Source organism: Lactuca serriola, chromosome 8, assembly GCF_051521515.1.
Source record: "Lactuca serriola cultivar US96UC23 chromosome 8, Lser_US96UC23_V15, whole genome shotgun sequence".
NCBI classification, from domain to species: domain Eukaryota; kingdom Viridiplantae; phylum Streptophyta; class Magnoliopsida; order Asterales; family Asteraceae; genus Lactuca; species Lactuca serriola.
The window spans coordinates 308,589,660-308,661,748 of record NC_136415.1 but is presented as its reverse complement, the minus strand read 5'-3'; the positions used below and the strand labels follow the sequence as shown (position 1 = coordinate 308,661,748).

General features: G+C 37.6%; 2 protein-coding genes across 2 annotated transcripts; one reads left to right on the top strand and one right to left on the bottom strand.

Annotated features, from left to right (window-relative positions):
* The first annotated feature begins 14,752 nt into the window (after positions 1-14,752).
* On the top strand, positions 14,753-60,887 carry LOC145068236 (uncharacterized). Its single transcript, XM_079015197.1, has 14 exons — positions 14,753-14,782; positions 14,893-14,952; positions 15,054-15,146; positions 15,262-15,409; positions 15,859-15,942; positions 58,774-59,040; positions 59,143-59,249; positions 59,332-59,424; positions 59,530-59,609; positions 59,692-59,713; positions 59,988-60,100; positions 60,214-60,334; positions 60,423-60,650; positions 60,801-60,887. Exons 1-14 carry the CDS (start codon positions 14,753-14,755, stop codon positions 60,885-60,887), a joined length of 1,533 nt encoding a protein of 510 aa, XP_078871323.1.
* Positions 60,888-63,880: 2,993 nt separating this feature from the next.
* Positions 63,881-68,992, bottom strand: LOC145065800 (nucleobase-ascorbate transporter 6-like). Its single transcript, XM_079012886.1, has 13 exons — positions 68,334-68,992; positions 67,556-67,653; positions 67,290-67,466; positions 66,280-66,456; positions 66,126-66,185; positions 65,857-66,041; positions 65,679-65,775; positions 65,049-65,135; positions 64,895-64,953; positions 64,723-64,814; positions 64,560-64,637; positions 64,294-64,454; positions 63,881-64,189 (listed from the first exon to the last, which is right to left on the bottom strand). Exons 1-13 carry the CDS (start codon positions 68,443-68,445, stop codon positions 63,971-63,973), a joined length of 1,602 nt encoding a protein of 533 aa, XP_078869012.1. The 5' UTR covers positions 68,446-68,992; the 3' UTR covers positions 63,881-63,970.
* Between the last annotated feature and the right edge of the window lie 3,097 nt (positions 68,993-72,089).

Genomic DNA, 72,089 nt, shown 5'->3' with positions numbered 1-72,089 from the left:
TCATTACGAGCGTTCACACCAATTCGCAGGTAAGCCAAAACTTTATGAGTGTGAAGGTGGTTTCGGAACTGATTCAGCCTCTATCATTCTTGAAGAATGTGATTGAAGGTTTGTTTAGGTAAGGCTTTCATAAAGATGTCGGCCAGTTGATTAGCGGATCTAAAAAAGTGTATCTCGACATTTCCATCTTCCACGTAATCTTTGATAAAGTGATACCTCAGTGCGATGTTTTTGGGGTTTGAGTGTTGCACTGGGTTGTGACATATGAGAATGGCACTTTCAAAGTCACAATACAAGGGGATTCACTTCATATTAATACCATAGTTGCGAAGTTGACTTTGAATCCATATTACTTTTGAAGTGCAAAAGGCAGCGGCTATGTGCTCAGCTTCAGCAGTTGATAAGGGGACGCAAGTTTTCTTCTAGGATTGCCAACTTACGAGTTTGCCATCAAGAAATTTACATCCTCTCGTTGTAGTTTTCGATCCAAATCGCAACCTCTTAGATTAGCACCACAGAACTCTTGCACAAAGAAACCTAAGCTTGAAGGGTACGATATTCCTAGCGAGGAGGTTTGTTTAAGGTACTTGAATATGTTCTTAACAGCAGTCATGTGGGGTTCACGAGGATTCGATTGAAACCTAGCACAATAGCAAATAGAAAACATTATGTCTTGACGACTAGCAGTTAGATACATCAATGAACCTATCATTTGACTATAGAGTGTCATATCAACAACTGGTTTTTCCAAAGACGGTGTTAGTTTCATTCTAAATGCCATTGGAACCTTCACCTTCGAATCTCCCACCATTCCAAACTTAGCAAGTAAGGTCTTTGTATAAGCCTCCTGATTGATAAAGATTCCCTCCTAAATTTATCTTATATTCAAACCAAGGAAAGAGTTAATCAGACCCATGAAGCTCAACTCAAACTTAGTTTCCATCAACTTTCGGAAATCAACAGTTAAGCTGGGATTAGTGGATCTGAAGATGATGTCATCAATGTAAATTTAGACGATCATCAAGTGGTCACCATCTTTCTTGTGAAAGAAGGTTGAGTTGATCGATCCTTCTTTAAAGTTATCCTGTTTTAAAAAGCGAGTAAGATTTTCGTACCAGACTCTTGGAGCTTGCTTTAGACTATAAACCGCTTTGTCCAAAATGTAACAGTGATTGGGATACTTTTTGTTTATGAACCCTGGTGGTTGTTCCACATATACTGTTTCTTCTAGTTCCTCGTTCAGAAAGGCACACTTTACATCCATCTGATATACTTCAAAGTTCTTGTGTGCAACATATTCCAAGAATATGCAAATTGATTCCAGTCTTGCAACTGGTGCGAATGTTTCCTCATAATCTATGCCTCCTTCCTAGAAATATCCTTTAACTACTAACCGAGCCTTGTTTTGCATCACATTCCCCTCTTTGTCTAGCTTGTTACAAAACACCCATTTTAGACCTACGATAGATGCACCCTTCGGAGTAGGTATCAGTCTCAAGACCTTGTTGCATTCGAATTCATTGAGCTCCTCCTTCATTGCTTGCACCCAATCAGAATGATCAGGAGCAATTTGAACATTTTTAGGTTCAATTTTGGAGATAAACAAATTAAACATGCAATACTCCGCTTTAGATAATAATGCAGTCTGCTTTGCCTTTTGTTGTGCTCTTGTAAGAACTCCAGAAGACGAATCTCCTATTACTTGTGTTTTTGGATGATCTCTGGTCCATTTAGACAATGGGGGGTAATTCAGATCATAAGTTGGATCTAGTTCAACATTCACTTCTTCAAATTCCGACTGCACGTCCGAATCTACATTCATATCTTCATTCTCCCCCTCGAATGATGGATGTTGCTCGTTGTCAGGAATTGGATTCTCCCCCTGGATTTGACTTTTGTGGGTTACCTGAGGAATTGAATGCTCCCCTTGAAGAGGTGTATCCGGTATGAAGGTTGAAGATGAACCATCCCCCTGAAATGGTGTGTTCGCAGCTTATGGCTCTTTCGTTGTTTGAGGCTCGCTTTCAAGATTCTTTGCAGTTTCATCAATAACATTCTTTAACTCATACTCTTTGTTATATTCTACTTTGGACTCTGAAGATATCGCCTTCTCTGTCTGATCAAAGAGATTCATGAATTCGTCATAGAGATTGGTGAGTGGAATCGTTATTGGATACGGCTTGGGAAAGATCTCCTTTGATTGACTGTCATTCTTCTGATACTTCTTTAAATACTTTTCATCGAACATGACATAATACGCTTCTTCTATCTTGTTAAAAATTTTATTAAGAACCTTATATGCCTTAGAAGTCAGAGAATACCCCAAGAAAATACCTTTGTCAGCCTTTACATCGAAATTGTTCCTTTTCACCTTAGAATTGAAGATAAAGCACTTGGAACAAAATACAAGAAAGAAATTGACATTAGGTTTTCTATTATTTAATATCTCATAGGGAGTGACAGAAAATCTCTTATTGATAATTGATCGGTTTTGAGTGAAACAGGCTGTTCCAATAGCATCCGCCCAGAAGTAAAGTGGCAGATTTGCAAATGAGAGCATGGGTCTCGCAACTTCGCACAAAGACCAATTTCTCTTTTCAATGACCACATTCTATTGAGGAGTATAAGGAGCCTAAAAGTTGTGAGTTACTCCTTTTTTTGTTAGAAGTTCTTCAAACTCTAGGTTTTTGAACTCCAAACCGTTTTCACTATGAGTGTTGCGAACCAGATTTTGTAAGTAAAGCTTGATCTTCTTTATAAAATCCTTGAGATTAGAAGTGGTTTCTGATTTTTGTTTAAGAAAATGCACCCAAGTGAATCTGGAAAAATCATCTGTAATTACAAGTATATATCTGTTACCACCAATGCTTTCAATTTCAAAAGGACCACATAGATCTATATGCAGAAGTTCAAGTGGTTCTATCACTTTGGTGCTCACAACTGTTGGATGACTCTTCCTGTTCTGCTTCCCTAATTCACAAGCTGCACAAAGATGTTCCTTATCATACTTCAAGAGTGGAAGCCCTCGCACATGATCACCAAGAACAAGTTTATTGATGTCTTTGAAATTGAGGTGCGAGATCCTTCGGTGCCATAGCCAACAATCATCAGAAGAAGCTTTCGTAGGTAGGCAGATAGCAGGCTTCCCTATAATGGGATTCAGATTCAATGGATACATCTCGCCTTTACGCTTTGCCTTTAGAAGCATAATTTTGGTCTCCTTTTCAACGATCTCAGATCCCCCATCATCAAACATCACTTTTAATCAGGTACCTATAACCAACTGCGAAACACTAATTAGGTTGTGTTGCAGGCCTTCCACATATGCTACCTTGAGAATGGAAAATTCCCCATTCGTAATCATGTCGTATCCCTTTATTTCTCCAAGTGAATTATTTCCAAATTTTACTTTTCCTCCATCTTTTAATGCACTATACTCTCGCAGTTCTTCCTTCCTTCCTATCATGTGACACGAGCAACCATTTAGAGTCAAACTGATCATCACCTATTACCTACAAAAATCAAAGAGATTTAGGAACCCAAAGTTGTTTGGGTCCTCGTGAGGCTTTCATAGAAACAGGAAAAGTAATAGCAGCATCAACCAAATAAGATCGTTTAATTAAGTTGGAATTATCTTTCTTTGTAATTTGAAAAACAGTGATCCTATTATCTTTTGAGTTCTTATCTTTTGAAGATAATTTCCTTTGTTTATCTTTTATTTTTTTGCTTGATAAACTTCTTCTCAATTTCCTTTGTGTTAGTTCACGAGTCATTCGCCGAGTATGTTATTACACCCACAGTTTGAGGTGAATCTCTTTTCGTAGAATTCATGGGTCAAAGGCATTAAGGCCAACCCACTAGTTATGATATGGCATGATGATTGTATTTGTGATAATTATCAGTTGTACATGTATTATTTGATGACTCTGTAAATTATATGTGATATTTTAAAGTAGTGGTAGGGAGTGAAATAGGCCCTGTATCCGATTGAAATAGACTGAAGGGGTAGGTCGAGCACCCAAATATGCTTGGTATTATCCAGTTGAAATAGACTGAATGGGCAGGTCGAGCACCCAGATATGCTCGGCAGTATCCGGTTGAAATAGACCGAAGGTGGTAGGCCAACACCCGGATATGCTTGGTAGTATGTTTATTTTTTGTATGTGGTATGATGTGGGAACTCACTAAGCTTTGTGCTTACAATTTCAATTTGAGTTTTAGGTACTTCTAGCTCGAAGGGAAAAAGGTCGACATGATCGCATCGCATCACACTATGATTTTCCGCAGTAGAGATTTTGGGACTTATGCTCTCATAATACTTTTCTATATTTTGTTTGATAAAATACTATGATCACCGTGTGTTCACATTACTTTTTAAATTGATGATGTTTTAGGATATAGATTTAATAACTTTTAAATGAAAATTTTGGGTCGTATTTTATGGATGTTACATTTAATGCCACTTGTTAGGGAAACACAGGTGATACTTCTCAAGACTCGGTACAAACCTGATACCACTTGCCACGTTTCGATGACCCTTGTTAGTAAGTAATGCGGATAACAAGCAAAACTATAAGCACACAAAGACATAGTATTTACGTGGTTAAGTAAAGGTGACCTACATCCACGGCAAGAGGGGATTATTCTATATTTTAGAGTTCTCAAACAAAGGTTACGGGTACAATTCACTAGCGATTCGTCCTAGTCACTAAGGATACACGATACAAGACACAAGATATGACACATTAAATGACTCTACATGAATCCTTATTTATACTTGAGGGATCAGACCTAAAACCCTAATGGGCCAAGCCCATTGGCCCATAGGACCATGAATGATGAAAACCAATCATATCCCGCCAAGCAACATCTTTTAGAACATTCTTCCATGTCATACAACCCATGAGCATCACCAACACACATGATGGAGCACCTTGTGCCATAGTGGAGCATCATGATCACTAATGGTCCAGAATCCATAATGGTGGCACAACATGGTGTAATCCTTGAGCAATACAAACTTCTGAGCATCATTGAATGATCTTGAGCATCATAGAGGACTTCATATCATACTTGGCTCATCAAGGACCAAGATGGTCCAACTTGCACCAAAATGGCACAACAAGTGTATGGGTGGCGTAACAAGTTTCGGGTGTGGCACAAGAACATCAATAATGGATCAACAACACCACCTTAGTGAAACAAGAACATACATGGCACAATAAGGCCATACATGGCGCAAGAGCATACTCCATGGCTCAACAGGATTAACCCATGGCACAAGAGGGATCCTCATAGAGAAAGAGGGGGAATAATGGTGCAAGAAGGAATAGCCTTGGTGCAACAGCATCCTTCTTAGCCCATCCCTTCAACATATGACTCAAAAAGGTTCCTTTGTTGCTCATATCACTCCCAAGAGCTCCAAACGTCTTCTAGGTGCTGCAAACCCCCCTTCTGTACGATCTGTTTCTTTGGCAATTTATCTGTTCCTTTATCAGACAATCCATTCCTTTCTCAGATGATCCGTCCCTTTGTCATATGTTCTATGAACCCCAAGTGCTCCATTGAGTTCCAAGTGCTCCAAATGCTCCATGAACATGATCTAAATGCTCGAGTCACATTTAACAGTCATGTTAATAAAAAAGAGTAAATTACACGAATTATCCCTCGTGCAGATGCTGAAATGCAAGTTTGGTCTCTATTTTGAAAAATTAACTCGGACTGTCCCTTTTTTTGTTAAAAGTTACGGGTTTCATCCCTTATCAGTTTGAATCTACACGTTTCACCCTTATGATACTTGAAAAGACTATATTGCCCTTGTTTTATTTTCTTTTTGATTGTTTAATTTTTTTTTAATTATAACATATAAAAAAAATAAAGTGGGCCCTCAGTTACACACCCCACCCCCATTTAGCTATACCCTAAATCTCCCATCTGTTTCTCTATCTTCGTCTCAAAACCTCACAACCCTAGTGAAGCCAAAATCCAGCTACAAGAGTACTCATCATCCACTTCAAACCACCGGGTCCTCCCTTTCATACCACTGATTTCATCCTTTTCACGTAATCGTCGCCATCTCCTCTAATCCACCACCGTCGCCTCCTTACATGTGCACTACAACTGTGGAGCTTGGTTGTAGAGCTCGACGAACCACAACCATCCTATCTGTCTATCCTCCTTCTCTAATCTGAATACTCCATCTTCAAACCTTTACCTTCATTGTCTCAGATCGCCGCCTAGGGTTTTGTCTCAGATCGCTCAATATTCTCGAGCATCAAACGTGATTAAATATCTGGATCTTCAGCGACTTCATCCCTAAAAGCTCCTCTTCTTATTTCTTCTACTCCTCTTTTTGAAGAAGTGATCTGTTGTTGGTGATCTACGACAGTTATTGCGAGATATTGTGGTGATGTCAGTGACCAGTGGTGTTATTAGTGATGACCAGTGGTGTTGTTAATCTGCTTAATTTCCATCTTAAATGTCTTAATCAGTTAAGTAATGTCCAACACATGTAGATTGGTCATATAACCAGTTTCTTATGTATGTATATCTTTCGATCCGCATAATTTTTTATTATACATTTGACCAGGGTTCATGCCACAAAAATCTCAGTGTGTTTGGAGATGTTTTGGAGTGATCGGAGAGTATTGAAGTTGGTGACCCATGGTAGTGGTGGTGATCGACTGCTTTGGTGAAAATGGTGAAGGGAAAATATATTAAATTAAATAATTTCTTTTAATATATTAAATTAAATAATTTCTTTTACTATATTAATAATTAATAACTAATAAATTAATCAAAAAATAAATAAATAAGGGCAAAATGGTCTTTTTATGTCCGGATGGATGAAACGTGTAAGTTTTAAACTAATAAACGGCGATTCGAGTTAATTTTTAAAAATATGGATTGCACGTGCTTTTTTACACTTGTACGAAGGAGGATTCGTATAATTTACTCTATTGAAAAACTATATAGTCCTTCTTGTTTACAAGTATTACAACTTATTTCATTCAACCTCTCATCCGATGTTGGATGTGCTGAAAACAAAAGTCCAAAAAAGGATTAATCTCATAGTCTTATGAAGAAAACAAACTCAATAGGTCTATTATATAAATTTAAGGAAAGCTTATAGGCATACGAAATAATAGTTATTTGTCTTTATTCCTAATGTTTAACTAAAACATGTTTCAAAGTTTTAAAAACATATAACCACACTTGGAACTAATTTTCATCGGTTCTATAAGTAATAATAAAATCTAAAAAAAGTGTTGCAGTTGTTTCGTGTATAACATTATAAGAACCATCGGTTTTCAGTTTGGTACTAGTTTAGTGTATTTTAGTTGACTATCCTTTTATACATACTCTCCATTATTTACAAAAGAAAATTCTCAGATTTTAATATGGTAAAACATAAATCATTTATATGACCTACAATTATTGCATAACCTCTATTATAAGAAACTAGATTATGACCCACGTAAAACGCGGAGGAACATATAAAAATATACATATAAAGGTATAAAAAAGTTGACACTATAAAAAAAGATAAAGTAACAGAAATAGACGTAACATTATTGGTATCATTGAAATGTCTGAAAAAAACAATGAAACACTTAAATATCTATAATTGTTGAAAGACCTCTTTGTAGACAAAACTTTTTGTTGTATTAGTTAGACGACCTTCTTCATCATATATGAGTACCGTCAACCCTTTTTCTCTTGTAATGCAAGAAACAAAAAACATATAACTAACAATAAGTGAAGACGGGCCTACGCAAGTATAATCCAAGATTTGATAATTATTGTTATTGACTTTTGTTAATGGTCATAACAAAATAAACAACTATGGGGAATTTCCTCCACTGAAAAAGAAATGAGATTCTTTTATTAGATGGAGTTAAATTCATGAAATGTATATAAGTGGTCTCGTTGAAGAATCTAGCATATAAGATTCTGGCTTCAATGACGTGTCTTCCAAGCCTAACAATTTCTAACCTAGTACCATTGCATAGCCCTTTGGTTTGGTCGATATTACGAAGTAACACGACTGGAACACCTATTTTCAGTGTAAGTTTATGGTTGGAAATTCTAAATGCCTTAAAACCTTTCAACACAACTGAAGAGTAGATTAATTCCTCAAAAAAATCTAGTAACTCTGTCTCATGTAAAGAATTTGAACTCATATATTTTTTCCCTTCATCTTTCATAAATCTAAAAATGTAGTCATTAGTAGCATCAAATTCTTCATTTTTAGGGACCAAAATAGGTTTATCTTGAAAATATGATGGATCATCAAGATGGTTTTCAAATGATGGCTAAATGGTGGATACAATTAATGAATATGGTCACTTACAGAGTGAACAACAACGTATTTTGGAAATTCAACTTCAGCTTCACCATCATTAGGGTCACCAGTATTACCTTCACCAATTTTAAGAATCCACTCATCAAATGCTTTTGTTTCATCCAAATCATTAGTTAGACAACCAAACTAAGGCCTTACGTTTACAGTTAAACGTAAAATCATACATTCACACCATAATCCGAATGATTATGATGTCTGCACAATATCTGAACGATTGCCTCTTTGTATTGCTAAAAATATTGTCTAAAGTCACCTCCAGATAAAATGGTCTTGCCTCCAAACGATTCTAGAAGATAAATACATACAGAGCAATGATATCCTCTTTTTTGACCATATTTGATGTATAGACTTCACTGTCATTGAACTGTTCATCAGAGTTCACTAATACTTTTGTATTGGAATGTGATATCCCTTTAGACAGTGCCATATAAAGTTGGTCATGCAAGAAACCGATTCATGGAGATAAATACCTGCATTTTGAATTGTTTGTCCCTGAGCTTTATTGATTGTCATCGCGAAACATAATCAGATTAGAAATTGTTTTCTTATCAGCTTGAATTGAATAGGAACATGCCATCTTCATGCGAACATAGAGGAATCCTTGGACCAAATCTCCAGAATATTTTATTTCGACTATTAGTGATGCAACAGTACCAAATAGTTTCTTTCGATGATTAGTTTTGTGCGGTTATTTAGGGATTTATGGTTTAGAAGGAAGGTGTGTTGCAATAAATATTAGCAAATTCATTAAAAAAAAAATAGGACTTATTTATGTACGCAGATTTGTATATGTTCTTAGCAGGAACATGATATACTTTAAAGAATATCGAATATATTGTTTTTGTAGCATCTCCTATTCATATATAAGTATACATTAATCTTAAACAAAATAAATAGTTATTTTTTCAAAATATCTATTTAAAAACTAAAATACTATGTGAAATTATTTTAAAACATGTTGATGCTAGTACTCTTTTCGTAATATGATTTTCATATATGAAAAACATAAACCATGACTACTTTTATAATTTGACAAATTAAAACATTATTACTTTTATATATTTAGACAAAGTTTTCGTATAACAAAATTTTAGAACATAATTAACCGTTTAAATATCATAATGAAATAGAGAATCGCTTAATTGGTTGTTCTCTTGTTTTTATATTTATAAGGTGGTAACAACGTTATGTCTTATTTATAAACTTATATTATATTATATTATATTATATTATATATATATATATATATATATATGATAAATACAAAATAAATTAATATATTGTTATCATTCTACTTTTATTCCACAAATAAATAATTACGATTATAATGTAAATTATTTTAAAATAAATTAAATAAGGAATTAGATTTACGTAATAATCATATAACTTTTAGAATTAAGACTATTAATAAAACAAAAAAATTATGGTGTAAATGTTGCATTATTAACATAATACTAATTTAGTGTATAAAGAGGAATGGTATTGGTTTCTAAATGATTTTACATTATTTAAGGCCAATCATTCAAACATTATTATTGTAAAAACACTACTGTTAAAATAGCTTGTTAAAATAGCTATTAGATATTTCATAAAGAAAAGACAACACTCTCATATCTGTAGGTATTATAAAAAAAAATCGTCAATGGTTTATCGAGATATACAAAGCGGAAGCATACCCATCGGTTTTAAATATGGATAAATCCCTGATTTTTCACATACGTAATGGAATTTAAATTTCGTTTCTGATTTTTTGGAATAATTTATCGTTACATAAAAGATTGATTGAGATTAACGATTTGAAAATGGTCACTGACTCTTACAATTCCAGACACCGTAAAATCATAAATTTAGATCAAATAAAATATTATGACATAATGAATAAGCATAATCAAAAGGTGGTAATTATGTTGTTAAAATATAAGATAATAAAAAATTTATATTAAAAAGACCATTATACCCTTGCCTTTTTCATAAGGAACCAAAAGTCAAAAATATTCGTTTGTACTCTTTAATAGAGTGCAATATTTAAAGAGTGCCCAAATTACTGTTGATCCGAGACAGGAGTGATCACACCTTATAGCCATCGCATGTACAACATTTAAAAAAAATATACAAAAAACGTTATAAAAAATAAACTTTTGTTATGATATCTCTTCTAGGGTACATATGATTATTGAAATTAATGACAACAAAAATGTTCGATATTCAAATGGCTCTAAATACAACTACCCTCCAGTTTTAAGGCCCTTGACTTCACCCTACTCCCAAGCAAAAATGGTCCTTCAAATATTCAAAAAAACCTAAAAGATCAAAATATACATACAAAAAGATGAAAAGGGTAAAATGAACTTTCAAATATAACAACCATATTTTATAGACAATACTACAAACAAGCTAGAAACTTGCAAATAAAGACGAAAGAACATCATAATTAGATTAACACCATACACTTATTTAATCTTATCTTTCTTCTTCTCTTATAGGAGTTTATAAAACATTTTCTATTTTGTGATGGATTTCTGAATTGTTTTTTTTAAATATGTGAGGTTGCAAAGAATTGAATACAAAGGAAATGAAATGGATAGGTAATCGTAAAAGCAAGATAATAGAACGACTAATTTCATTCCAGAAACATGTTTGTGAGGCATGAAATGGAACATAATGAAAAATTCATACGATTTTTATGTTATATATTCCAATTTAAATTATAAAGATAATCTTTCGCATATCTTTATTTAGTTATTATTATGTAATTAAAAATAGTTTATATTGCAACTTTTATACTAATATCTTCTTTTATTGCTGAGAAAACCATGATACTCACAATGTTCCCAAACCTATTTTCAAGAGTGTAGGGTGTACTCATTTATCATTGAGAAAGTAAACTCAATAAGAAGATTCAAAGCAGTTAAACGAAAGAATAAGATTGTGCAACTTTCTTACTATACTTCTTGGCCTATCCAGAGAATGCAAGTTAACAAAAAAAACCCACTAATTAATCAATATTAATCGATCCCAAACATTTTCAAATAAGATTTGTCGATGTAATCTATTTACATGGTATACTAAAACTTTGTCTTTTATTTGCTACCGAGTCTAAAAGATGTTTTTCTTTATAATATTAAAAAGGATTGGTGAATAACTTATTTCTGAGAGTCTAATTTGTATTTTTATAAAAAGATGTTTTTTACAATAAATGAAAACACATATCACCACTCGGTTTTGCTGAGTTGTAGAATATGTGAATCACTCACTTGTATAAGGGTTTGAATTTCATCTCCAAATCCATGAAGGAATCAAATGGGTAAAGCATTATAGACTTTGACTGGAGTATATCTTCCATTCACGACCTGATAAGCCACAAAAAAATCATTGACTATATTTATATATATATATATATACACATATATATATATATGTGTGTGTGTGTGTGTGTAAGATCGACATATACAAATTCACTACCTAGTGGACATATCTTCCAAATCGAAATATTGGATGAGAGGTAGTGGTGTTTCTATGTCCATCTTTTTGCTCTCCAGATACCTATAACTTAAAAAATCAAAATCAACAATACAAATCATAAGAACAAAAATCGAAACAGATCCAGAAAACGTAATCATTATGGATTTAAACTTAAATAGAAATGTTTTATAGATTGAAACTGAATAAAAGAAACATATTCTAAAATGTACCTAAAATCGATCTAAATTACGATCAAATTAAAGTAGAATCCAAAGAAAATTTATCTATATATCATTTCTCCTTCTTCCATGATGATCAAATACAAGATTGATCCACATAGATTGGAACCCACATATATTCTATTTCTTCTTCCTCCCATTTTCTTCTCCACTACAAAATTTAGGTTAGATAAATCATGTAAAGAAATGAAAGAGATAACGTAGGGGTACTGATAATGAAGGGTGGGGCGGGGTATTTTTTTTCATTATATTTTTGTTGAGATTTAATTTTCATTAATAGAATTCCTAATTTAATTCATTTTATTTTTGATGAGATTTAATTGTCATTAATAGAATTCCTAATTTAATTTATCTTACTTTTGGTGAGATTTTATTGTCATTAATAAAATTCCTAATTTAAAACGTAATATACATTTTATAAAATATGTGGATAAAAGTAAAGGGATGACAAAGATGATGTCAGCAAATAATCCAATGATGGAAAATATATTATTGAAATCCAATCAATGACCCTGATTTTTTCAGTGTAGAATTAAAGGTTTTTTTTTTTTTTTTTAATAATATTTAGAGATACATGATTAATTGCGGAAACTGGTAACCTAAAAAATAGTTAAACATGGATTGAAAATCACTAATACCATTTTTAAAAATATAAACTAATATCTTATTAAACTAATATAAACTGATATATTGATATTATAAAAAGTATAAACTAATGCTTAGAAGTTAGAACCACTTAAATATCTTATTAAAAATATGCTTTCTACAAATACGGTCTCTATTACCACTTTTAACAAAAAATATATATTAATAATTAACCCATTCCGACCAATTTTAATATAATAATATGCATTTTTCAAAATTCTTAAGCCATCTATTCGGTCACTTCTATTCCAAATACATATAATCATATACCCACATTAAGCAAAGTTTTGAGATTTTAGGTAAATCATTGTAAAGCCCATGTGAGGTGTTGGGTTCACATATTGAATTTAGAAAAAGACTATATGTGGTTCAAATATGACCTTTGTAGGGGACTATAATTGTGTTGTAGGGACGACAATCAAAGTGAAGTCCTTGAGCAATATCTCATCATATAGAGTAACCTGGGTATGCTAGATAGGCTTATAAGATATTTATTTGAGTAAATATATATATATATATATATATATATATATATATATATATATATATATATATATATATATAGAGAGAGAGAGAGAGAGAGAGAGAGAAATGTTCATTATCAAACCAAATAACATTGGCTAACCACTGAACCAATGTATTAACAATTAGATCAATTGGTTACCAGACTTAGAAAAAAACTGATATATTTGAATATATTAATAAATTTAAAACTAATCGGCGTATGTTTAAGGGTATGATGAATATTTTATCAGCTTTAAATTTGAAAAAAAAAACCGATATAATGGGTTTTTTTTTTCAGTAAAACATTTTGAAAGTAAAAAGAGGCAATAAATCTTGTTAATGTCTTTTAGTACCAATTTAAATCATGATTTGATTCAAATGCTAGTCTAAATATGATATAAAACTGAAAATTGAATATACTTGAAATAAGATGTTTTTACCATTAAGTTTTTCTATCGACTTTTCATTACATGAAATTCTTTCAACTTTTAATTATATGAAACTACAAGGACTCTCTGGATAGAACCTGTGTTTTTCATTATACATGGACCATTTTATAGTTTTCTCAAAATAAAATGAACAATAAATATAAAAGCAATAACAAAATTGTCATTTTACATACGTTTTAACATCATAACATGGTCCCTCTCTAACAATGTTATCCCGGCTTAATATGGTCCTTTAATGATGAAGCTATCCTGGGAAGCAAAAACATAACAATAAATCTTTTTCAAATACAGTATAAGTAAGAAATGAAAAACTTGACCAAATGCATAAACCGAACAAAAAATAGGGTAGATTTTATAAATGTTTTTAGAATGGCTAATAGACATCCTCTGAATTGTATTTCTACACATTTGTCCACTATAAGATTTAAACCCTCAACATTTTAGAGAAGTGACACATTTTCAAACATTTAGGTACTGGTAGCCAAGAACCATTTGGTTGTAATTTACTATCTCTAAATATTATTAAAAGAGAACCTTAAATTCTACAATGAAGAAACAATAGGATCATTTTGTTGACATCATCCTAAGCCAAAAAATAAACGCGCCTCCCGAATAAAACTTTCTTCTTACGATTCATTCCTAATTTCATTCTTAGGTTTTCTCTCCACACAATCAGCCAAGAGCTATCGACATCCCCATGAAACTCAATAGATATGAACCCTAACCCCTCCTTATGTTGATATGCGTAACCCCATTGATTTCATATATACATGGAATCGATCCTATGTGTTCTACTTCTGTTGATATGGAATCGATCCTATGCGTAACCCCAGGAATCCCTGAGGGGCACCGCATCGACCATCAACGATTTTCGATCCTATGTGTTCTACTTTAGATGGCTTCGTTGTAAAGACCGCTCTCCGATTCTGCCCTTGGAGGCGTATGTGGCTGGTTGCCTTCTGAATCAACCTTTAAAAGAACCGGAGATCCTCAATTGGGCTTGGAAACTCTCTTACAAGAAACGAGCAAAAGAAGTCAAGAACTTATAAGCTGGACTGATTCTGATATGACTTTTGTTATTCAACAGAATGAAATCATCATTGACAACTTTAACAAAGGTATTTATTATTTAATTTCTAAAGTGTCTCATGAAGTAATAAGATATTCCTGAGTTTTCATTAAAGAATCAACAAAATTACCCATGAACATGATATATATGTTAGTACAGGTGATTGGGTCTAATATCTGCTTCAAAAAGGTTCATCTTCTTGAAGAAGAGTATATACAGGTAATTAGCTATTGTCACAACTCACAAAATGTCAAATCACATTTCTTGAATTTCTTGACTTCCAATTCTACCCTAATAAATTGTATTGTATACCATAACAGGAATGTAAGCAGCTGGGATTTGATACAGTTGAGCTAAATATGGGTTCACTTGAAAAGGTGTATAAATGTCAAAATGAAGGTTTTAGAAAAGGTGTATAAATGTCAGTATTGCCCCAGAGTAGAGAATACAGTGAAGGTTTCATATAATCATATGGATGCTGCTATATTTATCTTCTAATTACCTTTTTACCTCTCTTACAATAAACAGTGTTTTGAAAACAATCATGTTCGTGGATATTGTTCTACAATTAGCGTGACAAGAATTGGTGAGCTTGATGCAAACCTTTTGATGGATGCTGCTAAACGACACTATTTAAGTGAAGAGGATACAACCAAGTTTATATCTTTATGGGAAGGTCATCTCAGGGATCCAATGTTGTTGTGAAAGCCCTAAAAGAGCTCAATGAGTACAATCGATGTGGCAGATATCCATTGGTTGAGCTTTGGAACAATAAAAAAGAAAAAAGAGCAACATTGAAAGAAGGTGTTAAGCTTGTTCTGAAACGATGGAGAATCACATATACATAGGTTAGTACTTAGTTTACTCCTTCTCTGATTGTTTTTTTCTTCCTTTTTTTAAAAATCCTTTTTTTTTTAAATAAAAAAAATTAGTCAACTTTTTTAATTTGTTGATCACCTTTTATTGACTGCAAGGATACCCTTATAGGTGAAAATTTGGCACACAATTTATGCTGATCCAGATCGGCCTTTCTTTGTTGATATTGTAAGTGATATTGACTTTTTCGCTGACGTTCTACAATTTTCTTTTTTACATTCATTTTTCATTCAAAATTACAAATTATAGGTAATGGAATGTTGCTCTTTGGAATGGCTAGAAAGAGGATTGATATGAATTTTCTTGGATTAGAGATGAATGGGAAGGTTCTGTGTTCCTTGTTTTTTTGTTGTTATTATTATTTTTTTAATTTTTTTCTTCCTTTTGTAACGACCCAAATTTCAAGGCCAAAAATTTCGTTTTTGGAATTAGCGTGTTTAGCAAACATTTGTAGCAAGTCATTTTCCATAAACACACATTACAAAATCATAATATTGTATTTCAAACCATAACATCATAAACATTAAAAATCAGAGTACGGTCCCAAAACATCTTGCGGAACATGTGAGTGTGTGTGATGCGCTGCTATGCCGCTGGCTCTTTCCCCTTCGACGAAGAGGTATCTGAAACCAAAACCAAAACTGTAAGCACGAAGCTTAGTGAGTTACCCCATAATACCATATACCACATAATATCGTCGGTATCTTTTAACCGGTAACATTCATCGGTATCTTTCAACCGATAACCTTCATCGGTATCTTTCAACCGGTAACCTTCACCGGTATCTTTCAAACGATAATCAGCATCGGTATCTTTCAACCGGTAACTGGGGACTACTTCACCCCCTACTACTAACATGCAATCAACAAATATAAGCATAAATCAGGCATATCCGGGTACTGAACTACCCTTGGGTCCTATGGACCACTGTTAGGGAAACTAATCCCTACTAAACACATAACATATAATCCAGATAAATCACATAACCAGTCCAAGATAATTATCACAAAGATCATTATCTTATAAACACCCCTTTTTGGTGGGCCGGTATTGTGACCTTAGACCCACCCCTACTGGAAGGTAACTCGCCTCAATGTCGTGCAGTGTCTGAAATATCCCCGGCGCACAAGTCGACTCCCTACGACTCCTCGATCCCTACACGACAACCTTCAAGTCAACACATATCACATACAACCCTAAACAGGGTCGGTCCAAACTCAGTCAAAGTCAACATTGATCAAAGTCAACATTCAGTTGACCTGACTCGCCGAGTTGGCCTACCAACTTATCGAGTCCACGCTCCTCTAATCCCACACAAACCCGTCTCCACTCGTCGAGCCTAGCATAACTCGACGGGTTCTCCTTCAATCATAACATTGGGACCATCTTCATCCGACTCGCCGAGTTCCTCCTTGAACTCGTCGAGGTCATCTCCAACATAAGAACTTGTCCAGTCTATGACTCGTTGAGTTGTATGAACAACTCGTCGAGTCCATCATAAAAGATTGGGAGATTGCTATGGACTCGCCGAGTTACGCATACCACTCGCTAAGTCCCATGACTCCCAGGTCCCCTTTTCACATCTAAACCCACAAGGGACTTCCCTCCTAACATTTACCCGTTCACAGGAAGGGTTTGGTACACCATGGTCACCGACTCGTCAAGTGCCAAGAACAACTCGCCGAGTCCAGTCTTGACCAACTTCATACAGTCGATTTAAATGAGTTCCAACACATCAAAACCATAGATCTGGCCTCCTAATGTCCATGTATACGTAAAGTTCCAAACTTGATGCACATGCATGGGGTTTTTAGCTCAAAAATCCATACAAAGTGGCTTACAATGTGCATGGGGCTCTCATGGCCCTAAAGTTGGCACCTTGATGCCATGAGACCCCTCTTAAGGCCCAGATCTGAAGCTAAAGTCCACATAACACCCCTTAAGTCCGAAAGTGGCTTGAAAAGCCCCAAATGCACCCAAGATCCGTATTCTAAAGATGAACAATCAAATGAAAGATCAAAGCAGGGGCATTTTACCTTGATTAAGCTGAAGATGGAATGAGATTTCTGGACCTACAAACCCCAAGTCGAATACTCAACTCCTCTTCTTCCTTTCCAAGCTTCACAAGTTCAACAAAAACACCAAAATGGCCTTAGCACACACACAAACGGCTAGAGTTTCGTTATGCAGCTCTGGGAGAGTGTTAGGGACAAGGGAGGCTGAGATAAATGTGTTTATATAGGGTGCAAACCCTTATATTAGGGTTTTTGTCCAGACAGCACGGACTCGTCGAGTCATCCAATTAACTCTCGTGTCCAATGCGCTTCAACTCGACGAGTTGAGTCATCAACTCGTCGAGTCCCAGGCCAAAATACAAAATACTTTAATTACAAATACGTACCAGGAACCAGGTGTTACAAATCTCCCCCACTTATTTTAGACTTCGTCCTCGAAGTCTGCGGATCGATCCTGAAACAGCTCAGGGTAATGCTCCATCATCTCGTCCACCGGCTCCCAGGTCCACTCCGAGCCCCTTCGGTGTTGCCACTACACCTTCACCAGCTCCTCTCTCTTGTTCCTTAGATCCTTTGACTTCCTGTCAAGGATCGCCACTGGCCGCTTAATGTAGTTCAGGCTGTCATCAACCTGAATGTATTCTAAAGGCACTACTGCCGAATCATCCACCAAACATTTCTGCAACTGGGAAACGTGAAAGGTGCTATGAATCTGACTGAGTTCGGCTGGCAGATTCAGCCTATATGCCACCTTGCCCACCCGAGTTACAACCCCGGAGGGTCCAATATACCTAGACCTGGCAATGGGGCGGGTTTGGAGCGAATCGACCTTGATCCAAACCCTTTTAACAAATTTTAAAATTCGATCCAAACCCGCTCCGTAACCCGCAGGGTTTTGAATAATCAAACTCATACCCTTATCCACCGAATCAACAGATATCCAAACCCGCCCCGTAACCCGTAGGTTTTTTGAATAATCAAAAACATTTTACTTAAATCATAAAATCACATTTATTAAGTAAAAATAAGTTTTGATTTAGAAAACGCATTATGTACTCGAAGACTTTCTATTGGAATTAAAATCATTATTTTAGTTACTTCTGATTGGTTTTTGACCGTCGATTACATTGATAGGGAATAGGAATTACAAACTTTCTTCCGGTTGATAAATGACCTTATTGATTTATAAATGAAATTGGTGATTACATGATGATATATAAATGAAATGAAATCATGACTCTTGGGAGAAGACTAGAAGTCTAGAAGTTGAGTCCTCGAGTCCTATGTAAAAACAGTTTAGTCTTTGGCCTTTTCTCGTTGGACTTTCGATTGGAATTTAATGTAAACTTTATGAAATATAAAATATAAATGTATATTTCTAAAATTTATATGGGGCGGGTTATAAACGGAGCGGATCGGTGATGATCCATACCCGACCCTTTTAATAAAAGGGTTAGCGGGTAAGGGTCGTTAATGGGTAAACGGATCAAAAACTATGCTCCAAACCCGTATAATGGTTAAGGGTTTGGATCGGATCAGGGTCAAAACCCACTCCATTACCAGGCCTAAATATACCTAGGGCCCAACTTGCCCCGCTTCCTGAATTGAATGACACCCTTTCAAGGTGACACCTTCAGGAGGACCATATCCCCGACCTGAAATTCCAAGTCGGATCCGGGTTTGTCGGCATAACTTTTCTGCCGACTCTGCGCAGTCTGAAGCCTGCTCCGGAGCTGATGGATCCTCTCCATAGTCTGGAGTACTACTTCAGTACTCCCCATAACCCTCTAACCAACCTCACCCCAAAATATCGGGGTCCTGCACTTCCTCCCGTACAACATCTTGAAGGGAGGATGGTTAATACTCGCGTGATAGTTGTTGTTGTATGAGAACTCAGCCAAAGGAAGGTAAGTATCCCAATTGTTGGATTAGTGTCTAAGGTTGTAACTATATTTGGTAAGTACTTGACCCGATTGTGCATGGTCCTTTTGGGTTGCCTTCACCATAGCAACTTGACAGGGTGATTTATATAGAGAGAAGAGATATTATTATTAATGTATTATAAGAATAATATGTTAAAGGAATAATAATATTATTTGATTGATATAAGTCATAAATTAATTAGGAATTAATTTTGTGACTTAAAGAGATTAATTGAATAAAGGGGCATAAACTGTCAAATGTTTGATAGTTGTATTTTGGGCTATGAATCCTTATAGATAATAAGGGGGGACGATTTGTAAGATAAGGATATCTTAAAATCTTCCAAGGTTATCATCTAGAAGGATCTTTGGATTGCTTTGAGGCTAAGTTACCCAATTAGGGTTTAGGGTGAAACCCTAGGAGCTCATAGTATAAATAGGGCCTAAGGGTTGAGGAAATCGGCCACTCTATGATTGAGGAAACCTTAGGGCCGATTTCTCACCTCTCTCCCTCTCTCAAATCATCTTCTTCCTAGTTGGTGTTTGTAAGCCATTAGAGGAGCGACAATTGTGACTCTAAGCTTCAAGAACAAGAAGTATCAAGCAAATAACTCAAGGTATTCTTCTAGATCTGATTTCATATGTTATGAATAGTTTGTTTACACTAGATCTATGAATGAAAGTCTTGGATACATTGCATGTTCAATTAGAGAAACCTAGATCCAAGCATTAGCATTTGCATGTGCACATAGGAAAGTTCTTATGGCTCAAACCAATTAGTGGTATCAGAGTCTTGATTGGTTTCTATTGAATTGATGCATTGGTTGATTGTTTGTTGCTTGAAAAATTCGATTTTTGTGGATCTGCCTGGTGAACTTGGCGAGTTCCATAATGGACTCGGCAAGTAGCACCAACTCGGCGAGTCCATTGTGGTACTCGGCGAGTTCAAGGGTCAGATAGAGCTTATCTCGGGATTTCTTGCTGTTTTACTTGAGGAAACTTGCCTTAACTGTTTTGGGTCATCAATATCCGAATTTTATGATATATATGAGTATATTCTTGACAAAACAAAAGATAATTACCATTTGAATGAATAATAATTTCCTTATATGATAATGATTGATTATTTGGATTAAATTGGTTAATTATCTTGCAGGTAATATTAAATAAATCAAATATAGATAATTATGAAATTAATTGCTTGATTTAAATAATTTGTTATTTGATCCCTTTAGTTTTGAAAAGTTCAAAATTTGTCCTCAAGTTTTGAAATTTAAATTTTGTGATTAAAAGTTTAATTTTGAAGAATTTAAATTTCAACCCCTAGAATTTTACAAGTTTAAAATTCAACCCAATACTACTATATTATTACCAGCTTAATGGATATATATGTATAATTAAAATGCTAGTCTTACCGTTAGTAGGCCTCATTCACGAAGCCGATCTATAAGGTGGGTATAAGGTTGCTGCCTATAAAATGGCGCTTAATGGGTGTACACTCACACCCACCGCTTGCTTGACTGGTGGAGGGTCGTTAGCCGAACGGGTAGGTTAGGGCAACTCCCTCTCCTCATTAAAAGTATAATGTAAAATATAAAGTAACTACATGTTTTTCAAATTCCCAATCCCAGTTACTTTAGGCAAAAGTGAATTGATGCAATCCCATGAAATTACACTTTGCACCCTTTCTAAGAAGTTAGTGGAGCGTGTGTAGTTTACCGGCACACTAATTGGTTCTAAGAAAAGGTGGCAAAGGGTGATTCATCGTTTGTCATAGTTCGATGGAGCGTGTGTGGTTTACCGGCACATCGAATAGGTGATTGTAACAATGAAGGCACCATGTAGATTTGCATGGTTATTCACACCCACTTTGTGATCCTCGGCATCCCAGTCACAAACGAGAGGGGCATATCGAAATTTAAACATGCCATTGAAAAGTTCAATGAATCTCAAAGAAAACCTAGGAATTCTCAATACATTTAAAACTTAAGGTTATGTTTTTCATGGTGAAGAATTAGTGAATCGTCATTCACTTACCTCCAAATTATTTGCGTGTTGGATTACGGAATCCCTTTTCTAATATGTAAATAATGTTGTTGGGTCCTAGCCCTAATTTTTCATTTTGGGTGTTTAATTAGGGATTCAACTCTAATCAAACCTTGTCCTTTCTATTTGTAGATGTCGAACGCAAACAACGTTGTTGCTAACTCGTTCACACTAATGAGTCTTTGTCAAAAGGTGACTTTCGATGGATCGAACTTTAGCGAATGGATAAGATACATTCGCATGAATGCACGCCACGAGGACAAAGAGTATGTCCTCGACGAAAAGCTCGAGAAGGTCAATCCAGAAATCGCTACTCCTGAAGAAATGGCTGTCTTTGAGACCCACGAACGTGATGCAACAAAAGTCCATTGCATTGAAAGACCCTAACTTTCGTATTTATGAAAGACCCAAACTTTCATACTCGACGATATAGTTACTCCAAAACATGCTACTTGCATATTTATAAAAACAATATTTTACATTGATAAAGAGATTACAAACTATTGGATACAAACCGATTATTTTAAAGTGTTATATATTACATAACTTCCCAGGATTCTATAGTTTTATACATATGGGAGTGCAAAATACAATAGTTTCAAACTATTCATAAGCTTCCATCGATACAATAGTTTCAAACTATTCAAAAATCTTCTACCAGTATATAACTATACTGGATGTTTATCTCCTGCAATTTGTTAAACATCGAGAGGGTAAGCGGACACGCTTAGTGAGTTCAATAATAGATACAATATAACGTTATGCCATATATATACTTTAATAGGGCAGAAGCAAAGAGGAACAAGGAACAACAAGGGCATATGTGAATCATGTGACAAACATTCCATATCAATCATTGATTTGATTTAAAGATATACAATCAATGAGACATAATAATTTCCGTGCTTGATATACATCAATAAAGCTTTGGCCCAAACGGCACAGAAGATATACAACTTCGGATTAACATTTCGGTAGATTTCAGGCTTATAGCCCTATCTAACCTTCTGCTACTACCATAGAATAAAATTCATTCTCTTACGGAGACATGTTCCACATGGCCAGAGGCTACATACCAGTACCAACGTGAATCTAAGTCTTTTCACTGATCACATGGTCAAAGGTATTTCTTTGCTATTAAAAATAGCAATTAAAAATAACCCGGGAAAATAACCCGGAATAATAACACTGAAAAGCACGTAGCACATATAACACATAACATACAATTATTTCTATATATTAAACTCACCGTGAAATAACCGGGGGATAAAATATTAATTTGGGCAGTACTTCGGCTCTAAATATGACTTTCGTCGTTGAAAACCGGGAGTTTTCTTGAAAACCGGGCTCTGTGAAGGTAGACCTTCGAAACCAAAAAGATAAATTTTTCGGGCTTCTCGGGAGTCTCGGGGCATGTTTCGGGCTTTGGTATCAATATCGGGGCTTCGGGGAATGTCGGGATAGTAAAAATATTGAAAAAGGGGGTGAAAGTGGAAATTTTCTAAAATTAGCCGAGAGGGCTCGCACCCCTTATATAGGGTCGAGCTTCGGATCCGAAGCGAAGGGAAGGAGGCACGCGTCTGCGAGGTTCGGACCAGGTGGCAGCTTCGGCGAGGCTTGGATGCGAGGAGTCATTAGCTTCTGGCGCGTCATCAGCTCGGTCTTCGGCTCGCTGACGGTGCGCAGGTGACTCGCATGTGGGTTGCGCATGCAAGGGTGATCAAGGGGGTGTCGTCTGCGAAGGTGTTCCGAGCTTAGTGGTCCTCGGGCTTGGTCCAATCAGAAGGCAACACGCAAGGCTGCGGTCCAATCAGAAGCGAACAGCTGTACGACACGTGGAAGCCTCGCATACGAGGGTGACGTGGTAGTACTATTCATGCGAATTTTCTCGAAAAATGTGCCAAATCTTGTAAAATCCATAACTTTCGCATACGAGCTCCGTTTTTGACGTTCTTTATATGCACGCGAAGCTAAAATTATGCTCTACAATTTTTGTTTAGACTTCGTCGGCTAATTTTGACTTTAATTTTAATATTATTATTTTTAACAGACCGGGACAGGAAAATCCGTTAAAAATTCATAACTTCTTCATCCGACGTCCGTTTTCGTCAGACTTTTTACCGTTGCACTACTAATGACGAGACCTTCAATTCTCGTTTAGGTTGTGTCGGCTAAAAATCACTCGATCTAAAATTCGAGTTTTTAGCTGTCTACTGCTAAACTAAAACTTCGAAAAATCATAACTTCCTCATACAAAGTCAGATTCAAACGGTCTTTATATGAAAGTTGATTATTTTCACGAGTTCTACAACTTTCATTTACATCACTAAGGCTAAAAATTAGTTTATCGAAAACTAAATTTTTACGCGACAAGGTATTTTCCGGATTTATCACGGATCTTCGTTTGGTCATAACTTCTTCGTTATAACTCGGATTTCGATGAGGTTTTCGCCTAAATGTTTCTAACGAGATTATCTACAACTTTCAATAATAAAATTTTACTTATTCCAAATTTTATATTTTTGCTATATTTTACTATTTGGTTTTTAATTGGAATCTCATAAGACTTCCAACATTTTATGAGTGATTCTGAACATAATTTTACTTCATTTCTAGTAAAAGCTATCTGTTAGAACTCAACATTCAAATTCACATAATATTTCATAATATTATTTACTTAAAACACGATTTCAAAACGTGTATGTTACAAATACCTCATCCTTTTGAGGATTTTGTCCTCGAAATTACATCAATTAAAAAGAGTGGGGATATTTGGCTCTTATCTCATTCTTATTTTCCCAAGTATAATTTGGGCCTCGATGGTGTTTCCACTTGACAAGCACCAACTCCACTTCTTTATTACGTAGATTAGTTGTTCTTTCATTCACGATCTCTTCCGGCTCTTCTACATATCGTAACTTATTATCCAATTTCACCTCGGATAATGGAACTGTTTCATCATTGTGCTCAAGCATTTGCGCATATAGCTCACATGAAACACATCATGAATACCTACCAAATATTCAGGTAATTCTAAGCGGTATGCTTGCTTTCCAATTCTCTGGATGATTTTGAAAGGAACAACAAATCTAGGACTTAACTTTCCTTTCTTCCCAAATCTCATAAGGCCTTTCCATGGAGATACCTTCAGCATCACGAAATCACCCACTTGGAATTCTATGGGTCGTCTTCTCTTTTCTGTATAGGACTTCTGTCGATCCTGGGCCGCTTTCATTCTTTCTCGTACGATTTGAATTTTGTTGGTGGTGTCTTGAATCATTTCAGGGCCTCCAAGGATCTTTTGTCCTATGTCTCGCCAACATAATGGAGTACGACACTTGCGACCATATAATGTTTCATATGGTGGCATTTTGATTGAAGCGTGGTAACTATTATTATACGAGAATTCGACAAGAGGTAAGTATCTTCTACTGTCCCAATTACCACCGAACTCCAAGACACATGCACGAAGCATATCTTGTACTGTTTGGATTGTTCTCTCCGTTTGACCATCTGTCTGGGGATGATATGCTGTGCTGAGAGCAGCTCGAGATCCTAATTCACGTTGCATACTCACCCAAAAGTGAGAAGTGAAGCGAGTATCACGATCGGAGATGATCTTTTGTGGCACACCATGTCTTGCCACAATTTCATCCAAGTATACTTGTGCGTATTTCTCCATTGGTGCCGTTTCATGCATGGCAAGAAAATGAGCGCTTTTAGTCAGGCGGTCGACGATTACCCAAATGCTATCATGTTGTCTAGCAGTCTTTGGCAATTTGGTAATGAAATCCATGGACAATTCCTCCCATTTCAATACAGGAACACTAAGACTTTCTGGGGTTCCATAAGGCTTTTGGTGCTCTGCTTTGACTTGTAAGCATACTAAGCATTCCTGCACATATCTTCCAATGTCTCTCTTTAATCCAGGCCACCAATAATCAGCTCTTACATCATAGTACATTTTACTTGTACCAGGATGGATTGACAATTTAGATTTATGGGCTTCATCTAAAATCTTCTGTCTCAATCCATCGATCTTTGGAATCCACAGCCGATTCTTGAATACTTTTAATCCTCGCGGATCATCAAGTAGAGCATCATTATAATGTATCATCCCTTCTTTCTTCACATTTTCTGGCTTTAGGGCCTCTTCTTGCCATTTCTCTAATTCATCTAAAATAGTGAATTTTACTATAGTATGAGTAATGGCATAACACATACTATTGCGATAAACATTTCTGCTAAGTGCATCAGCAACCACGTTAGCTTTTCCAGGATGATATAGGATTTCACAATCATAATCTTTGATCAGCTCCATGGCTCGTTGTTGTCTCATATTCAAAGTTTGCTGACTGAATATGTACTTGAGACTTTTGTGGTCGTTAAATAATTGGCACTTTGTACCAAAAAGATAATGCCTCCAAAGTTTTAGGGCAAATACCACTGCAGCGAGTTCGAGATCATGAGTGGGATAATTCTTTTCATAATCTTTTAGTTGTCTTGAGGCATAGGCTATCACTTTGCCACGTTGCATCAACACACAACCGAGTCCCAATCTTGAAGCATCGCTATATACGGAGAAGTCATCATCCCCTTCTGGGAGTGATAAGATTGGAGCTTGAGTCAAAAGATCTTTTAGAGTTGAGAAAGCTCTTTCTTGGGTTTCACCCCATTCGAACTTCACTTCTTTCCGTGTAAGACTCGTGAGAGGTATGGCTATACGAGAAAAGTCTTTAATGAATCTCCGGTAATATCCCGCGAGACCTAAGAAACCACGAATTTCGGAAGCATTACGGGGCACTTCCCAATTTTGAATGGATTCGATTTTGATAGGATCTACGGATACACCATCACTAGAAATAACATGGCCGAGAAATTGAACTTGGCGAAGCCAAAATTCACATTTCGAGAATTTAGCATATAGTTTCTCCTTTCGAAGAAGTTCCAATACTGCACGAATATGAATGGCATGATCAGCTTCAGACTTGGAATAGATTAGAATATCATCAATGAATACAATGACTGATTTATCGAGCATTGGGCGGCATACCCGATTCATCATATCCATGAATACAGTCGGAGGGTTTGTTAAACCAAACGGCATAACAAGGAATTCATAATGCCCATACCGAGTACGAAAAGCAGTCTTCGGTACATCTTGCTCGTGAACTTTCAAATGATGATAGCCAGATCTTAAATCATTTTAGAGAAATAGCTAACACCTTGAAGTTGATCGAATAAATCGTCGATGCGAGGTAGTGGGTACTTGTTCTTGATAGTCACCTTATTCAGCTCACGATAATGAATGCACATCCGCATCGATCCATCTTTCTTCTTGAAAAATAGTACCGGAGCACCCCAGGGAGAGGTACTCGGTCGAATGAAACCCTTGTCAAGTAGTTCTTGCAGTTGGATCATCATTTCTTTCATCTCAGCTGGCGCAAGACGATAAGGAGTCTTTGCAATTGGAGCAGCACCAGGCACAAGGTCAATTCAGAATTCTACTTGCCTATCCGGAGGAAGGCCAGGCAAGTCGTCGGGGAAAACGTCAGGATATTCGTTAACAACGAGAACATCATTTACAGTTTTCTTCTCCTTTTTTCAGACATCAATTGTGTAGGCCAGATAGATAGAACATCCTTTCGATATGAATTTACGAGCTTTAAGGAAAGAGATTATTTTTAAGAGTCTTTGTTCACCGTAGACATAGATAGGATTCTCCCCTTCAATAGGAATACGTACTATCTTTTCATAGCACAAGAGTTCTGCGTGGTTCTTTGATAACCAATCCATGCCGAGAATAATATCAAAGTTGGGCAAGGAGATAGGGATCAGGTTAGCGAGAAAAGTATAGCCTTCAATTTCTATAACACAATCCCTGTAGACTTTATCAGCAAGTAATGATATACTTCCCGCAGTATCTACGTGAAATGGTTGCGCGAGTACAAAGCAAGCAATTTGAAAGGCATGCACAAATTCGTAAAAGACAAAAGAATCTAAGGCACCAGAATCAAATAAGATGTGAGCAGGTCTAGAGTTGACAAGAAATGTACCCGTCACAACATTCGGGTCCTCGCGTGCCTCCTCTGAGGTAATCTGGAATGCACGACCACTAGCTTTTGGCACCTCCTCCTTTTTAGTTGGAGTACCCTTTGATTGTTGAACAGGGACTTGGCTTCTCACTGGTTGTTGAACAGAAGCTTGACTTCCCGTCATCTGACTAGTAAGAGTAGGGCAAAAACGCTTCTTGTGGCCAGTAATACCACATGCATAGAAAGTAACATCCTTTCTTGGGCAAGCTGGCTTTATATGACCCTTTTCTCCGCATCCATAACAGACAATGGATTCCTTGTCTATTTTGCATTGGCCCGGATGATTCCTTCCACAAATACGACATGAAGGCGATTGCATAGAAAAAGATTGTGATCTACCGCGTCCCCGAGAGACACTTTGAGTTTGAACTTGATTACCAAGCTCAGTCCGAACGGATTGAGCTGGTAGAAAAGAAGGAACAGTTCTTTCAGTACGTGGATGCTTCGGAGCAGTAACAGTGGCACCACGTATTTCTAAGTCATGCTCACGTCTTCGAGCATATTCAACGGCTTTATCGAATGACAGAACTTCTCGATTGGCTACGAAATCGTGGATTTCATGTCGTAGTCCCTCAATGAATAACTAAATTTTCTCATCTTCAGTTGGAATATACTTTGTAGCAAACCTTGCTCTTTGATTAAACTGAGTTTCATACTAATTCACAATCATTCCTCCTTGTTTAAGCTCGAGGAATTCCTTCTCCAATCTCCTCCTCATGTCTAGAGGACAATACTTCTCTAGCAAACGAGTTTTAAACATTTCCCAGACTAAATTCTCCTGGTCAAACCCGTTGAGAGCTTCATATGTTGCTTCCCACCAGACCAATGCTTCTCCGATGAGCATTGCGGAAGCATAGTTAGCCTTGTCTTCATTATCCTCATGAGAAATACGAAACACTTTCTCTGTGTTCTGGATCCAAGTAAGAACAATAATGGGATTGAGAACACCGGAAAACTTTGTAGCACCACTACTCTTGAAATCTTTGAACGAGGGACGCTTCACCTCTCCTTTTGAAGATTCTCCAGTGGCTTTCTCTTTTCCCTTATCACCATTCTTTTTGTGTTCTTCGAGAGTCTGTCGAATAACACCGGTAAGTTTACCCAAGAGTCGCTCCTCACGAGGAGATACTGGAGTATTCACTTCCTCGGGTTGAGGACCTCCACCAACCTCAGGGGTATGGCTACTAACTTGACCAGCCATTGCTCTGCAATACGGAGTAACATTGTATTTTAGAATATTAGGGTTTATTATTACCTAATACTTTTACATATATATTTCCTATGGTTTGTATCCCTATACTTATAATGATTTAGTTCATATATTGAACTTCCAATAGTTTAAGTCTAAATACCAATCCGTGGAATTTAGTTCACTCAAACTACTGCTCTGATACCATGATTGAAAGACCCTAACTTTCGTATTTATGAAAGACCCAAACTTTCATACTCGACAATATAGTTACTCAAAAACATGCTACTTGCATATTTATAAAAACAATATTTTACATTGATAAAGAGATTACAAACTACTGGATACAAACCGACTATTTTAAAGTGTTATATATTACATAACTTTCCAGGATTCTATAGTTTTATACATATGGGAGTGCAAAATACAATAGTTTCAAACTATTCATAAGCTTCCATCGATACAATAGTTTCAAACTATTCAAAAATCTTCTACCAGTATATAACTATACTGGATATTTATCTCCTACAATTTGTTAAACATCGAGAGGGTAAGCGGACACGCTTAGTGAGTTCAATAATAGATACAATATAACGTTATGCCATATATATACTTTAATAGGGCAGAAGCAAAGAGGAACAAGGAACAACAAGGGCATATGTGAATCATGTGACAAACATTCCATATCAATCATTGATTTGATTTAAAGATATACAATCAATGAGACATAATAATTTCCGTGCTTGATATACATCAATAAAGCTTTGGCCCAAACGGCACAGAAGATATACAACTTCGGATTAACATTTCGGTAGATTTCAGGCTTATAGCCCTATCTAACCTTCTGCTACTACCATAGAATAAAATTCATTCTCTTACGGAGACATGTTCCACATGGCCAGAGGCTACATACCAGTACCAACGTGAATCTAAGTCTTTTCACTGATCACATGGTCAAAGGTATTTCTTTGCTATTAAAAATAACAATTAAAAATAACCCGGGAAAATAACCCGGAATAATAACACTGAAAAGCACGTAGCACATATAACACATAACATACAATTATTTCTATATATTAAACTCACCGTGAAATAACCGGGAGCTAAAATATTAATTTGGGCAGTACTTCGGCTCTAAATATGACTTTCGTCGTTGAAAACCGGGAGTTTTCTTGAAAATCGGGCTCTGCGAAGGTAGACCTTCGAAACCAAAAAGATAAATTTTTCGGGCTTCTCGGGAGTCTCGGGGCGTGTTTCGGGCTTTGGTATCAGTGCCGGGGCTTCGAGGAATGTCGGGATGGTAAAAATATTGAAAAAGGGGGTGAAAGTGGAAATTTTCTAAAATTAGCCGAGAGGGCTCGCACCCCTTATATAGGGCCGAGCTTCGGATCCGAAGCGAAGGGAAGGAGGCACGCGTCTGCGAGGTTCAGACCAGGTGGCAGCTTCGGCGAGGCTCGGATGCGAGGAGTCATTAGCTTCTGGCGCGTCATCGGCTCGGTCTTCGGCTCGCTGACGGTGCGCAGGTGGCTCGCACGTGGGTTGCGCATGCGAGGGTGATCAAGGGGGTGTCGTCTGCGAAGGTGTTCCGAGCTTAGTGGTCCTCGGGCTTGGTCCAATCAGAAGGCAACACGCAAGGCTGCGGTCCAATCAGAAGCGAACACCTGTCCGACACGTGGAAGCCTCGCATACGAGGGTGACGTGGCAGTACTATTCATGCGAATTTTCTCGAAAAATGTGTCAAATCTTGTAAAATCCATAACTTTCGCATACGAGCTCCGTTTTTTACGTTCTTTATATGCACGCGAAGCTAAAATTATGCTCTAAAACTTTCGTTTAGACTTCGTCGGCTAATTTTGACTTTAATTTTAATATTATTATTTTTAACAGACCGGGACAGGAAAATCCGTTAAAAATTTATAACTTCTTCATCCGACGTCCGTTTTCGTCAGACTTTTTACCGTTACACTACTAATGACGAGACCTTCAATTCTCGTTTAGGTTGTGTCGGCTAAAAATCTCTCGATCTAAAATTCGAGTTTTTAGCTGTCTACTGCTAACCTGAAACTTCGAAAAATCATAACTTCCTCATACGAAGTCAGATTCAAACGGCCTTTATATGAAAGTTGATTATTTTCACGAGTTCTACAACTTTCATTTACATCACTAACGCTAAAAATTAGTTTATCGAAAACTAAATTTTTACGCGACAAGGTATTTTTCGGATTTATCACGGATCTTCGTTTGGTCATAACTTCTTCGTTATAACTCGGATTTCGATGAGGTTTTCGCCTAAATGTTTCTAACGAGATTATCTACAACTTTCAATAATAAAATTTTACTTATTCCGAATTTTATATTTTCGCTATATTTTACTATTTGGTTTTTAATTGGAATCTCATAAGACTTCCAAAATTTTATGAGTGATTCTGAACATAGTTTTACTTCATTTCTAGTAAAAGCTATCTGTTAGAACTCAACATTCAAATTCACATAATATTTCGTAATATTATTTACTTAAAATACGATTTCAAAACGTGTATGTTACAAATCTATTGCATCATGATAGCCACAATGAACCAAGAATTCCAAAAGTCCTATGAGGACATGTATCCCTATGAAATGCATCAAGACTTAATTGAGAGGTACCACCAAAGCGCGAGGCAAGAGCGCTATGAGATCATCACAAACATGATCACCGCTAAGATGGGAAGTGGAGAATCGTTAACCGTGCACTTGCAAAAGATGCAAAGATATGTTGATCGTCTTCGCAAGTTAAATGTTAACTTTGGGGAGGATTTGGCCATCCACATTGTTCTTCACTCCTTGCCCTCATGCTATAATCAATTTAGGATGACCTACCACATGAACAAGGAAGAGGTCACCCTAAGCAAACTCCAAGGACTCCTAAGGACTGCTGAGAGCAACCTCAAGGAAAAGTCTGTTGCACCGACTCCCGCACCACCCGCTGCTCCTGTTTTGGCTATTGGGCAAAGAAGGGGGAAGAAGAGGAAGGCTACGTCAAAGAGCCACAACAAGGGAAATCTCAAGATGGTTCCTCTTCTAGTGGGACCAAGGATGGCCCTACTAAGCCCAACTCTAACCCAAAGGAGGCAGAGTGCCACTATTGCCACAAAATAGGGCATTGGAAGAGAAGCTGTCCGGAATATCTGCAAGCCATCAAGGATGGGAAGATCAAGCCGTTTTTCGCAGATATTTACACAATTAAATCTAATGATTCATCTCATGCTATTTCTTGGGTTCTTGATACAGGATGTGGTTACCACATTTGTTCTGATTTGCAGGGACTAAGAAGAAATAGGGATGTGGAGCATGGAAGAATAAATCTAATCATGGGAAACAGAAGATCATCGCCTGTCACCAAGATTGGAGTGTATTCTTTAGTGCTTAGTAATGGATTAGGTTTAGATTTAAATAATTGTTGCTACTCGCCAGATATGACAAGAAACATCATTTTATTTCATGGTTTGTTTAGACAAGGATTTAGATATTCTTTTAATAATGAGAATGGTTCTATTTATGCTTATCTAAATGGTGTTTTATACTTTGAAGCAATGCCTTGTAATGGAATTTATGAAACTATTATGGTTGTAGATAACCTAGGAAATGATGTGTTGTGTATGGATTCTTCCAATAGTATGGATAAATCATGTTTGTGGCATTTTCGTCTTGGACATGTCAACAAGAAGAGCATAGCCCAACTCCAAAAGGATGGAGTGTTGGAGTCATTCGACCTTAGGGAAGATGACACGTGCGAATCTTGTTTACTTGGAAAGATGACCAAGTCACCCTTCACTGGCACTTGTGAGAGGGGTGAGGGTTTATTGGATCCCATACATACCGATGTGTGTGGGCCCTTTAGATCCACCACAAAGGATACGAACTGCTTCTATGTGACTTTCACCGATGATTATAGTAGATATTGGTATATTTACTTAATCAATCACAAGTCAGAAATGTTTGAAAAGTTCAAAGAGTTCAAAAATGAAGTGGAGAATCAATTGGGCAGGAAAATCAAGATGCTTCGATCCGATCGAGGAGGAGAGTACCTAAGTCTTGAATTCCACGACTATCTCAAGGAATGCGGAATAGTTTCGCAATTGACACCACCTAGGACACTGCAACTGAATGGTGTGGCAGAAATGCGTAATCGAACCTTGTTAGACATGGTTCGTTCTATGATGAGTCGTGCTTCACTACCTATCTCATTCTGGGGGTATGCCTTAGAGACTGCATCCCATATCCTTAACCGAGTCCCTACAAAGAAGGTTGCCAAAACACCTCACGAGATGTGGACAGGGAAAGCTCCCTCATTGGCACATATCAAGGTTTAGGGTTGTGAAGTTTTCGTAAGATGAGAGACTCACGACCAGCTCGAACCTCGTAGTGAGCGATGTATTTTCATCGGCTACCTGCAGAGATCCTTTAGATATCTATTCTATAGACCGAGTGACAATGTTGTCTTCATTGCGAGGAGAGGGGTATTCCGAGAGAGAGAACTCATAAGACAAGGAGATAGTGGGAGGCAAATCGATCTTGAAAAGACTCAAGAATCGAGTGATGAAGGAACCTCTACCGCTGGCGCTCAACCCGAGGAGGAAACTCCAGTTGAACCAATTGACGAGTCCTTACCTCTTAGACGTTCCGAAAGAGTTAGAGTTCAACCCCAGTTTTATGGTTTTCATATTACTACCGAAGGGGACACGTATATTAGTGATGGTACACTATAAATCTAGATGAACCTAATAGCTATAAGGAATCCATGGCAGGCCCAGAGTCTGAGAAATGGAAAGAGGCGATGGACAGCGATATTCAGTCCATGTATGACAACCAAGTTTGGAATTTGGTTGACAACGTGCCCGGACCTAAGACGGTTGGGTGCAAATGGATCTTCATTAAGAAAACTGACGTGGATGGGAATGTAGACACGTATAAGGCGCGATTGGTCGCGAAGGGCTTTACTCAAACTCTTGGAGTTGACTATGATGAGACCTTCTCACCAGTTGCGAAAATAAAGTCTATAAGGGTGATGCTAGCCATTGTTGCATTTCATGATTATGAGATATGGCAGATGGATGTCAAGACTGCTTTCCTTAATGGGAAGTTGGCTGAGGATGTTTACATGGCTCAGCCAGATGGTTTTGTCGATGCAAAGCATCCCAATAGAGTGTGCAAGCTTGAGAAGTCCATTTATGGACTTAAGCAAGCATCTCGCAGATGGAATCTTTTCTTTGATGAGAAAGTCAAAGAGTTTGGATTTTTACGAAGCGAAGATGAATCATGTGTATATGTCAAAGCCAGTGGGAGTATAGTTAGCTTCCTCGTTTTGTATATCGATGACATACTACTCATGGGAAACGACATCCCGACTCTGCAGGAAGTTAAGTCCTGGCTCGGGAAGTGTTTCGCTATGAAGGACCTCGGAGAGGCTTCTTATATTTTCGGAATAAGGATAGTGAGAGAACGAAGTAAGAGACTGATAGGACTTAGTCAGAATACTTACTTAGATAAGGTACTAAAACGTTTTAGTATGGAAAACTCGAAGAAGAGAGAACTACCAATACAAAGTAATGCCAAGTTGAGTAAGACTCAAAGTCCAAGTACCGAAGCCGAGATAGCTGAGATGAGCCGAGTAGCTTACGCTTCCGCAGTTGGCTCGATCATGTATGCTATGACTAGTACTCGCCCTGATGTGGTCTTTGATTTGAGCATGGTCAGTAGATATCAAGGGAACCCTGGCAGAGCTCATTGGATTGCGGTTAAGAATATCCTTAAGTACCTTCGGAGGACCTAGGAATGGTTTTTAGTCCTCGGAGGGAGTGATGACTTAAAGGTGCGAGGGTATAGTGACGCTAGTTTTCAAACCGACAGGGACAACTACCATTCGCAGTCGGGCTGGGTCTTTACCTTTAATGGAGGAGCAGTGACTTGGAAAAGTTCCAAGCAGGAAACTGTAGCTGATTCAACATGCAAATCAGAGTACATTACAGTGAGCGAAGCGTCAAAAAAGGCGATATGGTTGAAGAACTTCATTGGTGACCTTGGAGTTGTGTCTGCCATAAAGGAGCCTATGGAAATTTTCTGTGATAATGAAGGGGCGGTTGCCTTGACCAAGGAACCAAGGGATCATGGTAGATCTCGACATATCGACAGAAAGTATCACTGTCAGGTCGTATTTTGTGTTGCGTCTATTGGGCTCGTTAGTTAGTCTAATATGTCTCTCCGGTATGGGCCTGTCCATCCGTGAGTTTAGTAGGGTTTTGTATATATAGGTGCTTGCATGCATCTTAGAAAGAGAGAACGATCAATAACGTTTAGAGGTTTATTTGTTCAGCAAAGTTATCGTTCTTGTTTTTGTAACCCTAAGTATCCTCTATAGCGGAAGTTCTTAGTCGAGCTCTGCTGAGGATTGAGTAATCTAATCATTCGACACATCTTGATTCATTCTTGGGTTATTTACTGTTTTTATATTCATCGCTTACCTTTTACATAGATCTAATCGATCATCAAGTTAATTAATAACTTATCAATTGGTATCAAAGCAGGAGGCTGTGTAATTCATACACATCTTTTCTGTGAAAGAGTTTGCGATTAGGGTTATTCCGCATTAACTAATATTTATTGAGCCGTCATTCCATAATTGACGTAACATAGCATTTATTTGTTTTGCCCTAATATTATTCATTACAAGTCTAATCTTTCAAACAGGTTAAACGATCAAGCATGGACGAGTCACAATCAAATCCCATCAATATCTCAAACAGCATCGGATCAACGAAGAAGATTTCTATTCTTTACACCCAGGATTATGAAGTCGGGGCACATCACTTCGAATATTATGTCATTGGATCGGAAGACAATGGATACCTTATTTGGGAAGCAATAGTTTCTGGACCATTTGCTCATTCTGCAACGTCAAAAATCATTAAAACTCAGAAAGAGTACAATGATCTGTTAAAAGATGTAAAGGATGTTGCTCAAGACGAAAAGGAAAAGTTTCAGTGCAACATTAAAGCATTGAGACTGATTCGATTCGCTCTTCAATCTGATACGTTCAGGCTAGTGAGTTCATGCAACACTGCTAAAGAGATCTGGGATAGGCTGCGAGAGTTATATTCCACAGATGAAGATCTGGAGCATTCCATTCAGACTTTAATCTTATCAGAGTTTGGCAAGTTTAAGCAGAATCCTGATGAAACTGTTACTCAGACGTTCGATCGCTTCAATCATCTTCTTAGTAAGATGATCAAACACGATATAGAAAGGAAGCTGATTGAACAAAAGGTTACCTTTTTGAATGGTCTTAGATCTGAGTGGAGAGCAGTTGTGTCCACTGTTAAAGCTCATGAGCAATTCAAATCTTATTCTCTGGAAAAGCTAGTAGGGATTCTGAAATCCCAAGAAAAGATAGTCTTACAAGATAAAAGTGTGGTTTCAAGCTTGGGATCCTTGGCTCTTCTGTCCAAAAGCAAAAATGTAGTAGAGGATGAAGATCTCAACTTAGAAGATTATGATCTTACATCTGAAGATTATGCAATGATGGTGTCAAATCCAAAGAGTTTCATTAAGAAAAGATTCCTTACAAATAAGAATCGGAATTGGCAGGGAAGCTATAGTCCTGAAAAGGTGAGGGAGGAACCAAAGGCAGAAGAACCAAAGAAAGAGTCGAAAGCTGAAGAAGATTCTGGTGTGAACTGCTACTACTGTGGATGAAAGAACCACTATTCCAAAGACTATGTCTTGAAAAAATGGCAGAGAAGGACGAGGAAAATGATGAAGAGGCTGTGCTGATGAAAAAGCTGGAAGATATCAAGAGAAAGAAAACTACTGCTAACCCTTCAATGAATGCTTTAATTGTGCAGGGTTCGGCAGCGGATGATGAGTTCGGTGGTGTGCAGGTCTGGTCAACCGACTCAGAGGATGATGAAGTCAGGAAGCCATCTCATGGAAAGGCGTATGTTGCTAGAGGTGAAGAAAGCAGTGGGAAGTGCTTGATGGTGACAGATGTATCTCAAATGAGGGGATACAATACAGACGGTAGGAATGAAGAAACGAAGGAGCGAGAGGACTTATGCTTCACAGCAAAACCTCTCAGCGTGCAATTCAATGAGCTTGATGAATTAATCAAGAAGGTACAATCCGTTTTTATTTCATATAAAGTCCCACAAAACTCATATGAAAAAGAATTGAAAAGCTTAAACTCAAGAATCTCAAATCTAGATAGCTGTTTAACTCAAACACGGGTCACCAATTCTAACCTAACTGACCAAATAAGCAGGGTATCATCAAAGAGTGAGGAACGGAGGATGTGGATAGAGCTGAAGGAGTCGGAGCTGATTAAATCCAAAGACGAAAACATTTATTTACAAAGAGACGATTTGAAACTTTTGAAACAAAGAAATGTGTTTTGTTTAATTGCTAAGCGTCTTTATTCTAACATCACTCAACTTCATTTGAACTGTGAAATAGGACAGAAAATTCATCGCATGATTTTGCCCTTCCTTGAATTCAAGGAGGATGAAATCGACGCTGAAGCATATAATTGCGAAAGTGTAGTTTCGTCTGATGATGTGAATCCAACCTACATGTATGGTCTAGACTAAATTGAATCTTTCATAAAATCCAAGGACCATAAGGACATGCTGAAAAACCTTTTGGATGAAAATGATAAACTGAAACTAAGGACTGAAACCATACAAAAATTTGACTTATTGAATGCCAACTTGAGCTCAGAAAATAAAATAGATGTTGAAAACGCGTCTGAGCTTAATGAGGATGATGATATGAGTGAAATTTCTGTAGAGGATGAAGTTGACTGTTTTGAGTTTATCAAGAGCGAACCCGAAAACCACAAAAATCTTATTTCTGAAAATTCTGTGGAGTTTGCTCGTTTGTCTCAAAATAAGTCCCCGATTCTAGAAGAAAAGGCTGTTGTGTACCAAAAGGTGAGAACAACACCAAATCAGGTATATAAGGTCACAGGAGTAACCGAACATCAGACAGCCGAACTCACAGCCATTGTAAACGAAGATAATGCAGATGGTTGAGATGAGTTCTTCTGGTCTGCTCCTATAGATAATGCAGACGAAACTGTTGGTCTGTCAGAACGGACTTCCTGGAAAACCAAAGGCAGATATGTGCCGGAGCCGCTAAACAAGCCTGATAACTTCGACGTGCCAAGTACTAGTGGTACAAAAGAAGTTCCTGTAGAAGAAGTCACTCCTTTGAGCGAAACATCATCAGTTCAAAGTGAACCGGCTGGCAAAAAGCAAAAGCAAAAATCCAACATCCACCAACAGCCGAAGCAAGTAAAGGATCAGAAGCAGCAAAGGAATCTGAGATACAAGAAGAATCTCTCAGAACGAAAACAGTTTTGGCGATCTCAAAACGCCCATTTCTCTTATCATGACAAAAATTCCAAGTCAGAGAAAAGTACTATGAGGACGCCGAAAGGACAAGTTCGGTTCTGAAAGGAATAACAACCGAAGGGAAAGGTTCGGTTCAGAGAACACCAGCTACCGAAAGCATAGGTTCGGTTCCGAGAGCAAAAAAAATCAAGGTTCAAGGTTCGGTCCCACTAATGACCAAAAACAAAAGGGGCACCTAGAACCTTAAGTCAAGAAAACTTCTCAGTCTAACTTCTCTTTTTCTAATTCTTCTCAACCCCATTCTAAATCCAATTCTGTTCAAACTCAAAATCCAAAACATTCAGCAGATTTGAAAGGAAAATCGAAGGTTTCCTCAGACAAGAATGCTCAAAAGCATGCCAAGGCCCAAACGTCAAATCCTGAACCTAAACCGTCTGTAACAAATCCCAACAAAATTAAAGTTTTCACCATTAAAAAGAAAGATGAAACAACTTTAATAAAAAGAACATATCTTGTTGACATCTCTCTTGCTATTCATGTTCCTGTGAAAGGCTCACGTGGACCCAAGAAACTTTGGGTTCCTAAATCTGCTTGATTTTTGCAGGTTATCAGTGACGAGCAGTTCGACGAAGAATGGTATATTGACAGTGGCTGCTTACGTCACATGACAGGGAGGAAGGAAGAGCTGAGGGAATTTCGATCTCTTCCAAACGGCGGGAATGTCAAATTCGGGAACAACTCATACGGCACAATAAAAGGTTATGGGATGATTACAAATGGAGACTTCACGATTAGAAAAGTTGCATATGTTGAAGGACTACAGCATAACCTCATCAGTGTATCTCAACTTGTTGGAGGTACCGGTCTTAAAGTTTCATTTGATGATGAGGGTTCGGAAATAATAGAGAAGAAAAAAAAAGAGTGATTCTCAAATCAGAGCGCAAAAGCGAAATGTTTCCTCTCAATCTCAAACCTATCAAAGGAAATCCAGCTATCTGTCTATTATCCAAAGCACATTCTGACGAAAGCTGGCTGTGGCACCGAAGGCTCTCCCATCTCAATTTCAAGGATATCAACAAACTTGTCACGGGAGGTCATGTTCGGGGTCTTCCATTGCTCAAGTTCGATCGAGAACATTTGTGTGTTGCGTGTGAAATGGGGAAGCAGAGTCGTCAAAGTCACCCATCCATCATAAACACTAAAGTCGTTGAACCACTTGAGTTGATTCACATTGACTTGTGTGGTCCATCGTCTATCGAAAGCATTGGTGGTAGCAAGTATATTCTTGTTATTGTTGATGACTTTTCACGTTTTACATGGGTGTTGTTTCTGAAGCACAAATCTGAAGCAACTCTCAAGCTAAAGATGTTCATCAAGCAGGTTGAAGTGCAGCTGAGGAAAGTCGTTCGCAACATCAGAAGCGACAATGGGATGGAGTTCAAGAATAAAGAATTTGAAGAATTTTTAGTAGAAAAAGGGACCAGTCACAACTTCTCATCTCCTTACAACCCTCAACAAAACGGGATTGTCGAAAGACGAAACCGATCTTTGTGTGAGGCAGCATGAACTATGCTAAGTTTCGCTTCTCTACCTCTATATTTCTGGGTTGATGCTACTGCTGCAGCATGTTTTACGCAGAACAAGTCCTATCTCAATAAGCGTTTCACTCTTACTCCTTATGAGATCATCAACAACAGAAAGCCAAACGTCAAATTCTTCCACGTATTCGGCTCACGATGCTTTATCTTCAATTCTAAAGAACATCGTAACAAGTTCGACGTAAAAGCCGATGAAGGGATTTTTCTGGGATATTCTCTCACTTCGAAAGCATACAGGGTTTTAAACAAGCGTTCGAGGAAAATTGAAGAAACGTATTATGTGACTTTCGATGACAGTTACGTCAAGAAGCTGAAGGCCACGGAAGAAATAGTTGGAGAAATCTTCTCTCAAACAGGCCAAGTCACAGCCTCGATTGCAAATTTGTTTGAGCAGTTTATGGAGTTGTTCGATGAACCAGAGAAGGCTACTCTCTCAGAAGCTAATGCAGTAGACAACAAAGTTGATCATCTGAAGCAAATCGTCGATGACACTGCCAAACGACTGGGTGAAGGAGAATCAATTCCAACTGAACCTTCTCAGCACGGTGCTTTAGTTGAGGGGGAGAATCCATCTTCTTCAAAACAGCCAAGTTCACAAGTTGAGGGGGAGAACTCTTCTCCAGCTGCACCCGAAAGCTCTACTGCACCCGAAGGTACTGTAGCTCCCGAAAGCTCTACTGCACCCGAAGGTACTGCAACACCCGAAAGCTCGACACCACCCGAAACTCCTGTAGCACTGGAAAGTCAAGATTTACCTGAAAACTCATCAGTCGAGGGGGAGAATGCCGATATGTTTTACGACGATGACGGTCAATCTGAATTAGAAGAGATGGAAAATGCTGAATTAGATCCATCCTATGATCCAAATTACCCTCCTCTTGTCAAATGGACTAGAGACCATCCTGTTTCACAGGTTGTGGGTAATATCTCTGAAAACGTCCTGACCCGATCACAACTGAAAGCAAAGCAAACATCTTTATTTTCAAAAGTAGAGTTTTGTATGTTTAACTCCTTCGTCTCAAAAGTTGAACCAAAGACAGTGAACACTGCTCTTGATCACTCTGATTGGGTTCAAGCCATGCAAGACGAACTTAATGAGTTCGAAAGAAATAAAGTTTGGCGCCTCATTCCAACTCCTCAAGATGCCTCGGTTGTTGGTCTCAAATGGGTCTTTAGAAATAAAATGGACAAGGAAGGCAATGTGATAAGAAACAAAGCTCGACTAGTGGTGAAAGGATACTGCCAGAAGGAAGGAATCGATTATGAAGAAACTTTTGCTCCTGTAGCTAGGCTGGATTCTGTTCGAATATTTCTTGCCTACGCTGCACACAAGAACTTTGAGGTCTACCAAATGGACGTAAAGCGCGCATTTCTAAATGGAGAACTCGAAGAAACGGTGTATGTGGAACAACCTCCGGGATTCGTGAATGAAAAATATCCTGATCACTGCTATATTCTGGACAAAGTGGTTTATGGACTGAAACAAGCACCTAGGGCCTAGTATGAAACGCTAACCAAGTTTTTAAAGATGTTCAAATTCAAACAAGGTTCGGTTGACCCAACCTTCTTTCGTAAGAAGGAAGGTAACCACCTTATGATTGTTCAAATCTATGTCGATGATATCATCTTTGGCTCAACGAATCCTAGCTTAACAGCTGAATTCAGAAAGCTGATGGAGACTAAATTTGAAATGAGCTCAATGGGTCCAATTAACTTTTTCCTTGGTTTAAATATTAGACAGGGACCCGAAGGCATCTTTATTAATCAGGAAGCTTACACCAAAACTCTTTTTGCCAAATTCGGCATGATGGTAGACTCAAAGGTTAAAGTTCCAATGGCGTTCGGCACCAAGCTCACTCCATCCTTGGATAAGCCAGCAGTTGATATTATGCTATATCGCCAGATGATCGGTTCTCTAATGTACCTTACAGCTAGCAGGCCTGATATAATGTTTTCTGTTTGTTATTGTGCTAGATTTCAGGCGAATCCTCGTGAACCTCATATGCTTGCAGTAAAGAACATACTCCGATATCTCAAACGAACTACCTCTCTCGGTTTATGGTATCCATCAAACTCAGGTTTTTTCGTTCAAGCCTACTCAGATGCAGACCTTGGAGGTTGTGGACTAGACAGGAAAAGCGCCACTGGAGGCTGCCAATTCCTTGACGGGAAGTTGGTTAGCTGGCAATCAAAGAAACAGACTTGTGTATCTTTGTCTACCGCTGAAGCAGAATACATCGCAGCTGCCTCCTGTACATCTCAAGTGATTTGGATCCAAAGCCAACTCCGGGACTATGGACTCAATATGAAAAAGATCCCACTATATTGCGACTCTGAAAGTGCAATTAGGATCTGTCATAACCCAGTGCAACATTCCAAGACTAAGCACATCGCACTGAGGTATCACTTCATTAAGGATCATGTGGAAGATTGGAACGTCGAAATTCATTTTGTTCGAACCACTGATCAACTGGCTGACATCTTCACCAAAGCTCTTCCTGAAGCATCTTTTAACAAAACTCTACAAGGGATTGGAATGATGGAATCGGAGTCAGTACCAAAAATTACCTCTCAAGATCAAAAGTAAGAAGCGAAATAGACCGAACCCTTGGGTTCGGGTCTTGATCTGGTATACCGAAATGAACCAAACGCTCGGGTTCGGTTGAATCATCTGATCTTCGCCTATCACTCAAAGGTGGTGGTTGTAAATCTTTTGTATTATTTTTCCAAACTTCATTTATCTTATTGTCAAAGTTCTTTTCTTTTTTAAACTTATTTTTTCGGGAAACCGAAATGGACCGAACGTTCGGGTTCGGTTCCAAAAATTTTCTCACCCGAAATAGACCGAACGCTCGGGTTCGATTCCAAAGTTTTCTCAACTGAAATAAACCGAACGCTTGGGTTCGGTTCCCACATTTTTTTTTCGTATAATTTTTTTATGTCTTAATTTTTTTTATCAAAAATTCCAAAAACCAATTTTTTTATTTATTTATGTCCTATTCAATTCATAAATTCCAAAATTCCAAAAAAAAAAAATTTTAGCTCTTTTTTTTATTTTTATGTCTCGTTTTGGGTAAATTATTTCACTAGCTAAGTGTCCCTAGAAGCATGCTGCTATATGTGTCCAAAGCCTCATCTGATTCTGAATAATAGCCTTACTGACTTGGTACAAACAAACCTTGTCTTTCCAATTAGGCTCTCATAATTATTCTAATCATGAGCTACCTAACTCTCTTCTCACATGAGATAAGAGTTGTCTGCTTGATCCCTATCTTATAGCAGAGGTACTTTGGTTTCTTTACACCACCTACATTACTTTTCTTCATCACACTCGCTTCACAAACGTAACCCTTGAGACTCTCATACATTACCACTGAGGTTTATGGTTGCACAATTTCTGCGTTCATGATCTTAGCTTCGTGTCACTACGTGCCAAGTGAAACCCAAAATTCAATACCTATTATGCATTGACGGTGAACAATTAATTTGCTCTAGCTTTCACTAATGAATTAACGAACTTCTCCATGGAGGTACTACATAAAATCTCTATTTTTTTTAGTGGTTCCTATGAAATTGTTAAGTCCAATAACATTTCTTCCCTTGGGATCCAGTTTTAATTTTTTTTTTGAGATTTCACATACATTAGTTTACCTTGCCACTTAAATTATCTCCAACCTACTTGTTCAAACAGACTACACTGGTCTCACAAGTACTTCGTTCGATTTCTATCTTATATCAAGATCAGGAATTATGAATCGAAGCGAAAGCCACCTCATAAGCCTAATTAAAAGAAGCTTTTCAACACTTCTTAATAAGTGTTTGATCGTTATTCAACGGGAAACCACACAAACACTTTAAAAGTCTCTCTTGACTTTGAAGGAAGAGATTCATGCCCGGGATCCACTGTTTCGTGTCTTTATTGACATCACATAATCCCTCAAAAGTGTTGCTTTATTTCTTTTTCTTTTACACACTCAGCACGAAAATCTTTTTGATTTTCCAAAATTCTGGTTTCATTAATTCTAAGGAATTTTAATTGGGTTGGCTGTTATCAAAAGTTGTGGTTAATATTGATCCACGTGGCGATTTTATTTTAAAGATGCCGTTTCATTCTAAAGGGATAAGATGAAGAAATGATTTCAAATGGCGGGAGTCCAATCGATTTGATTTCAAACGGCGGGGAAAAGCGTGGGAATAGGAACCGTTTCATCTCCAAACGGCGCCTGATGGGAAGGCGTGTAATTAGGGCCTGACATTCTCTCTCATGCGTGATCATCGGCAACCCCAACTCTCACGCGTCAGTCACCTCCGAAAAACCCTTCGTTTTTCAATCGAAGATTTGGGAAGATTTTTCTCTCTCCTTTACCCACAGTATAAAAGGCAATGTGTTCCACCGTTTACCTCTTTACTGCAACTAAATTCCCAGAGAGCAAGAAATCCTTAAACCTTTATTGTTCATCATCTCTCCCACTTTCATTCAACAATGGCGGATTCTTCATCAGTTCACGCAACCTCTCACATCTTGCCCATTCGCCCACAGCAGAGTTTGATCATTGATCTCACTCCCCAGGTGTACGATGCATTCATGTATCCCATTATCGAATGCCTGAAGTACTTCTCCATCGCTCCTGCTCTTACCAGGGCTGAAGTTGTTCCAATGGAGTTCCTGTCACAAATTTTCGCCCACAGCACACTACAACAAGGTCGTCGACAGGATTTTCTTCGATGTCTTTGAGCACAAGGCGTCGATTTCAAAGCAGAGGTTTTGCTCGTTGTTAGGGTTTGACGCTGATTCTTCGAGGGTTAATCCGGAAACTATTCCTATGGGTCATCTGTTCAACATGTTCTACAACATGTGGTACACTGAGGTGCTCACTACTGTCACAAAATTCAAAAAGTTGTGCCTACCCCCACAGTGGAATGGGATGTTCACTGTTCTTTTCAAGGGCTTATCAGAAAGAAGTGTTGGATCCGATGGGGCTAGTCGTCTGTTCCTCTCCATCATGTACGGGATCTACAATGGCATCAACATGGACTATGGGTCAGTCCTATGGAAACAACTTATCCAAAGTCTCTCTTCGACCTCCCGGCACTCAGAGATCTCATATGCCCGGTTCTGGACTATTGTCACGAAATGGGTGATGGACAAGTACCACGTCCCCATTGTCGCTGGTGCTCCAATGTCTTCGATTGGTACTTTCCATACCACGAAGATCATTGTGTCGGATGCTTCGAAATTTCCCTTCAACGGGTCTATCCCGGAAATGATGAATGGTGATGTTCCGGCTGACAGCAGGATTATCAGAACGTACAAAGAGTTCAAACGTTCTGGTCCGAGGGATCTTACTCCAGAGATGCTGAAATCAATCCATGATGCTGACAAGCCTGCTGCTAGAGGCAAGAAGGCTGAAAAGGGAAAACAGGTGGCAAAGGGGGAGAAAGGCCCATCTCCCAAGAAGAGGAAAAATACCAGAGTTGCTCAATCTCCACCGCAGAAGAGGAGAAAAACCCAACTGCGACGAAAGTTGATTATCGCTTCATCCTCAAGCGAATCTGAGGACGAGGGTTCTGATTCGGATGGATCTCAATGTGGTAACACTCCACCACGTTCGCCTACCCCAGAGATACATATTTCTACTTCTCCTATCTCTTCTCCACCCGTTACAATTCCTATTTCTATTCCCCCCATAACTTCCACCACTCAAATACCACCTACTTCTATCCCAATACCACCACCAATCTTTACCGAAACAACCACCACCACCACCACTGCAGATGTTAGAACCAACGTATCTGATACGGGGGTTCATACTGATGCACCAAAATCCACCTCAGCACCCGAACCCACACCAACAACCGAACACACCACCCAACCCGAACCTACCTTTACTACCGAACCTACAGTTTCACCACCACCATCTTCTCCTGCTCACGCATCAGAGGAAGCAGAACCACTCCTTGGCGGGGAGAATATGACTTTTGACTCGGTCTATTATAGTCCGTTTCAAGTACAGAGTGATGATGATGACGACGCTCCTGTCACCAAAAGGCATCTCAAGGAGCTACATGACAAAATCGACTCGCTCATCGCCTCCTCTTCTACTTCTCAGTCATCCATATCTGAAGCTGCAATTCAGAAAATTGTTGAGGTTTTTTCCAAAGCTCATCAAGTTTCTCTTGATTCCGCCACTGCCGCCATCGTTGCCTCAACCAAAGCCTGTCAGGCTGCAACCGAAAAAGTCGATAAACTATTTACTGATACCTTTTCCTTGTTGAAATCTTTACAGGAAAGTGCTGAAGCCACCAAGACTACGCTGGAACTCATCATCAACCAGTTGGCTACATCAGTCGCTTCTGAGCTGAAGTCGTCCGCTTCTCTCAGACAGTCTATTTCGGACGATAACTCAGCTTTCAGAACCACCATTGAGGAGCGTCTCTCCAAGCTTCAAGAAGACTTAGCTGCCGAGAACTCTCTCATGGATGCTCTCGCAAGGAAGACTACCGCTCTGAAGGTCAAGAGTACTCAACTCTCCAACTGTCAACAGGAGATTGACTCTCTTCGATCTGAAAGAGAGGTGGTTAAATCGTGTGTTTCGGATGTCCACTCTGCTATTTCCAACATCCTTGAAGCACATGACCCAATCATCAATTATTCAGTACGTCGTACCCTTGCAGAGAAGCTCGCTCCCGCCCTTTCTTTACTCAGCAAAATCGAAGGGCTACTTGATTTTGTGTCCATTCCGAAACAAGAGGGAGAAAAAGAACAAGTGTCTCAACCACCTCCTACTTCAACAGCAACACACACCACCGAACCTCCTCCAGTAGGCCAAGCCTCCGGTTCTGGTGTGAAAGACAAAGGCAAAAATATTGCTGAGGAGAGTGATGATGATCATAAAGAGACAATTGCCGACCTTTTGAAGCGTCAAGGTCAAGATAAAGAGGCTGACATCAGTGCTCGTGTGGCTAAAGAGGCTGAAGAAGCCGAAAGAAGACATAAAGAAGCCCACGACCTTCTTGAGAGCAGGAAAACTTTTTTTCCTCCGTGGACTCTTGAGAGGCTGATTAAAGAAGCCATTGACACACCAAGTATCTTGTGGCTAGAACCTGTGATCTCTTTAGATCGTTCTAACACTGTCGACTCACAGTTCGACATGCCACTGACCTGAAAGGCGTTTGTTTTTCATGCCTTTGACAACATTGCAGAGTTCCCTCATCCTCATCCACTGGTTGATCAGGACTTAATCGAATTTTATCTGAAGGCCGCTCAACCCCATTACCAGACTTGGAGCGCTCAGAAAATTGTCAATGTTTGGGTCCTGAAGTCGTACAGGGAAGGAAACTTGACCAATGTTCGGTTCAAGGTACTTCGGGGATCTGCCAAAGCCGAACATGCTATTTCACTTGCAGATCTTCCCAACCTTAATCCCCATGACTGGATTATCTTGCACAACATCCTTCTGACAAACGAAGCTGAATATGGTCCGATCATCGACCATTTTAAGAGGATGCTTGTATGCTATATCATGGAAGTTGCTTTGATGGATCAGGAGATTGCGAGCGTATTTAAGAAGAAGCCTACCATATCTCCTGTTGGCTCTGCCAGTGATCTCAACATGATGCAGATGGGGAAGATTGACCCAAAGAGAAACTCCGTCATGTTTACCAGGAACGAAGGACAGAAATGCCTTTTCGCCTTGGCAGACAAACATCTCTACACCACTGCATGTTTGGAACACGTTTTAGGGATCATCCATCGATGCAAGCAGAACACAGCGGATGATATCAAGTACTTTGATGATATGATTCAATGGTACATTCGGTTCATACAGACTATCCTTGCTCTTATCACACGTCTGTTTGATACCGTAAAGAAGGTTCCCGCTGCTGGCCCAAGCAAGAAGAAGAAGTAGTCTCACTCCAATTTGACGCAAAGGGGGAGATTGTTGGGTCGTATTTTGTGTTGCGTCTATTGGGCTCGTTAGTTAGTCTAATATGTCTCTCCGGTATGGGCCTGTCCATCCGTGAGTTTAGTAGGGTTTTGTATATATAGGGGCTTGCATGCATCTTAGAAAGAGAGAACGATCAGTAACGTTTAGAGGTTTATTTGTTCAACAAAGTTATCGTTCTTGTTTTTGTAACCCTAAGTATCCTCTACAGCGGAAGTTCTTAGTCGAGCTCTGCTGAGGATTGAGTAATCTAATCATTTGACACATCTTGATTCATTCTTGGGTTATTTACTGTTTTTATATTCATCGCTTACCTGTTACATAGATCTAATCGATCATCAAGTTAATTAATAACTTATCAATCACTTTATTAGCCATCGAGTAGAAGAAGGACACCTCGTGGTTAAGAGGATATCATTAGAAGATAACCCATCAGATCCGCTTACGAAGGGACTGAGTAGGGTTAAGCACTTGCAGCACGCTAGGAGCATTGGGCTGAAGGATGATATTAGTTTAGATTAGATAGTTTGGAAACTTGTAATAGATAAATGTAACTGACATTTGATGATTAGTTAAAGGAGTATCATTTAATATTTTGTCTTATGTTAATTTTTTAACTATTGTTTCACTTTGTATGTTTTGACTTCCAGAATAATTGAGTTTATTAAGAATAATCGAATTATTCAAACAGTCCACAATCGTTCATATGTTGGAAGTAGGTATGAATGAAGATTGTCATGAATTGGTGTGTAGATTGTCTAAATGGTATTAGACATAGAAAAGGTTTGCTACAACGTTCATGAGTGCTTATGAACAAGTTTTGAACATTGGAATAAACTCGCGCTTGTTGGAATCACTGCAAGTGATCGCAAGACGATAATATCATATGGTCTTAAAACCAAGATATATGGTTTATTGTTTACTAATTTGTTGTGCATTGATAATGAGAAACCGCATCATTAAATTGATGTCATAAAACGCATTTTTGTGTATAGTTGATTAGTGAATAAGTAAATGCATATAAGTCGAAGTTTATCTGTTACTTTTATCCTAAGAGGGTAAAAGCGATATCACGGCCGCTCGATGATTTGATTTGAATTATGTGTCGGGCCCGGTCAGGACTAAATTGACGTGTTCAATTAAGTTCTATGTCAAATAAATCTGAGATCGAGAAAATAATTGCTAGACAATAAGTATTGTTTGCACGATATCAAAACAGAGGACTGTACGATCCCTTATCTAAAGGACAAGATACTGATAAGATAAGAGTTGACAGCGTCTTTGAGAGATACGATTGGTAATCGGATTGTGTTTGCATTTATAGTTACTAGACTTATCTAAGTGGGAGACTATTGGATTAGTGTCTAAGGCTGTAACTATATTTGGTAAGTACTTGACCCGATTGTGCATGGTCCTTTTGGGTTGCCTTCACGATAGCAACTTGACAGGGTGATTTATATAGAGAGAAGAGATATTATTATTAATGTATTATAAGAATAATATGTTAAAGGAATAATAATATTATTTGATTGATATAAGTCATAAATTAATTAGGAATTAATTTTGTGACTTAAAGAGATTAATTGAATAAAGGGGCATAAACTGTCAAATGTATGATAGTTGTATTTTGGGCTATGAATCCTTATAGATAATAAAGGCGGACGATTTGTAAGATAAGGATACCTTAAAATTGTCCAAGGTTATCATCTAGAAGGATCTTTGGATTGCTTTGAGGCTAAGTTATCCCATTAGGGTTTAGGATGAAACCCTAGGAGCTCATAGTATAAATAGGCCCTAAGGGTTGAGGAAATCGGCCACTCTATGATTGAGGAAACCCTAGGGCTGATTTCTTACCTCTCTCCCTCTCTCAAATCATCTTCTTGCTAGTTGGTGTTTGTAAGCCATTAGAGGAGTGATAATTATGACTCTAAGCTTCAAGAACAAGAAGTATCAAGCAAATAACTCAAGGTATTCTTCTAGATCTGATTTAATATGTTATGAATGGTTTGTTTACACGAGATCTATGAATGAAAGTCTTGGATACATTTCATGTTTAATTAGAGAAACCTAGATCCAAGCATTAGGGTTTGCATGTGCACATAGGAAAGTTCTTATGGCTCAAACCCATCACCAACTACCTCCGAAGTCTAAGACACACGCCCGCAACATATCTTCCAAGGTTCGGATGGTCCGCTCACTCTGTCCATCTGTCTGCGGGTGAAAAGCGATGCTAAAATGCAGACGAGTTCCCATCTCGTCATGGAACTTCTTCCAGAATCTGGAAGTAAGTCGAACGTCTCTGTCTGAAATCACTGATAATGGCACCCCGTGTCGCGCTACCACCTCCCGGATATAAATGTCGGCCAACTTTTTGGCCGAAATACTTTCCTGAATCGGGATAAAATGGGCGCTCTTGGTCAATCGATAGACGATGACCCAGGTCGAATCCACTCCCCGCGCGGTCCTGGGAAGCTTAGTGATAAAAATCTATCGTGATATCTTCCCATTTCCACAGCGGGATATCCAATGGTTGTATCTTGCCGTGAGGTCTCTGATGCTCGGACTTGACCTTCCTGCAGGTCAAGCACCGCTCTACGTACCATGCCACGTCCCGCTTCATGCAAGGCCACTAATAATCCAGACGAAGATCCCTATACATCTTCGTCGCCCCGGGTGAATGGAGAATCGAGATTTGTGCGCCTCCTCCATCAATACCTGGCGCACACCCCCATGATACGGGACCCACACCCTACGGTGCAGAGTGAACAACCCCCGGCTGTCATAGTCAAAGGAGGAAACCTGACCTACAATCCGCTCGTTCTTCCGATGTTCCTCCTTCAACGCCTCATGATGGGCCTCCCGGATCCGCTCCAACAGCGGAGTCACCACTGTCATCCTAAAACAAATATCCCTAATCGGCGCTGCCTTGCGGCTAAGCGCGTCGGCTTCCACATTGTCCTTTCCCGGATGGTAAAGGATGTTGCAATCGTAATCCTTTACTACATCAAGCCACCGACACTGTCTCATATTCAGATTCGGCTGGTCCATGTGATACCTCAGGCTCTTGTGGTCCGTGTAAATCGTACACCGAACCCCATAGAGGTAATGACGCCAAATCTTGAGGGCGAACACGACAGCTCCTAGCTCCAAATCATGCGTCGGGTAATTCGCCTCGTGAGGCTTCAGCTGCCTTGACGCGTAGGCGATGACATGCCCTCTCTGCATCAGAACTGCGCCCAAACTTGAGATGGATGCATCGCAATATACCACAAAATCCTTCATGCCCTCTGGCAGGGCTAAGATTGGCGCCTCGCACAATTTCTGTCTCAGAGTCTCGAATGCGGCCTGCTGCTCAGGCCCCCAACGAAAGACCACGGCCTTCCTCGTTAGACTGGTCAGGGGCACAGATATCTTGGAGAAATCCTGGATGAATCTCCGATAGTAGCCGGCTAATCCTATGAAACTCCAAATCTCGGATGGAGACTTCGGAACCTCCCACCTCATCACGGCCTCCACCTTGGCCGGGTCCACTGAAATCCCGTCCTGGTTGACGAGATTCCCAAGGAACTACACCTCGTGCAACCAGAACTCACACTTGGAGAACTTAGCATACAAGTTCTCCTTCCTCAAAGTCTCCAGAACCTCCCATAGATGCTCCTCGTTCTCCTCCTACATCTTGGAGTAAACCAAGATGTCATCAATAAACACTATCACAGACCGGTCTACACACGCGGTTCATGAGGTCCATGAACGCGACAGGAGCATTGGTGAGCCGGAAAGGCATCACCACGAAATCATAATGGCCAAGGCGCGTCTGAAACGTAGTTTTCTGCACATCCTCCTCTCTGGCCCTCATCTGATGGTATCCGGAACGCAGATCAATCTTGGAGAACCAAGATGCTCCCTGTAGCTAGTCAAAGAGTTCATTAATTCTCAGAAGTGGGTAATGGTTCTTCACCGTTACCTTATTCAGCTCCTGATAATCTATACACATCTGATGCGACCCGTCCTTCTTCTTCACAAAAAATATCGGGGCTCCCCAAGGAGAACTACTCGATCTAATGAATCCTTTGCCTAACAGCTCATGTAGCTGTACAGACAACTCCTGCATCTCAGGAGGAGCCAGCCGATACAGTGCCTTGGCTATCGGAGCCGCACCGGGGACTAGGTCGATCCTGAATTCCACCTGCCTCTCCGGAGGTATCCTAGGCAAGTCCTCGGGGAATACGTCCGCAAACTCACGCACCACGGGCACCTCGACCACTGTCGCCTTACCCGCCTCCCGGGCGTCCATAACATAGGCAACATATCCTGTGCAACCCTGCTGAAGGTAACGCCTAGCTCTCGCTGTTGAACATACCGTTGGTCCTTGTTGTGGCCTCTCGCCCTGAACTACCAACTCTCCCCCACTTAGGGTCCTGATCCGAACCAGCTGCTGAGCGCAATCTATCACTGCCCCATTAGGGCTCAACCAATCCATGCCTATAATCACTTTGTTCTCCCTCAACGGGATAGGAACCAGGTCCACCAGGTAGCGCTCCTCGAACAGCCTCAAAACACAGTCTCGATAGACCTCCGATGCTCGCACCGACCGATCGTCATCAATCTCGACCTCTAGTGGGTAATCCAACATGCCCGAAGACTCCGAAAACTTCTTGCTAAGCGTAAGAGAGACAAAAGATCGGGTGGCACCCGAACCAAACAATACCTGAACTGGGATTCCGTTCACATGGAACGGTCCTAAACGAGGCACATGATATATCAAAAATTACAGCGACATAATATAAAAGCATAAGGATAAGAAATCATACACGTCACCACATCGGGTGCAGCGTGTGCCTCCTCGGCTGTCAGCTGAAATGCTCGGCTCCGAACCACTGGAGCCTCCACCTTGGCCTTCCGGCCATCTACCACCCGTGTTGTTGCTGGAGTCGGCGTCACAGCCGGCGCCGCTGCCGTTGCTGCTGTCAGTCTAGGGCAATTGGACTTTTTATGGCCCTTCTGATTGCAATGAAAGCAAATCAGGTCAGATATCTGAATTGCAGGAGTAGGGGCAGTACAATCCCTGCCAAAATGCCCAATCTTGCCACACTTATATCAGCCTGAACCCGACCCAGTGTGGCAAGCTCCATCGTGTGACCGACCGCATTTTCCACAGCGGTCCCGCCCAAACTGGCCTTTCGGCCTACCATCGGATCCCTTGGGCTTCTTCCCCGAAGCCCCCGCCGTCTGCCCTTCCACTGCCTTCCTCTTCCGGATGTGCTCCAAATCAATCTCCCTCTCCCTAGCGCTGGCAATCATGGAGTACAGGGTAGGGCAAGCTGAAAAACTGACATGCTCTCGGATGTCAGCCCGTAACATGTCATGGTAGTGGGTTCTCTTCATGTCCTCATCACCGGCATACTAGGGAACCAACAAAGCCCTCTCTCGAAACTTGGCGATGATCTCCGCCACAGTCTCCGTCGTCTGTATTATATCCAAGAACTCCCTGGCCAGCTGCTGAAGCTCTATAGCTGGCGCAAACTCTGCTCTGAACCGAGTCACAAAATCTGACCATGTCATAGCCTCAACAGCCGAGGCTCCCAAAGAGTCACCAACCGACTCCCACCAGTCCTTAGCCCGGTCCCTCAAACACCCTGCTGCAAATCGTACCTTCGACCCCTCGGGGCAGAAGCTGGTCAGCTGTGCAGACTCAATGTCTGCAATCCATCGTCTGGCAGCAATGGGGTCCTTCGCCCCATGGAAATCCGGCACACCACTCCCCCTGAAGTCCTTAAAGGACAATGTGCGTGGTCCTGACTGGCTAGCCGTCATGTCACTCCGGAAGGCCCTAAGGCGATCCTCCATCAGCTCAATGATCCATTCCTTGATCGACCCGAAGATAACCGGCATCGCATCAAGGATACCCCTCGTGATCTCGAACGTAATGAACTCGCGTAACCCATCATCCACATGCTAAGATCCTGCCCCCGAGCCCGATCCTGATTCGGATCCTGAACATCCTGCTCCATGTCGTGTGACCACCATTCTGAAATAATAACATACAAATGTTAGGGTCACATATACTTTCTTGGAGATCTCACACACTTACCAAGTTTCCCAGTTCAATCTCGGCCCTCCTTGATTCGAGTACAGATCCTCTGCTTTCAGTAGTACATGCCCATACTACCTTCCACATCTATCCGTACTTTCCTCAAGAATTGCTTCGACTTCACCAAGTCCCTTTTACCGATACCCTTTCCACTGACCTCATCCTAGGCTTGCCTAGGGCACTCTCCGACCCACTCTCCGCCGTTAGCTGCACTGAGTGTCCCCACCACCTCCCCCCTAACTAGCTTGCGGATACTGTTACATATCCACTCCCTAGTTAGTTGAAGCTGGTCAGAACCCCCATAGCACAAAGCAAGCAGCATTTGGGCTTTGAGTAATCAAACCAGGCATAACCTATACAGGTCATCCTACTACTGACTAAACAGTCCTAGCATACAGCTCAAACAACAGGCACATAAGGCATCCATCCTAGATCCTTAGCCCTAACTAGCATACAGTTCTCAGAATCATATATCAGGCACACAAGGCATCCTCCTAGATCCTTATTCCTATTCTAGCATGCAGTTTTCTGAATCAAAACCATATAACATAACATAACAAGTATGAGTATCTTGGGAAAATTTACTTGAGCCCGACCGGTCGCACGCATCACACACTTCGCTTTTCTTAAAATTTCTCAGGTTAGCCTTTAGAAAACCATTTTCATTGAAAAATCTTTTAGTCCCTCCGTTTGAGTCCAGACACCCCCGAGGGTGTGTCCGGATCCCTCAAACCAGGGCTCTGATACCAACTTGTAACGACCCAAATTTCAAGGCCAAAAATTTCGTTTTTGGAATTAGCGTGTTTAGCAAACATTTGTACCAAGTCATTGTCCATAAATATTCATTACAAAATTTAAAATTGTATTTCAAACCATAACATCATAAACATTGAAAATCAGAGTACGGTCCTAAAACATCTTGCGGAACATGTGAGTGTGTGTGATGCGCTGCTACGCCGCCGGCTCTTTCCCCATCGACGAAGAGGTACCTGAAACCAAAACCAAAACTGTAAGCACGAAGCTTAGTGAGTTCCCCCATAATACCACATACCATATAATATCGTCGGTATCTTTCAACCGGTATCATTCATCGGTGTCTTTTAACCGGTAACCTTCATCGGTATCTTTCGACCGGTAAACTTCATCGGTATCTTTCAACCGGTAACCATCATCGGTATCTTTCAACCGGTAATCAGCATCGGTATCTTTCAACCGGTAACTGGGGACTATTTCATCCCCTACTACTAACATGCAATCAACAGATATAAACATACAGTCAGGCATATCCGGGTACTGACCTACCCTTGGGTCCTATGGACCACTGTTAGGGAAACTAATCCCTACTACACACATAACATATAATCCAAATAAATCACATATAAAGACCCCTTTTTGGTGGGCCGACATTGTGGCCTTAGACCCACCCCTACTGGAAGGTAACTCACCTCAATGTCGTGCAGTGTCTGAAATATCCCCGGCGCACAAGTCGACTCCCTACGACTTCTCGATCCCTACACGACAACCTTCAAGTCAACACATATCACATACAACCCTAAACAGGGTCGGTCCAAACTCAGTCAAAGTCAACATTGATCAAAGTCAACATTCAGTTGACCTGACTCGCCGAGTTGGCCTACCAACTTATCGAGTCCATGCTCCTCTAATCCTACACAAACCCCGTCTCCACTCGTCGAGCCTAGCATAACTCGACGGGTTCTCCTTCAATCATAACATTGGGACCATCTTCATCCGACTCGCCGAGTTCCTCCTTGAACTCGTCGAGTTCATCTCCAACATAAGAACTTGTCCAGTCTATGACTCGCCGAGTTGTATGAACAACTCGTCGAGTCCATCTTAAAAGATTGGGAGATTGCTATGGACTCGCCGAGTTACGCATACCACTCGCCGGGTCCCATGACTCCCAGGTCCCCTTTTCGCGTCTAAACCCACAAGGGACTTCCCTCCTAACATTTACCCATTCATAGGAAGGGTTTGGTGCACCATGGTCACCGACTCGTCGAGTGCCAAGAATAACTCGCCGAGTCCAGTCTTGACCAACTTCATACAGTCAATTTAAATGAGTTCCAACACATCAAAACCATAGATCTGGCATCCTAATGTCCATTTATACATAAAGTTCCAAACTTGATGCACATGCATGGGGTATTTAGCTCAAAAATCCATACAAAGTGGCTTACAATGTGCATGGGGCTCTCATGGCCCTAAAGTTGGCACCTTTATGCCATGAGACCCCTCTTAAGGCCCAGATCTGAAGCTAAAGTCCACATAACACCCCTTAAGTCCGAAAATGGCTTGAAAAGCCCCAAATGCACCCAAGATCCATATTCTAAAGATGAACAATCAAATGAAAGACCAAAGCAGGGGCATTTTACCTTGATTAAGCTGAAGATGGAATGAGATTTCTGGGCCTACAAGCCCCAAGTCGAATACTCAACTCCTCTTCTTCCTTCCAAGCTTCACAAGTTCAACAAAAACACCAAAATGGCCTTAGCACACACACAAACGGCTAGAGTTTCGTTATGCAGCTCTGGGAGAGTGTTAGGGACAAGGGAGGCTGAGATAAATGTGTTTATATAGGGTGCAAACCCTTATATTAGGGTTTTTGTCCAGACAGCACGGACTCGTCGAGTCATCCACTTAACTCCCGTGTCCAATGCGCTTTTACTCGACGAGTTGAGCCATCAATTCGCCGAGTCCCAGGCCAAAATACAAAATACTTTAATTAAAAATACGTACCAGGAACCAGGTGTTACACCTTTGCTACAGGTGTACCATGAGTTAGACAATAGGAGAACCGATCAATAGTAGTACTGTATTTGAGAATATAAGTGCAGGTATTTCAAGGAGCTGATCAATAGTAGTCATGCATTTAATTTCTAAAGTGTCTCATGTACTAATGATTATATGCTTGAATCATTTGTCCTTTATTTTTCATTTGAACTGCTTCAGACAATATCTACTTTGACATATGCTAACTTTGCTTCTTGATTAGATCTTACAAACTTGCTAGAGAATGCCAACAAGAAAGTCAAAAAGATTATCACTGAGCATGAGCATATCAAAATGGTATTAAGTATTAAGATATTGTTCATATAATCATATGGTTACTTTTTTTATGAAGTGTTCATTACTTCATCATGACAGAAGTTTTTTTTTATAGAATGAATCAGAAACTTTGGAGCAGCAAAAGTCGGATGATATCTATAAGAGAATCTTATAATGTTAATACTTAAAGTGGGCTAAATTGCGTTAAAATAGTGTATTTACAAATATTGTTTTTAGTTAGCATATCCAAATTTTGTTGTGTTATAAAATATGTCGAAACCTTTTGTTTTGTTTTTTTCTTTATGTTAAATTAAAGTCGCAATTTTCAATTGAAAATAAAAGTTTATAAATCTGAGTCCTATTTCCTAAATTATCCTTCAAAATTAACAACTTAACGTCCATTACAAAAGTCAGAATTTGACTTTCTAGCTCACATACAATTATTGTTCATTAAAATATCAACACTTACGTTTAATTACCTTGAACTCAAACATCATCAACCAATATTTTCTTGTCATATTTGAAATTTTATATCAATTCTTTTGTTTGGAGTCGAAGTGACAAATTTTAATTAGAACATAGTAAACTGTTTTCTAATATACAAAGATTGATGAAAACGTACAATTGTTCATATAACACTATATGTAAACAAAAAATAAAACAAGAAGTTTTCAGAAATTGAAGTAGAGAATCATGTCCAGAAAGGTTTGTACTCACCTTCTATTATTGTAATTATATATCATATTTTTTTAAATATTATATATTTATTATATTTTTTTTTATTCTACAGTTTTTTATATGGTAATTATTATCTTAAATTAGGTATGATTTATCTATTTTTGTAATTATATCTTACATGTTATATTGAAATTATTTTCGATATCGTACCATACATAAGACATATTTGAAGTATGAATATGATATTATATTCCAAAATCTTTATGTCATATCAACATTTACCAAATTTATATTTTCCCTATAAATATACTCTACGATTTTTCATTCACAAACAATTTTTCTCTAACTAATTATCTCCTTTCATTGCAGATAATAGTATTCCATAACAGCTAACAATGCATATCAGGTCATCTTTAATAAGGTTGCGGAAATCAATGCATCCAAAGAGTCTCGAAACATATGTATTAAAGTTATCATGCTTTGGAAGCCGACCTATATAAACAATCCTAATATGGTTCGCAAGCCTAGACATGATTTTTAATTGACCAGGAGGTACTGTTTTTACACACTTTATTTTTTATATTGTCAAATTCTTATGTTATTTCTATTAAAAAAAGTTTAAATTCGATTTCTGTTATGCTTTTTTACTTCTATTCATATAATTTTAATAATCAACTTTATTATTTTTAATAATAAACTTTAGTCTATGTAATGAAATCTCTTATTATTCCTTTCTTTTTTTATCAATATGATAAATTTACAATTATTCAAAATCTCGTGATTTTGGTTCCTGAGCCCTTCATTGGAATTTATTCTACGTAATGAAATCTGTTATATAGCTTTATTAGTTTTAATAATCCATTAAATATGTTCGTTTCTTCTTATTATTAATTGTGTCAGGTCATATAATCAGCCGGTCACATTGTTTGGATAACTGTAACTTTTTTTCTTTTAAACGATACAACAAAATAAGTCGGTTTTTTTTAACAAAATTAATAATAATAATAAAATGTTTTTTTGTATATAATGAGATAATAGGTTGGACTTTACTGAATATTTCCTGGCATAAAGATGTTTTTCTATTTTTAATACTTTTTTTTTACACTTTTTTATCTTTCATTGTCACCTACAGGGAAGTGGAATATAAGCAACAATAAAAAAAATCTTATTTCTATATTTGAATCCCTATTCGATGAAGGAGCTGTCCGGGAGATCAGTAACTTCGTTATGGCTAGCAATGAAAGCGAATACATGCTTGTTCCTCATAAACATAAAATCAATTTCTACAAAACCACAAAAGTTCGTGTATCCACTGATTTTGTTGATACGGTAGATCCTTATCATTTTATCTCTTTCCCAGATTCGCTAGCCAGGAACTTTGACACTCGTGTTGCATTTGGTATGTTGTTATGTTATTAATTTAACTTATTTCTATACTTCAGTTTTTAATGTAATACACATTTGGATTATTATTAATAATTTATTACATTTTTTCACATAGATTTTCTAGGTGAAGTTGTGTCAACTGATCCCATGCGAGTCATTGTTGAGTATGGAAGAGAGAAAAGGTTAATGAATCTGGTTGCTCAGGATTTAAGGTACACATTCGTATTATTATTACACATTCCCCCATTTATATTTATCTTTCATTAATAACCATCATGCATATTTAGTGGTACGAGAATTGCAGTCGTTTTGTGGGGCAGTTTTTGCACTGAAGCTGAATACTTACATTTCACAACATCATAATGAGATTGCTCCTGTTTTTATCCTGCTACATTTGGCAAAACTCAAAATTTGGGGTGGTAAAGATTTTTTACAACAAATTATCATTTCAACTTCAAAGTAATTACTGACAATATTATCCTACTTTTTATTTGCATGTCAGCCTCAAGTTGGTAATTATTTGTTTGGGTCTAGATTGCATATAAATGATGCTATGCCTCAGATTTTAGAGTTCAAATCAGAGTATGTTATTTACCATAGTTAACACATTTATCTTACTAAATCATTATTTTTTTTAATAACCTCACTTTTTTTGTATATGTAGTCTTAATGCTTTGGATACGAATGTTGAGTCTTCTAGTCGTACATCCTAGCTCAACTTATATACTGTTGTGGCTAATCCAGAGGATTAATACCTCCGTTTTCAAATAAAAAACATTGATGAGATTCCTGATTTTAATGAGGTTTACTTAACATTTTTATATAACAGTTTCCGCATTCTATTATCGTTTTGATTTTCTATATACAATTCATATGAAATAATATTTTAATATAATTCCTTTCAATCCTATATATGAAAAGTTACTATCATTATCGCTACTATCATTGGTTTTGATTTAGATGATGGCTGGTATTCATTTTATTGTCGTGATTGTTCTAAAAAAGTTACTAAAAATGATGATGATATTAATATTGGCCCTTTTCACTGTGATGGTTGTGGATTTGTCTCGGATGTATTTGGAAACTAAGTAATTATTATCTCTTTGACTATACATGTATTTTACTTTTTTCATATATTTCATTGTGTATGTCAAACTAAATATAAGTATTATGTTATAATTTTTAGGATTAGGATAGTAGTTCGTGTGCAAGATGAAAGTGGGTCTTCTTCGTTCGTATTGTTTGAGCGTCATGTAAAAGATCTTATTCATCGTGGAAACCAATGGTTGATGGGAAAAATAGCTATGGTTTGATAAAATATCTCCATTATTTAAATGATTGACATATATGATTTTTCTTCTTTAACTTTTCCAACCATTTTATAATGTAAATTAGGATCAAGGGCGACAACAGATACCTGATGAGTTCAAAATCCTTCTAAATAAGAAGTTTGTCTTCAAAGTTCAGATATCCATGTTCAATCTACAGAACAACTATCATGCTTACACTGTGCATAAGTTGACTGATGATGAAAGGGTTCTTGTTGAGGTTTTTAAACGGTCACCAAATCATCAACACCATAATATAAATGATAATGGTACTCCTATTAACAAGCCAAATAAGGTTGGTAACTGTCTCATATATTTCCAAAGTCAAACCCTATGCCCTCTCTTCAATATATTTTTCTTTCATTTTTTATGAATTTGTGCAAATATGTTATGTTTTGTTTTTTATTTTACTTGATCGATTTTTATTATTTTCTGTTTTGTACAGGAAAATACTAATTGTGTGCATGATCTTGATGTTGTTGACCTTGAAGCTGTAACACCATCATCCAGTACGGGGGAAACCCCCTATTGAGATTGATGCCAACACTGACTCTTTAGAGTGGTCTTCTTCAAAAACTCGTGCTGTACGAGATACCTTGAAGATTCAAAAGTTGGAAAAGTTGGACTAATATGAAGCCGCCCAACAAAATTTTACATATCATCTTCGATATGTTTAGAGACATTTTCTTTTTAATCTTTTGTGTGTCGCACTTTTAATCGTCTGTTTATGGATCTTTTGGTTGTTTTTAAAATTTTATTGGGTTGTTATTTGGTGTGAACACAATGATAGAATTGGAAGTTATGACAATTTCAAGTTATTGAACTGTTTTGATTTAATGGATATTTTGTTTCTTTTTCTTTTGTTCGTCATTTGATTTTATAAATTTATATATATATATATATATATATACACACACACACACACGAAAATTAATAATTTTTTTTATATATGCTAATTCACCTACTTTTATTTGTCTAAATGAAATTTAAATTTTATTTGCACAAATATACATCGTTTACATATGGTAACAGAATAAAATCATAATGTAAGTATTCAAAATGTATTTTTCTATATTTTATTTATTCCTACCATAATTATATGTATGCTTTACTGTTTACCTAATTTAAACCCTTCTAATATTCAGTTCCCAATATATATATATATATATATATATATATATATATATATATATATATATATATATATATATATATATATATATATATATATAAACACACACGAAAATTTATATTTTTATTATATATGATATTCACCTACTTTTATTTGTCAAAGTCAAATTTAAATTTTATTTTCATAAATATACATCGTTTGCATATGGTAACTGAATAAAATCATTTACATAAAACAACTTTATTATTTTTTATATCTATTTTTATAAACGTTCTTTTTTTAGGATTGTAATAACGAAATTTATCCATCTGCTCTGAATATACTATTAGAAAAAAAAGATGGCGTTCAAAATTCAAATTACACATGACAATTTGAAGAACAAAACAGAAGGTTATGCTATCTCAAGGATCGGTCTAACAATACAATCATTGATGAATTGGAAAAAATATTGAAAATGGATCGGGTAAAATTCTTTACCATCAATACTACAAACAGTATACTTATTATCATTTCAATTTGTATGTCATGAAACATTAAATTTTAAGTTTTTCTGATACTATTATCTTATTATTTCTTTCTTTTGTAGTTATCGTTATTGGCTTCTGAATTAATTATGGAAATACTTTCATGAACATCATTACAAACATTTAATACTATACGTTGTACAAATAAATATTATGAAAATCTAATATATAGCAACCATGTTCTTCATAACTACAACCTTAGAAATAATGTGGTTTGTGGAATTATCGTTCAACAAAAAAAAACCATGGAGAAATATAGAGCGTCACTTTGTTCCGTCTTCTGCTAGCAACAATCTTGACATTCATTTGCTACCACATACTTGTACTATTTTAGTATCATCATTGTGCGGACTCCTTCTTGTTGAATCCTATGATCCAAATGAATACGTTTCAAAGTTGTTATTTGTTATCAAACCAACGACTACAGATTTCAAATGGATACCTTCTCCGACCTCTTAATACATTACGGCAAAGTTTGCTTTGGTAGTTATCGGTTCGAATCCGTTACATTTCAAGGTCATTCGATTGTCATACACAAAGTCATCGTAAGAGTTTATATGTAGTATATTTTATGTTATTAATTTTCTTTATTATTTACTTATATGTTATTTTATTTGTAGTGATATGCTTACGGAAAAAGTGGACTACGATTACTACAACATAGAATTGTTTTCATCTACTACATGGCAATAGATGGATTTTCAAAATATCCAGTTACCTTCATCTGTTTATCCTGTTTCTGATGAAGTAGTTACAAGTGGCGGTGTCGTTTACTTCTTATTATCTAATGATACCATATTGCGATTTGATATTTATTCAGAAGAACATATACTCATATTTGCACCTTCTATTATTAATGACTTCAGACCGTATGCATCGAGACTGATCAAGTTTCACGGAAAATTGGGATATTTCTCTGTAAGTGAAGATCATTTGTGGGCTATTTAGGTTTTCATTCAAAATCGGTGGGTTAAAGTAAATGTTAGTAACTACAATGAAGGTGCACATGAATGATGAGATTATAGAAACAGTACCCTATATTTCTTTAAAGGAAATATGATTGAGTATGTAGTTCCGGCACATCCTTCTCAACAAGTTTTTTCAGTCCGTTCTGATTTTGATAAAGTGAGTATGCCAAGTAGATATTAGTGATTATATATATTTTAATTTGCATTCGAACATAGTTGTTTTTTTGTAATGAACTATTTAAATATTTTATTACTCTATGATTTATTAGTTTTTTTTATTTATTCTTTTAATTGTTATGAGGTTAAAATAGCTATTGTAATGTATGATAATGAATTTAAAATAGCTATGGTAATGTACTTTTAATTGTCATGCTTCCTATGATGTAATATATGTTTACAATTCTATGTTTTTTTATACGCTCTTCCGCGTTTAACACGAGTTATAATCTAGTTTAAATATAAAAAGTTAAGTATATATAATTTGATATATGTAGTACTACTTTATTTTTCCTCAACTAACATTAAAGAGTCTCCCTTCTCTACACAAACAAAGATACCATTATGCTTCATGGAGGATGAAAAAGTAATTGTTGTTTTTTCGTTCTAGATTGGTATTTCTAGATTGGTATTTCTTGATGATATATTAATTTGAACACAAACATCAGACATGAGACATCAGTTATATTAGGGATTAAAATTATTTTAAGTATAGTAATTAGGGTAACATGTCTTAATCAATCTATTTACATGTCTTTTGTTCTCTTGTTACATTTTATAACACAAAAGTTCCTTCTCCAAGGTGGTTTTTTAGAGTCTTGAAAAAATCCAATGAAATTCAAGAAAGCAAGGAATGCCAAAAAAGGTTTGGACTTTTTGTAAGATGGGCACCATAGGCCAAAAGTTGATCAAGATTTAAAGATAGAATATGCATAAAGATTAAATATTCAAAACAATGCACTATGCAAACGTGTAACAAGATCCCATCTTTCAATCAAACCGAAGGGAAAAACTTGTTGAGATTAAAGGGCAATGAGTAAAATTCTTCACTCCTTGTATCCGTCTTGAAAGATCTATATTTGTCCCACCAATGCATCCCTCTATCCTTCCTTGTTGCAGCATCTTTCTGCCTTAATGTAACATCAAGCAACATGGCCAATAATCCACCCACAAATGCTTCCGAAGAGAAAGGCACATTTATCATATCATTCCACTAAAGAAAGAAAAGGAATCAAAAGGGTTCTCATTAGTGTAAGTTTGACTTTTTGTGGTCAAAATCGGTACATCTCAAATTAAAATTCGATGAACACTTCTTACCCATCTGGCTTTCGTGTGGACAGGACCATAACCCTTTATCGCAGTGTACTCATTGAAGTATTGTGGTATCGATAACCCCATAAAGATCGAGAATCCAAGAATGAATTTTACTCTGAAACTGTTTAAATTACAAAATTGGAGAAATCCAAGACCTGCTGAGCCTGTTTTCATTCAAAGATTTCAAGAAAATAATCACCAGATTAACAGATTAGCAGAAAATTTAACCTAAACTGCAACTTGAAAATGCTTTAACGTTTAATGCGTACCAACATAGGCGAAGAACAGACAATACAACGCTGCAACAATCGGCGCGGGAATCGATGCAAATACAGCCCCAAATTTTCCTGCAATTCGAGTTCAGTCATCAAGAAATTAAGAAACAGAAAGATGAATCGAATGCTTATGTAGAATAATGAATTTGATTATTACCAAGAACAGAGAAGAATATCATGAAGCCAGCAGAAATCTGGACAACCCTTCTGCTACCAACGCGTGTTAAGCCAAGTAAGCCAGCATTTTCGCTGTAATATTTTTGATTTAAGAATCTTGCAAAGAAATCTTGACAATTTTATCAATTAAACTGTAATAAGTATAAGCTTACACTGATACGGCTGAACCATTTCCTGTTCCAAAGATTCCAGAAAACAAAATGCCGACTCCCTTCAAAAAGAAAAAACGATAAAGAATCAGTCGAAATCATGGATGGAATTGGGTGGTGGAGTGGCGGAGCTACGGCGGAATTAGTATTCCGGTACCTGCCAACCAATGCCGCGGCTAAGAACCGAAGGCGGCATAGGTGTTGCACTCGCGTATCTAGCAACCGCAATGAACGCGCCAGTAGACTGTTTTGAAAAATCCAATAAAGAATCCATTAAGATAGAATAAAATGAATATTTCTTATCATGTGTAAAAATACAAGGTATAGTTTAAAAAGAGTAAATTTTACTAATGGTTTGAGGTAATTTCTGTATTTAATTCATAACTTATTTTTTTAATTTGGAAGGTTTCTGTTGTTTGCTTTTGTTACGCGTTTGGTTCCTACTGTTTGTTTTTTATTACGTGCTTGGTCTCGGTTTTACCTAAAAAAAACTACGTATTATTTAAATATGAATCAATTGTGAGGTAGGTAAGATAAGGGGACGGAAGTGGGTTGGAGATGTGTTTATTTAAATAAATTAAAAAATCAATGGCAAAATAGTCTTTTTAGGTAAGACAGAACCAAACGCCTAACAAAAACAGTAAGGACCTTCCAAGTAAAAAATTAAGTTAAGGACCAAACGCGCAAATTACCCTAAACCATAGGGATCATTCATGTAATTTGCTCTAGTTTAAATGAATAAATAGACTTTTGAAAAATCCAAACACTAAATTTAAATGTAAACAACCTCGACAAGAGACACGAATGAAGCAGCCATCATAGCAAAAGCTTCTCCGGCATCAAATGTTGGAGCTCCCCATTGAAACGGATAAGGAACTCGTATCCTATAAAAAAAAACAATTTTTAAACAATTTGTGGAATTTAAGAATACATAAACAAAATTCGATGAAAAAAAGATTGTATACCAAGGAGCAGCGCCTATGATTCCAGCACGATCGGTTCTACAACTATATTGAGTTGTGTCAGATTTGTTCTTGTAGGCCCCACCAACAGTGAGTAAATGAGCATATATCCACACAATCACAACAGAAAATAAAACAGCAAATCGATCAAATATATGACTCTTTCCACTCATAAGATGTGGTATATACTGCAATAAAAACATCATTGTAGTTTAACACAATAGCATTCTAATTTCATTTTTTTCTTATTAAAACATTTTATTAATAAATACCTGTGAGAAAATCAGGAGAAACACGATTTGGGGAAGTCCAATCTCGATACATTTAGCAACCTAAAGAAAATGATACGAGTATATAAAACTAAAAGTATGAAAAAAGAAGATGTTATAATTTATAAAAGTGAGATGTTATGAAATTGTATTATACCAAGGGAAAGCCAAACTCGTATAGCCCATATCCAGTTAGAGCAACGAGTGGAACTGCTGACAATGGACTCATGAACCTTGTGATATTGCGCCAAAGTCCACTAAAACCAAGCACAATTTGAAGAGTTGAGGCCACAATAAGAGCACCTTGTGTCCCTCTCATAATTCTCTCAAATTTCTATATAATCATCAAGAAATTGGGATTAAATTGGCTTAAATTTTTTAATAAAAACCCTACTTATAGGCCCCATTTGTTATTCATGACAAAATGGAACAAGCCAGAAGAACAAAAAAAATTGCAATTTTCGTCCCATAAAAAAAAGAACAAAAATTCTTATCTTTTGTCTTAACCAAAAAAAAGTTGGACAAAATATACAACTTTTTTACTCTACTTGATGTTAATAGGTTTAAAATAGCAAATTTTTGTCTCACAAAAAATATGGGACAAAAATTGCATCTTTTTGTCCCATCGAAAAAAATGGGACAGATAGTTACTACTACTAGAGTAGTAACTACCTGATGTCAGATAAACAAAAATTACAGCATTTTGTCCCATCCAAAAAGATGGACATGTAAGTAGTACTACTAGAGTAGTAACTACCTGAGTTGATGTCATATGGACAAAAATAACATATTTTTGTCCCATCCAAAAAAATGGGGCATGTAGTTACTACTGGAGTAGTAACTATGTGAGTTGATGTTAGATGGATAAAAATTGCAGCATTTTGTTCCACCCAAAAAGATGGGACGGGTGATTAATAAGTAGATCTCAGGTGGACAAAAATTGAAGATTTTTATATTACCTAAATACATTTTTTATATGTAAAAGACGTAAAATGACCTTGTTAAATCTTGAATTTTTTTTTTTTTTGAACCGGCAAATCTAATCTACTCTTAAGCTAACAACACCTATTCCACCTATGTCCACGACGGGATTTGAACCTTCGACCTCAAAAGGGAAGACACCACCTGATACCGCTGCCACTGGCTACTAATAAGGTTTAGTTTTACCTCTTGAGGATCGAGAATGTCAGTATATCGAGCAGCCAAGATGATTGAAATGGTTGTAGGGATGAAAGTAAAGGAGCCTCCAATGACAGCTGGCAAACGAGTTCCAAAAAGTGTTTGTGTTAATGTGTTGATGCCCGCAACGAAGAGTAGTGTCTGAATCATTTTGGCTTTTTCTTCCTAAAACAAACAAAACCCATGTATCCAATCAAATTATCGACTAAAAATAAAAACCAACATTGCAGTTGAGATCTTGTGAAATGACTTACATGCCCTCCACCCATTTGAGGAACGAGAGTAGTGGGAATCAGAACGGTTGTTCCAAGCATCACAAGATAATGCTGAAAACCTAAAAGTATTGCCTCGGCTGTTGCAAATTCAAGAAAATGTCAATTAACAATAAGAAAGTGAAGGAGGGCATTTTGGTAATTTTATGTAAACAAAAAGCGTAAGATGAATAATTCGACTTTTATCTCAAGAGGGTTTTCTTTTTTAATTAGAAAAATTAAAAATAAAAACAGAAAAATCATTTCGTGATGTAATTAATAGTTAATTTTCACACAAATGAGCAGTTAAAATACACACAAACATAAATTTTATCAAAACACACGCACAATAAAACACATAATGATTGAGTTTAAAGCTTTAACCATCATTCTTCGTTTTACATTAAAATTAATCTTTTTTTTTTAACACTGATTTTGCAAGAACGTTCAATTTTGTTGAAGTTATGATCAATCAATCAAGCTTTTCTTTTCCTCCATAATCAATCATCCTTGCAAGTTAACAATTTTACTTTGAAAGCAATATAAATAATAATAAAAAAATGTAATCATGATCCAAATTTTACATAGTTTTGTAATTTCGTTTTTGAACAACTCATTCGGAATGTTTACACATAAGGGTATTTACTGATCAAACCCCACATGAGATAACACAAAAAATGCTAGAAACCCATGAGAAAAATGAGAAAAAACATTACGAATAAAAAGATAAGTATGTGTTTGAAGAAGAAGAAGAAGAAGAAGAAACAGAGCAAAAACTTACGCCATGGTGGTGGACTTGTTATGCAATAAGAAACATTCGGAAGCTGATCTTTAGCAGGATGCGGCTGCAACTCATCTTGTTTCGGCGGTGGCGCTTGCCCTCCTCCGGCCATCTCTGTCGTCTAAAACTTTTTTCTTATGAATCCAAAAAAAACCCACAAATTTCGACACGATATAACCTTGATTTCAACAATATGACACAAAATCTTGAAAAGGGTATCACTCAATCCCCATAACCTGTTGTTTCCTATCTAAAAAGCATAAATAAATGGATCACAATACCACGACGCAAATTTCTGTGGAAAAAAAATGCAAACTTTTTCTTGAAATCTTGATTGTAGACAATGTGATGACACAAAAGATTAAAGAATGAACACCCACTTGATAGAACTCTTCAAGAAAACATGGTGGAACTGGTTTTGATGATTTTTTTAGGAAAAAAGGGAAAAGGGGTGTGAAACAGAGTTAAGTAATAGAGAAAGATGAGAGTAAGGAACCAAAGAAAATCAAAATACTATCTTTATGAGGAATATTTTGGTTCTTTTTTGAATTCAATTGGTTTAGGGTTTTGAGAGTGTTTTACTTTTGATTCTTTAGAGTAAAGAAAAAGTTGTAAAGCATCTCTCTCTCTCTATCTTCCCCACTGCCAACTTTACTCATCTGTGCACTTTGTACAGTCATGCACAAGGAAGCCATTCAAATGGCCTTGCTTTAATGATTTGTACTGATCCTATCACCTACCTGAATAATAAATTTTCAGTAAATTAAAGCCATAATTTTATGACATATCTTGTTGCATTTACATCATATAATAAGAAATGATTCCTTCCTTTGCACTCAAAGAATTCGGTTTTGTTTTGTATATGCCCAGAATCGTATGATAGGTGTGAAAATCATACATAATGGTCAATGGTATCGAATATGATGTTTCATTTATTCAGAGATTAAATGTTTGTTATCATATAACCGTTTGTGTTTTTTTAGTATGATGTTTGTTTATATTACACGTTTGAATTGTGTGTAGTTTGTTTAATTACCAAACAAAGTAATTTCTTAAACGGGGAAACAAATGAAAACCCATCAAGATATAAATAATGGGAGATCATTATTCCAAAAAAATGAAATCCACATTAAATTTTATGATTTAGTGATGTGTATAATGGTTGTAATTAGGCTGCAGGGTGTGGGGTGCGGTTCAGCTGATGTGACACTGAAACACCGCCCCCTCTATATGGTTTTGGAAGTGCAGTTTGAGACTGCGGTAGAAATTGGGAGAGATCCCTTGCTTTCTCTCTTCCTCTATCTCTTTATCTCTCTCTTCTTTCTCTATCTCGTCCTCTGTCTCTCCACCCCTTGGGTGTTGTAAAAAAACACGGTAGGAGGAGGGAGTGTGGCACCACTCCCTCCAGTCTTAGAGTGTTTGTAATTAGGGATCAAGAATGTCGCGGAGAGGCTGAGGTGGCCTCCCTACATGCTGAGGAACGTTTGCTAGAAAAAAAATAAATAATATAGAAAATGACATGTAACGTGACAGAAGATATAATATATATATCATAGTTGTATTTTATATTTTCATATGGATTATTCAAAATTTTAAATAAAAGAAACATCTCGTACAAATGATAGGTGTGACCATTGATTTGACCATCATAATGGATTATGATATGTTTGACAACTAATTTTCTTTTATATTGGGTTTAGGTTATTTTTGTTATTGGATTTTTTTATATGTTCTTAGACAAAATTGCAAAAATATCCTTGTGGTGTGTAATTTTTTAGAGTTTTGGTTCAAATAATGAGTTTTGTGGATTGATGGTCTTTTTGAACTAATTTCATTACGTTTTTTGTCCCTCTAAATAGTGAAATGACTGTAATACCTTTAGGTTATTTATTATTCAATTTTTTTCATTTCTTTTTAAATCTAATATTAATATATTTATTTTAATAATTAATAAATTAAGAAGGGGCCCTCTCTCTCTCTCTCTCTCTCTCTTGGGTACACAACACTTCTGCGAAGAGTACAAGTCCTCATCTTCTTCCTTTTTTTTAGTGAAGATTATCCATTTCTTTTTTAATCTATGGAAGCCTATCTCATCTCCTTCCACTAGATCCGAACCATTTGGGTAACTATAAGGAGTGAGGATTGTGATTCATAACACCAGTTTAGGGGTTATTTTCCTAATTTCTGACTGAGAGGTTTGATTCGTGGTTTCTAGTTGAGGGATCAAGTTTCATCTACTTGTTTCTTAGATCTGGAAGATAAGAACCCAACAATGAAGATCGATGAAGAATTTACACATACAAACGCGATTTGAATCTTACCTTTGATTCTTGTGAAAAAAATAATGTTTCAAGAAGGTTGGTAGAAGATGGTTGCGTCATTGAAGAAGATGAACAATGTCCCTATGTGTTCCGGCTTTTGTCACCACTAGTGAACATGAAAACCACCATGGAGATTACTTTTCCCATCGATTTTTGGATCTGGGTCTTAAGCCACCGCCACCTGAGTTTGTTAAGGTGGGTGGTGATGAAAAAGTAAGGGCAGTAGGAGGTGGGATTGTGTATGGTTTTTGTTCCAAATCTAACTTTCTCCATCTCCATTTCAGTTCTGGAATTAAGAACTTAATTCGTCTCTAAAATACTTCTAATCAAGGTTCTGTGACACCTAACATCGACCCCAAGACACACACAATGAAGCTTATTTTAATGTGTAATTAGATATCAACAACAGTAGCAAATCATTTTCTAGAAGTGTGTGTGGAGCTTGAGTTGTAGGTGAAGAACAGGGAAGAAGATGATGGAGTGGTAGTGTTGTTTCGTCTTTATAACTGAAAATCTCCTATTCTCAATCGTTTTCTTATTATGTATCATTTAAACCTTCAAACCAATGATAAATAAAAAGAAGAAGGGGGTTTTAAATTCAGATCTTTCTTAATCTGAATGAATGTTACAGATGTTATAGATGTGTTTTGAAAGAGAAGAATAAACCGATCTAGTTGCACAATCAAGTTTTTCTTACAAGAGAGAGAGTGTGTGAGAGTGTAAGGTCAAACCTTGAAATATGATAATGTTTAAAATAGACTCAGCGTCAGCACGTATCTCAGCATCAGCACAAGCGCGTCAGCAGCTCAGTTTGTAATAGTTTAGTTTACTCAGTGCATTGTAACAAATCTTGTATTTATCCTGTTTCCTTAGTTATCTTGATTAATTAGCTAGCGTATCCCTGAATTGTAGGGATTGTCTAGAATAACAGTGTATATTATCTTGTACAGGTTTGTGAATGGTTACGCTTTTCACAAACCCTAATCGTCGCTTTGTGCACACGATAATCTCTTTGTGAGATTATCTTTCTTAGTGAAAGTTTTTCTTCGTGAATTTCTCTTGTTCTTATTTATTGTCATTGTTTGATATATCGATTGATCTAAAGGCCTCTTCAATTGGTATCAGAGCAGGTTTCTTTTATCAAACAAATGGCTTCATCTTCTTCTTCATCAAACTCATCAAATCATCCTTCTGCTAAAATCCCTCCTTTCGATGAAACGAACTTTGCTATGTGGAAAATAAGGGCTCTATATGCCTTAGAGTCTGTTGATGAAGACATGCTGGACATCGTTGAAAAGGGTCCGTATGTTCCGATGTATCAGCCTCTTAAAAATAATGTTCCTGATGGTACTATGAAGAAAACTCCCAAAGAAAACTGGACGGCAGATGACAAGAGAAAACATGGTCTAGATGTTCGTGCTCGTGCCGCAATCAG

Excerpts from the sequence above, each read along its gene's own strand:
- LOC145068236 (XM_079015197.1), top strand. The coding sequence starts at position 14,753 with ATGAAATCATCATTGACAACTTTAACAAAG. Across the intron at positions 59,425-59,529 it reads TTTTTATCCTGCTACATTTG|CCTCAAGTTGGTAATTATTT; the intron begins GCAAAACTCAAA and ends TTTGCATGTCAG. Across the intron at positions 59,714-59,987 it reads TTAATGCTTTGGATACGAAT|ATGATGGCTGGTATTCATTT; the intron begins GTTGAGTCTTCT and ends GTTTTGATTTAG.
- LOC145065800 (XM_079012886.1), bottom strand. The coding sequence starts at position 68,445 with ATGGCCGGAGGAGGGCAAGCGCCACCGCCGAAACAAGATGAGTTGCAG. Across the intron at positions 65,136-65,678 it reads CATTCGTGTCTCTTGTCGAG|TCTACTGGCGCGTTCATTGC; the intron begins GTTGTTTACATT and ends TTTTCAAAACAG. Across the intron at positions 64,190-64,293 it reads TCCACACGAAAGCCAGATGG|TGGAATGATATGATAAATGT; the intron begins GTAAGAAGTGTT and ends TTCTTTCTTTAG.